The sequence below is a fragment of the Gnatocerus cornutus genome, chromosome 3, assembly GCF_029298725.1.
Source record: "Gnatocerus cornutus isolate USDA-ARS CGAHR chromosome 3, icGnaCorn1.1, whole genome shotgun sequence".
NCBI lineage: Eukaryota > Metazoa > Arthropoda > Insecta > Coleoptera > Tenebrionidae > Gnatocerus > Gnatocerus cornutus.
Window position 1 is genome coordinate 7,048,874 of NC_142235.1, and position 72,089 is coordinate 7,120,962.

The following is a 72,089-nucleotide window of genomic DNA, read 5'->3' on the forward strand; positions in this document are numbered from 1 at the left end:
CGCATATTTCGATGCAAAACAACGATTTCTCGCCGATTTTCGTTGTTTTCTGGCTTGAATTCGCAAAGAAGAGCACGAAATCTACAAAATCATCACTTTTTACCAAGATTCTACGGCTGAATTGCAAGAAAACAGCAGAATTCTGCACGAAATCATCAAAATTCTTACAGAAAACCGCATATTTCGATGCAAAACGACGATTTCTCGCCGATTTTCGTTGTTTTCTGGCTTGAATTCGCAAAGAAGAGCACGAAATCTACAAAATCATGACTTTTTACCAAGATTCAACGGCTGAATTGCAAGAAAACAGCAGAATTCTGCACGAAATCATCAAAATTCTTAGAGAAAACTGCATATTTCGATGCAAAACAACGATTTCTCGCCGATTTTCGTTGTTTTCTATCTTGAATTCGCCAAGAAGAGCACGAAATCTACAAAATCATGACTTTTTACCTAGATTCAACGGCTGAATTGCAAGAAATCAGCAGAATTCTGCACGAAATCATCAAAATTCTTACAGAAAACCGCATATTTCGATGCAAAACGACGATTTCTCGCCGATTTTCGTTGTTTTCTGGCTTGAATTTGCAAAGAAGAGCACGAAATCTACAAAATCATGACTTTTTACCAAGATTCAACAGCTGAATTGCAAGAAAACAGCAGAATTCTGCACGAAATCATCAAAATTCTTACAGAAAACCGCATATTTCGATGCAAAACGACGATTTCTCGCCGATTTTCGTTGTTTTCTGGCAAGAATTTGCAAAGAAGAGCACGAAATCTACAAAATCATGACTTTTTACCAAGATTCAACGGCTGAATTGCAAGAAAACAGCAGAATTCTGCACGAAATCATCAAAATTCTTAGAGAAAACCGCATATTTCGATGCAAAACGACGTTTTCTCGCTGATTTTCGTTGTTTTCTATCTTGAATTCGCAAAGAAGAGCACGAAATCTACAAAATCATGACTTTTTACCAAGATTCAACGGCTGAATTGCAAGAAAACAGCAGAATTCTGCACGAAATCATCAAAATTCTTAGAGAAAACTGCATATTTCGATGCAAAACAACGATTTCTCGCCGATTTTCGTTGTTTTCTGGCTTGAATTTGCAAAGAAGAGCACGAAATCTACAAAATCATGACTTTTTACCAAGATTCAACGGCTGAATTGCAAGAAAACAGCAGAATTCTGCACGAAGTCATCAAAATTCTTACAGAAAACCGCATATTTCGATGCAAAACAACGATTTCTCGCCGATTTTCGTTGTTTTCTATCTTGAATTCGCCAAGAAGAGCACGAAATCTACAAAATCATGACTTTTTACCAAGATTCAACGGCTGAATTGCAAGAAAACAGCAGAATTCTGCACGAAATCATCAAAATTCTTAGAGAAAACTGCATATTTCGATGCAAAACAACGATTTCTCGCCGATTTTCGTTGTTTTCTATCTTGAATTCGCCAAGAAGAGCACGAAATCTACAAAATCATGACTTTTTACCTAGATTCAACGGCTGAATTGCAAGAAAACAGCAGAATTCTGCCCGAAATCATCAAAATTCTTACAGAAAACCGCATATTTCGATGCAAAACAACGATTTCTCGCCGATTTTCGTTGTTTTCTATCTTGACTTCGCCAAGAAGAGCACGAAATCTACAAAATCATGACTTTTTACCTAGATTCAACGGCTGAATTGCAAGAAAACAGCAGAATTCTGCACGAAATCATCAATATTCTTACAGAAAACCGCATATTTCGATGCAAAACGACGATTTCTCGGCGATTTTCGTTGTTTTCTGGCTTGAATTCGCAAAGAAGAGCACGAAGTCTACAAAATCATGACTTTTTACCAAGATTCAACGGCTGAATTGCAAGAAAACAGCAGAATTCTGCACGAAATCATCAAAATTCTTACAGAAAACCGCATATTTCGATGCAAAGCGACGATTTCTCGCCGATTTTCGTTGTTTTCTGGCTTGAATTTGCAAAGAAGAGCACGAAATCTACAAAATCATAACTTTTTACCAAGATTCAACGGCTGAATTGCAAGAAAACAGCAGAATTCTGCACGAAATCATCAAAATTCTTAGAGAAAACCGCATATTTCGATGCAAAACGACGATTTCTCGCCGATTTTTGTTGTTTTCTGGCTTGAATTCGCAAAGAAGAGCACGAAATCTACAAAATCATCACTTTTTACCAAGATTCAACGGCTGAATTGCAAGAAAACAGCAGAATTCTGCACGAAATCATCAAAATTCTTAGAGAAAACCGCATATTTCGATGCAAAACGACGATTTCTCGCTGATTTTCGTTGTTTTCTATCTTGAATTCGCAAAGAAGAGCACGGAATCTACAAAATCATGACTTTTTACCAAGATTCAACGGCTGAATTGCAAGAAAACAGCAGAATTCTGCACGAAATCATCAAAATTCTTACAGAAAACCGCATATTTCGATGCAAAACGACTATTTTTCGCCGATTTTCGTTGTTTTCTGGCTTGAATTCGCAAAGAAGAGCACGAAATCTACAAAATCATGATTTTTTACCAAGATTCAACGGCTGAATTGCAAGAAAACAGCAGAATTCTGCACGAAATCATCAAAATTCTTACAGAAAACCGCATTTTTCGATGCAAAACGACGATTTTTCGCCGATTTTCGTTGTTTTCTGGCTTGAATTCGCAAAGAAGAGCACTAAATCTACAAAATCATGACTTTTTACCAAGATTCAACGGCTGAATTGCAAGAAAACAGCAGAATTCTGCACGAAATCATCAAAATTCTTACAGAAAACCGCATATTTCGATGCAAAACAACGATTTCTCGCCGATTTTCGTTGTTTTCTGGCTTGAATTCGCAAAGAAGAGCACGAAATCTACAAAATCATCACTTTTTACCAAGATTCTACGGCTGAATTGCAAGAAAACAGCAGAATTCTGCACGAATTCATCAAAATTCTTAGAGAAAACTGCATATTACGATGCAAAACAACGATTTCTCGCCGATTTTCGTTGTTTTCTATCTTGAATTCGCCAAGAAGAGCACGAAATCTACAAAATCATGACTTTTTACCAAGATTCAACGGCTGAATTGCAAGAAAACAGCAGAATTCAGCACGAAATCATCAAAATTCTTACAGAAAACCGCATATTTCGATGCAAAACGACGATTTCTCGCCGATTTTCGTTGTTTTCTGGCATGAATTCACAAAGAAGAGCACGAAATCTACAAAATCATGACTTTTTATCAAGATTCAACGGCTGAATTGCAAGAAAACAGCAGAATTCTGCACGAAATCGTCAAAATTCTTAGAGAAAACCGCATATTTCGATGCAAAACGACGATTTCTCGCTGATTTTCGTTGTTTTCTATCTTGAATTCGCAAAGAGGAGCACGAAATCTACAAAATCATGACTTTTTACCAAGATTCAACGGCTGAATTGCAAGAAAACAGCAGAATTCTGCACGAAATCGTCAAAATTCTTAGAGAAAACCGCATATTTCGATGCAAAACAACGATTTCTCGCCGATTTTCGTTGTTTTCTATTTTGAATTCGCCAAGAAGAGCACGAAATCTACAAAATCATGACTTTTTACCTAGATTCAACGGCTGAATTGCAAGAAAACAGCAGAATTCTGCACGAAATCATCAAAATTCTTACAGAAAACCGCATATTTCGATGCAAAACAACGATTTCTCGCCGATTTTCGTTGTTTTCTATCTTGAATTCGCCAAGAAGAGCACGAAATCTACAAAATCATGACTTTTTACCAAGATTCAACGGCTGAATTGCAAGAAAACAGCAGAATTCTGCACGAAATCATCAAAATTCTTACAGAAAACCGCATATTTCGATGCAAAACAACGATTTCTCGCCGATTTTCGTTGTTTTCTGACTTGAATTCGCAAAGAAGAGCACGAAATCTACAAAATCATCACTTTTTACCAAGATTCTACGGCTGAATTGCAAGAAAACAGCAGAATTCTGCACGAATTCATCAAAATTCTTAGAGAAAACTGCATATTACGATGCAAAACAACGATTTCTCGCCGATTTTTGTTGTTTTCTATCTTGAATTCGCCAAGAAGAGCACGAAATCTACAAAATCATGACTTTTTACCTAGATTCAACGGCTGAATTGAAAGAAAACAGCAGAATTCTGCACGAAATCATCAAAATTCTTAGAGAAAACCGCATATTTCGATGCAAAACGACGATTTCTCGCCGATTTTCGTTGTTTTCTGGCTTGAATTCGCAAAAAAGAGCACGAAATCTACAAAATCATGACTTTTTACCAAGATTCAACGGTTCGAATTGCAAGAAAACAGCAGAATTCTGCACGAAATCATCAAAATTCTTACAGAAAACCGCATATTTCGATGCAAAACGACGATATCTCGCCGATTTTCGTTGTTTTCTGGCATGAATTCACAAAGAAGAGCACGAAATCTACAAAATCATGACTTTTTACCAAGATTCAACGGCTGAATTGCAAGAAAACAGCAGAATTCTGCACGAAATCATCAAAATTCTTAGAGAAAACCGCATATTTCGATGCAAAACGACGATTTCTCGCTGATTTTCGTTGTTTTCTATCTTGAATTCGCAAAGAAGAGCACGAAATCTACAAAATCATGACTTTTTACCAAGATTCAACTGCTGAATTGCAAGAAAACAGCAGAATTCTGCACGAAATCGTCAAAATTCTTAGAGAAAACCGCATATTTCGATGCAAAACGACGATTTCTCGCCGATTTTCGTTGTTTTCTGGCTTGAATTCGCAAAGAAGAGCACGAAATCTACAAAATCATGACTTTTTACCAAGATTCAACGGCTGAATTGCAAGAAAACAGCAGAATTCTGCACGAAATCATCAAAATTCTTAGAGAAAACTGCATATTTCGATGCAAAACAACGATTTCTCGCCGATTTTCGTTGTTTTCTATTTTGAATTCGCCAAGAAGAGCACGAAATCTACAAAATCATGACTTTTTACCTAGATTCAACGGCTGAATTGCAAGAAAACAGCAGAATTCTGCACGAAATCATTAAAATTCTTACAGAAAACCGCATATTTCGATGCAAAACAACGATTTCTCGCCGATTTTCGTTGTTTTCTATCTTGAATTCGCCAAGAAGAGCACGAAATCTACAAAATCATGACTTTTTACCTAGATTCAACGGCTGAATTGCAAGAAAACAGCAGAATTCTGCACGAAATCATCAAAATTCTTACAGAAAACCGCATATTTCGATGCAAAGCGACGATTTCTCGCCGATTTTCGTTGTTTTCTGGCTTGAATTCGCAAAGAAGAGCACGAAATCTACAAAATCATGACTTTTTACCAAGATTCAACGGCTGAATTGCAAGAAAACAGCAGAATTCTGCACGAAATCATCAAAATTCTTACAGAAAACCGCATATTTAGATGCAAAACGACGATTTCTCGCCGATTTTCGTTGTTTTCTGGCATGAATTTGCAAAGAAGAGCACGAAATCTACAAAATCATGACTTTTTACCAAGATTCAACGGCTGAATTGCAAGAAAACAGCAGAATTCTGCACAAAATCATCAAAATTCTTAGAGAAAACCGCATATTTCGATGCAAAACGACGATTTCTCGCTGATTTTCGTTGTTTTCTATCTTGAATTCGCAAAGAAGAGCACAAAATCTACAAAATCATGACTTTTTACCAAGATTCAACGGCTGAATTGCAAGAAAACAGCAGAATTCTGCACGAAATCGTCAAAATTCTTAGAGAAAACCGCATATTTCGATGCAAAACGACGATTTCTCACCGATTTTCGTTGTTTTCTAGCTTGAATTCGCAAAGAAGAGCACGAAATCTACAAAATCATTACTTTTTACCAAGATTCAACGGCTGAATTGCAAGAAAACAGCAGAATTCTGCACGAAATCATCAAAATTCTTACAGAAAACCGCATATTTCGATGCAAAACAACCATTTCTCGCCGATTTTCGTTGTTTTCTGACTTGAATTCGCAAAGAAGAGCACGAAATCTACAAAATCATCACTTTTTACCAAGATTCTACGGCTGAATTGCAAGAAAACAGCAGAATTCTGCACGAAATCGTCAAAGTTCTTAGAGAAAACCGCATATTTCGATGCAAAACGACGATTTCTCGCCGATTTTCGTTGTTTTCTAGCTTGAATTCGCAAAGAAGAGCACGAAATCTACAAAATCATTACTTTTTACCAAGATTCAACGGCTGAATTGCAAGAAAACAGCAGAATGCTGCACGAAATCATCAAAATTCTTAGAGAAAACCGCATATTTCGATGCAAAACGACGATTTCTCGCTGCTTTTCGTTGTTTTCTATTTTGAATTCGCAAAGAAGAGCACGGAATCTACAAAATCATGACTTTTTACCAAGATTCAACGGCTGAATTGCAAGAAAACAGCAGAATTCTGCACGAAATCATCAAAATTCTTACAGAAAACCGCATATTTCGATGCAAAACGACGATTTCTCGCCGATTTTCGTTGTTTTCTGGCTTGAATTCGCAAAGAAGAGCACGAAATCTACAAAATCATGACTTTTACCAAGATTCAACAGCTGAATTGCAAGAAAACAGCAGAATTCTGCACGAAATCATCAAAATTCTTACAGAAAACCGCATTTTTCGATGCAAATCGACGATTTCTCGCCGATTTTCGTTGTTTTCTGGCTTGAATTCGCAAAGAAGAGCACGAAATCTACAATATCATGACTTTTTACCAAGATTCAACGGCTGAATTGCAAGAAAACAGCAGAATTCTGCACGAAATCATCAAAATTCTTACAGAAAACCGCATATTTCGATGCAAAACAACGATTTCTCGCCGATTTTCGTCGTTTTCTGGCTTGAATTCGCAAAGAAGAGCACGAAATCTACAAAATCATCACTTTTTACCAAGATTCTACGGCTGAATTGCAAGAAAACAGCAGAATTCTGCACGAAATCATCAAAATTCTTACAGAAAACCGCATATTTCGATGCAAAACGACGATTTCTCGCCGATTTTCGTTGTTTTCTGGCTTGAATTCGCAAAGAAGAGCACGAAATCTACAAAATCATTACTTTTTACCAAGATTCAACGGCTGAATTGCAAGAAAACAGCAGAATTCTGCACGAAATCATCAAAATTCTTACAGAAAACCGCATATTTCGATGCAAAACAACGATTTCTCGCCGATTTTCGTTGTTTTCTATCTTGAATTCGCCAAGAAGAGCACGAAATCTACAAAATCATGACTTTTTACCTAGATTCAACGGCTGAATTGCAAGAAAACAGCAGAATTCTGCACGAAATCATCAAAATTCTTACAGAAAACCGGATATTTCGATGCAAAACGACGATTTCTCGCCGATTTTCGTTGTTTTCTAGCTTGAATTCGCAAAGAAGAGCACGAAATCTACAAAATCATGACTTTTTACCAAGATTCATGGCTGAATTGCAAGAAAACAGCAGAATTCTGCACGAAATCATCAAAATTCTTACAGAAAACCGCATATTTCGATGCAAAACGACGATTTCTCGCCGATTTTCGTGGTTTTCTGGCATGAATTTGCAAAGGAGAGCACGAAATCTACAAAATCATGACTTTTTACCAAGATTCAACGGCTGAATTGCAAGAAAACAGCAGAATTCTGCACGAAATCATCAAAATTCTTAGAGAAAACCGCATATTTCGATGCAAAACGACGATTTCTCGCTGATTTTCGTTGTTTTCTATCTTGAATTCGCAAAGAAGAGCACGAAATCTACAAAATCATCACTTTTTACCAAGATTCAACGGCTGAATTGCAAGAAAACAGCAGAATTCTGCACGAAATTATCAAAATTCTTACAGAAAACCGCATATTTCGATGCAAAACGACGATTTCTCGCCGATTTTCGTTGTTTTCTGGCATGAATTTGCAAAGAAGAGCACGAAATCTACAAAATCATGACTTTTTACCAAGATTCAACGGCTGAATTGCAAGAAAACAGCAGAATTCTGCACGAAATCATCAAAATTCCTAGAGAAGCAGAATTCTGCACGAAATCGTCAAAATTCTTAGAGAAAACCGCATATTTCGATGCAAAACGACGATTTCTCGCCGATTTTCGTTGTTTTCTGGCTTGAATTCGCAAAGAAGAGCACGAAATCTACAAAATTATCACTTTTTACCAAGATGCAACGGCTGAATTGCAAGAAAACAGCAGAATTCTGCACGAAATCATCAAAATTCTTAGAGAAAATCGCATATTTCGATGCAAAACGACGATTTCTCGCCGATTTTCGTGGTTTTCTGGCTTGAATTCGCAAAGAGGAGCACGAAATCTACAAAATCATGACTTTTTACCAAGATTCAACGGCTGAATTGCAAGAAAACAGCAGAATTCTGCACGAAATCATCAAAATTCTTACAGAAAACCGCATATTTCGATGCAAAACGATTATTTCTCGCCGATTTTCGTTGTTTTCTGGCTTGAATTTGCAAAGAAGAGCACGAAATCTACAAAATCATGACTTTTTACCAAGATTCAACGGCTGAATTGCAAGAAAACAGCAGAATTCTGCACGAAATCATCAAAATTCTTAGAGAAAACCGCATATTTCGATGCAAAACGACGATTTCTCGCTGATTTTCGTTGTTTTCCATCTTGAATTCGCAAAGAAGAGCACGGAATCTACAAAATCATGACTTTTTACCAAGATTCAACGGCTGAATTGCAAGAAAACAGCAGAATTCTGCACGAAATCATCAAAATTCTTACAGAAAACCGCATATTTCGATGCAAAACGACGATTTCTCGCCGATTTTCGTTGTTTTCTGGCTTGAATTCGCAAAGAAGAGCACGAAATCTACAAAATCATGACTTTTTACCAAGATTCAACGGCTGAATTGCAAGAAAACAGCAGAATTCTGCACGAAATCATCAAAATTCTTACAGAAAACCGCATATTTCGATGCAAAACGATTATTTCTCGCCGATTTTCGTTGTTTTCTGGCTTGAATTTGCAAAGAAGAGCACGAAATCTACAAAATCATGACTTTTTACCAAGATTCAACGGCTGAATTGCAAGAAAACAGCAGAATTCTGCACGAAATCATCAAAATTCTTAGAGAAAACCGCACATTTCGATGCAAAACGACGATTTCTCGCTGATTTTCGTTGTTTTCCATCTTGAATTCGCAAAGAAGAGCACGGAATCGACAAAATCATGACTTTTTACCAAGATTCAACGGCTGAATTGCAAGAAAACAGCAGAATTCTGCACGAAATCATCAAAATTTTTACAGAAAACCGCATATTTCGATGCAAAACGACGATTTCTCGCCGATTTTCGTTGTTTTCTGGCTTGAATTCGCAAAGAAGAGCACGAAATCTACAAAATCATGACTTTTTACCAAGATTCAACGGCTGAATTGCAAGAAAACAGCAGAATTCTGCAGGAAATCATCAAAATTCTTACAGAAAACCGCATATTTCGATGCAAAACGATGATTTCTCGCCGATTTTCGTTGTTTTCTGGCTTGAATTCGCAAAGAAGAGCACGAAATCTACAAAATCATCACTTTTTACCAAGATTCCACGGCTGAATTGCAAGAAAACAGCAGAATTCTGCACGAAATCATCAAAATTCTTACAGAAAACCGCATATTTCGATGCAAAACGACGATTTCTCGCCGATTTTCGTTGTTTTCTGGCTTGAATTCGCTAAAAAGAGCACGAAATCTACAAAATCATGACATTTTACCAAGATTCAACGGCTGAATTGCAAGAAAACAGCAGAATTCTGCACGAAATCATCAAAATTCTTAGAGAAAACTGCATATTTCGATGCAAAACAACGATTTCTCGCCGATTTTCGTTGTTTTCTATCTTGAATTCGCCAAGAAGAGCACGAAATCCACAAAATCATGACTTTTTACCTAGATTCAACTTCTGAATTGCAAGAAAACAGCAGAATTCTGCTGAATCATCAAAATTCTTACAGAAAATCGCATATTTCGATGCAAAACGATGATTTCTCGCCGATTTTCGTTGTTTTCTGGCATGAATTCGCAAAGAAGAGCACGAAATCTACAAAATCATCACTTTTTACCAAGATTCAACGGCTGAATTGCAAGAAAACAGCAGAATTCTGCACGAAATCATCAAAATTCTAAGAGAAAACCGCATATTTCGATGCAAAACGACGATTTCTCGCTGATTTTCGTTGTTTTCTATCTTGAATTCGCAAAGAAGAGCACGAAATCTACAAAATCATGACTTTTTACCAAGATTCAACGGCTGAATTGCAAGAAAACAGCAGAATTCTGCACGAAATCGTCAAAATTCTTAGAGAAAACCGCATATTTCGATGCAAAACGACGATTTCTCGCCGATTTTCGTTGTTTTCTGGCTTGAATTCGCAAAGAAGAGCACGAAATCTACAAAATCATGACTTTTTACCAAGATTCAACGGTTGAATTACAAGAAAACAGCAGAATTCTGCACGAAATCATCAAAATTCTTACAGAAAACCGCATTTTTCGATGCAAAACGACGATGTCTCGCCGATTTTTGTTGTTTTCTGGCTTGAATTCGTAAAGAAGAGCACGAAATCTACAAAATCATGAATTTTTAACAAGATTCAACGGCTGAATTGCAAGAAAACAGCAGAATTCTGCACGAAATCATCAAAATTCTTACAGAAAACCGCATATTTCGATGCAAAACGACGATTTCTCGCCGATTTGCGTTGTTTTCTGGCTTGAATTCGCAAAGAAGAGCACGAAATCTACAAAATCATGACTTTTTACCAAGATTCAACGGCTGAATTGCAAGAAAACAGCAGAATTCTGCACGAAATCATCAAAATTCTTAGAGAAAACTGCATATTTCGATGCAAAACAACGATTTCTCGCCGATTTTCGTTGTTTTCTATCTTGAATTCGCCAAGAAGAGCACGAAATCTACAAAATCATGACTTTTTACCTAGATTCAACGGCTGAATTGCAAGAAAACAGCAAAATTCTGCCCGAAATCATCAAAATTCTTACAGAAAACCGCATATTTCGATGCAAAACGACGATTTCTCGCCGATTTTCGTTGTTTTCTGGCTTGAATTCGCAAAGAAGAGCACGAAATCTACAAAATCATGACTTTTTACCAAGATTCAACGGCTGAATTGCAAGAAAACAGCAGAAGTCTGCACGAAATCATCAAAATTCTTACAGAAAACCGCATATTTCGATGCAAAACGACGATTTCTCGCCGATTTTCGTTGTTTTCTGGCTTGAATTCGCAAAGAAGAGCACGAAATCTACAAAATTATCAATTTTTACCAAGATGCAACAACGGCTGAATTGCAAGAAAACAGCAGAATTCTGCACGAAATCATCAAAATTCTTAGAGAAAACCGCATATTTCGATGCAAAACGACGATTTCTCGCCGATTTTCGTGGTTTTCTGGCTTGAATTCGCAAAGAGGAGCACGAAATCTACAAAATCATGACTTTTTACCAAGATTCAACGGCTGAATTGCAAGAAAACAGCAGAATTCTGCACGAAATCATCAAAATTCTTAGAGAAAACCGCATATTTCGATGCAAAACGACGATTTCTCGCTGATTTTCGTTGTTTTCTATCTTGAATTCGCAAAAAAGAGCACGGAATCTACAAAATCATGACTTTTTACCAAGATTCAACGGCTGAATTGCAAGAAAACAGCAGAATTCTGCACGAAATCATCAAAATTCTTAGAGAAAACCGCATATTTCGATGCAAAACGACGATTTCTCGCTGATTTTCGTTGTTTTCTATCTTGAATTCGCAAAAAAGAGCACGGAATCTACAAAATCATGACTTTTTACCAAGATTCAACGGCTGAATTGCAAGAAAACAGCAGAATTCTGCACGAAATCATCAAAATTCTTACAGAAAACCGCATATTTCGATGCAAAACGACGATTTCTCGCCGATTTTCGTTGTTTTCTGGCTTGAATTCGCAAAGAAGAGCACGAAATCTACAAAATCATGACTTTTTACCAAGATTCAACGGCTGAATTGCAAGAAAACAGCAGAATTCTGCAGGAAATCATCAAAATTCTTACAGAAAACCGCATATTTCGATGCAAAACGATGATTTCTCGCCGATTTTCGTTGTTTTCTGGCTTGAATTCGCAAAGAAGAGCACGAAATCTACAAAATCATCACTTTTTACCAAGATTCTACGGCTGAATTGCAAGAAAACAGCAGAATTCTGCACGAAATCATCAAAATTCTTACAGAAAACCGCATATTTCGATGCAAAACGACGATTTCTCGCCGATTTTCGTTGTTTTCTGGCTTGAATTCGCAAAAAAGAGCACGAAATCTACAAAATCATGACATTTTACCAAGATTCAACGGCTGAGTTGCAAGAAAACAGCAGAATTCTGCACGAAATCATCAAAATTCTTAGAGAAAACTGCATATTTCGATGCAAAACAACGATTTCTCGCCGATTTTCGTTGTTTTCTATCTTGAATTCGCCAAGAAGAGCACGAAATCTACAAAATCATGACTTTTTACCTAGATTCAACGGCTGAATTGCAAGAAAACAGCAGAATTCTGCACGAAATCATCAAAATTCTTACAGAAAATCGCATATTTCAATGCAAAACGATGATTTCTCGCCGATTTTCGTTGTTTTCTGGCTTGAATTCGCAAAGACGAGCACGAAATCTACAAAATCATCACTTTTTACCAAGATTCTACGGCTGAATTGCAAGAAAACAGCAGAATTCTGCACGAAATCATCAAAATTCTTACAGAAAACCGCATATTTCGATGCAAAACGACGATTTCTCGCCGATTTTCGTTGTTTTCTGGCTTGAATTCGCCAAGAAGAGCACGAAATCTACAAAATCATGACTTTTTACCTAGATTCAACGGCTGAATTGCAAGAAAACAGCAGAATTCTGCACGAAATCATCAAAATTCTTACAGAAAATCGCATATTTCGATGCAAAACGATGATTTCTCGCCGATTTTCGTTGTTTTCTGGCATGAATTCGCAAAGAAGAGCACGAAATCTACAAAATCATCACTTTTTACCAAGATTCAACGGCTGATTTGCAAGAAAACAGCAGAATTCTGCACGAAATCATCAAAATTCTAAGAGAAAACCGCATATTTCGATGCAAAACGACGATTTCTCGCTGATTTTCGTTGTTTTCTATCTTGAATTCGCAAAGAAGAGCACGAAATCTACAAAATCATGACTTTTTACCAAGATTCTACGGCTGAATTGCAAGAAAACAGCAGAATTCTGCACGAAATCATCAAAATTCTTACAGAAAACCGCATATTTCGATGCAAAACGACGATTTCTCGCCGATTTTCGTTGTTTTCTGGCTTGAATTCGCCAAGAAGAGCACGAAATCCACAAAATCATGACTTTTTACCTAGATTCAACTTCTGAATTGCAAGAAAACAGCAGAATTCTGCACGAAATCATCAAAATTCTTACAGAAAATCGCATATTTCGATGCAAAACGATGATTTCTCGCCGATTTTCGTTGTTTTCTGGCATGAATTCGCAAAGAAGAGCACGAAATCTACAAAATCATCACTTTTTACCAAGATTCAACGGCTGAATTGCAAGAAAACAGCAGAATTCTGCACGAAATCATCAAAATTCTAAGAGAAAACCGCATATTTCGATGCAAAACGACGATTTCTCGCTGATTTTCGTTGTTTTCTATCTTGAATTCGCAAAGAAGAGCACGAAATCTACAAAATCATGACTTTTTACCAAGATTCAACGGCTGAATTGCAAGAAAACAGCAGAATTCTGCACGAAATCGTCAAAATTCTTAGAGAAAACCGCATATTTCGATGCAAAACGACGATTTCTCGCCGATTTTCGTTGTTTTCTGGCTTGAATTCGCAAAGAAGAGCACGAAATCTACAAAATCATGACTTTTTACCAAGATTCAACGGTTGAATTACAAGAAAACAGCAGAATTCTGCACGAAATCATCAAAATTCTTACAGAAAACCGCATTTTTCGATGCAAAACGACGATGTCTCGCCGATTTTTGTTGTTTTCTGGCTTGAATTCGTAAAGAAGAGCACGAAATCTACAAAATCATGAATTTTTAACAAGATTCAACGGCTGAATTGCAAGAAAACAGCAGAATTCTGCACGAAATCATCAAAATTCTTACAGAAAACCGCATATTTCGATGCAAAACGACGATTTCTCGCCGATTTGCGTTGTTTTCTGGCTTGAATTCGCAAAGAAGAGCACGAAATCTACAAAATCATGACTTTTTACCAAGATTCAACGGCTGAATTGCAAGAAAACAGCAGAATTCTGCACGAAATCATCAAAATTCTTAGAGAAAACTGCATATTTCGATGCAAAACAACGATTTCTCGCCGATTTTCGTTGTTTTCTATCTTGAATTCGCCAAGAAGAGCACGAAATCTACAAAATCATGACTTTTTACCTAGATTCAACGGCTGAATTGCAAGAAAACAGCAGAATTCTGCACGAAATCATCAAAATTCTTACAGAAAACCGCATATTTCGATGCAAAACGACGATTTCTCGCCGATTTTCGTTGTTTTCTGGCTTGAATTCGCAAAGAAGAGCACGAAATCTACAAAATCATGACTTTTTACCAAGATTCAACGGCTGAATTGCAAGAAAACAGCAGAAGTCTGCACGAAATCATCAAAATTCTTACAGAAAACCGCATATTTCGATGCAAAACGACGATTTCTCGCCGATTTTCGTTGTTTTCTGGCTTGAATTCGCAAAGAAGAGCACGAAATCTACAAAATTATCACTTTTTACCAAGATGCAACGGCTGAATTGCAAGAAAACAGCAGAATTCTGCACGAAATCATCAAAATTCTTAGAGAAAACCGCATATTTCGATGCAAAACGACGATTTCTCGCCGATTTTCGTGGTTTTCTGGCTTGAATTCGCAAAGAGGAGCACGAAATCTACAAAATCATGACTTTTTACCAAGATTCAACGGCTGAATTGCAAGAAAACAGCAGAATTCTGCACGAAATCATCAAAATTCTTACAGAAAACCGCATATTTCGATGCAAAACGATTATTTCTCGCCGATTTTCGTTGTTTTCTGGCTTGAATTTGCAAAGAAGAGCACGAAATCTACAAAATCATGACTTTTTACCAAGATTCAACGGCTGAATTGCAAGAAAACAGCAGAATTCTGCACGAAATCATCAAAATTCTTAGAGAAAACCGCATATTTCGATGCAAAACGACGATTTCTCGCTGATTTTCGTTGTTTTCTATCTTGAATTCGCAAAAAAGAGCACGGAATCTACAAAATCATGACTTTTTACCAAGATTCAACAGCTGAATTGCAAGAAAACAGCAGAATTCTGCACGAAATCATCAAAATTCTTACAGAAAACCGCATATTTCGATGCAAAACGACGATTTCTCGCCGATTTTCGTTGTTTTCTGGCTTGAATTCGCAAAGAAGAGCACGAAATCTACAAAATCATGACTTTTTACCAAGATTCAACGGCTGAATTGCAAGAAAACAGCAGAATTCTGCAGGAAATCATCAAAATTCTTACAGAAAACCGCATATTTCGATGCAAAACGATGATTTCTCGCCGATTTTCGTTGTTTTCTGGCTTGAATTCGCAAAGACGAGCACGAAATCTACAAAATCATCACTTTTTACCAAGATTCTACGGCTGAATTGCAAGAAAACAGCAGAATTCTGCACGAAATCATCAAAATTCTAAGAGAAAACCGCATATTTCGATGCAAAACGACGATTTCTCGCTGATTTTCGTTGTTTTCTATCTTGAATTCGCAAAGAAGAGCACGAAATCTACAAAATCATGACTTTTTACCAAGATTCAACGGCTGAATTGCAAGAAAACAGCAGAATTCTGCACGAAATCGTCAAAATTCTTAGAGAAAACCGCATATTTCGATGCAAAACGACGATTTCTCGCCGATTTTCGTTGTTTTCTGGCTTGAATTCGCAAAGAAGAGCACGAAATCTACAAAATCATGACTTTTTACCAAGATTCAACGGTTGAATTACAAGAAAACAGCAGAATTCTGCACGAAATCATCAAAATTCTTACAGAAAACCGCATTTTTCGATGCAAAACGACGATGTCTCGCCGATTTTTGTTGTTTTCTGGCTTGAATTCGTAAAGAAGAGCACGAAATCTACAAAATCATGAATTTTTAACAAGATTCAACGGCTGAATTGCAAGAAAACAGCAGAATTCTGCACGAAATCATCAAAATTCTTACAGAAAACCGCATATTTCGATGCAAAACGACGATTTCTCGCCGATTTGCGTTGTTTTCTGGCTTGAATTCGCAAAGAAGAGCACGAAATCTACAAAATCATGACTTTTTACCAAGATTCAACGGCTGAATTGCAAGAAAACAGCAGAATTCTGCACGAAATCATCAAAATTCTTAGAGAAAACTGCATATTTCGATGCAAAACAACGATTTCTCGCCGATTTTCGTTGTTTTCTATCTTGAATTCGCCAAGAAGAGCACGAAATCTACAAAATCATGACTTTTTACCTAGATTCAACGGCTGAATTGCAAGAAAACAGCAGAATTCTGCACGAAATCATCAAAATTCTTACAGAAAACCGCATATTTCGATGCAAAACGACGATTTCTCGCCGATTTTCGTTGTTTTCTGGCTTGAATTCGCAAAGAAGAGCACGAAATCTACAAAATCATGACTTTTTACCAAGATTCAACGGCTGAATTGCAAGAAAACAGCAGAAGTCTGCACGAAATCATCAAAATTCTTACAGAAAACCGCATATTTCGATGCAAAACGACGATTTCTCGCCGATTTTCGTTGTTTTCTGGCTTGAATTCGCAAAGAAGAGCACGAAATCTACAAAATTATCACTTTTTACCAAGATGCAACGGCTGAATTGCAAGAAAACAGCAGAATTCTGCACGAAATCATCAAAATTCTTAGAGAAAACCGCATATTTCGATGCAAAACGACGATTTCTCGCCGATTTTCGTGGTTTTCTGGCTTGAATTCGCAAAGAGGAGCACGAAATCTACAAAATCATGACTTTTTACCAAGATTCAACGGCTGAATTGCAAGAAAACAGCAGAATTCTGCACGAAATCATCAAAATTCTTACAGAAAACCGCATATTTCGATGCAAAACGATTATTTCTCGCCGATTTTCGTTGTTTTCTGGCTTGAATTTGCAAAGAAGAGCACGAAATCTACAAAATCATGACTTTTTACCAAGATTCAACGGCTGAATTGCAAGAAAACAGCAGAATTCTGCACGAAATCATCAAAATTCTTAGAGAAAACCGCATATTTCGATGCAAAACGACGATTTCTCGCTGATTTTCGTTGTTTTCTATCTTGAATTCGCAAAAAAGAGCACGGAATCTACAAAATCATGACTTTTTACCAAGATTCAACGGCTGAATTGCAAGAAAACAGCAGAATTCTGCACGAAATCATCAAAATTCTTACAGAAAACCGCATATTTCGATGCAAAACGACGATTTCTCGCCGATTTTCGTTGTTTTCTGGCTTGAATTCGCAAAGAAGAGCACGAAATCTACAAAATCATGACTTTTTACCAAGATTCAACGGCTGAATTGCAAGAAAACAGCAGAATTCTGCAGGAAATCATCAAAATTCTTACAGAAAACCGCATATTTCGATGCAAAACGATGATTTCTCGCCGATTTTCGTTGTTTTCTGGCTTGAATTCGCAAAGAAGAGCACGAAATCTACAAAATCATCACTTTTTACCAAGATTCTACAGCTGAATTGCAAGAAAACAGCAGAATTCTGCACGAAATCATCAAAATTCTTACAGAAAACCGCATATTTCGATGCAAATCGACGATTTCTCGCCGATTTTCGTTGTTTTCTGGCTTGAATTCGCAAAAAAGAGCACGAAATCTACAAAATCATGACATTTTACCAAGATTCAACGGCTGAATTGCAAGAAAACAGCAGAATTCTGCACGAAATCATCAAAATTCTTAGAGAAAACTGCATATTTTGATGCAAAACAACGATTTCTCGCCGATTTTCGTTGTTTTCTGGCTTGAATTCGCAAAGACGAGCACGAAATCTACAAAATCATCACTTTTTACCAAGATTCTACGGCTGAATTGCAAGAAAACAGCAGAATTCTGCACGAAATCATCAAAATTCTTACAGAAAACCGCATATTTCGATGCAAAACGACGATTTCTCGCCGATTTTCGTTGTTTTCTGGCTTGAATTCGCCAAGAAGAGCACGAAATCTACAAAATCATGACTTTTTACCTAGATTCAACGGCTGAATTGCAAGAAAACAGCAGAATTCTGCACGAAATCATCAAAATTCTTACAGAAAATCGCATATTTCGATGCAAAACGATGATTTCTCGCCGATTTTCGTTGTTTTCTGGCATGAATTCGCAAAGAAGAGCACGAAATCTACAAAATCATCACTTTTTACCAAGATTCAACGGCTGATTTGCAAGAAAACAGCAGAATTCTGCACGAAATCATCAAAATTCTAAGAGAAAACCGCATATTTCGATGCAAAACGACGATTTCTCGCTGATTTTCGTTGTTTTCTATCTTGAATTCGCAAAGAAGAGCACGAAATCTACAAAATCATGACTTTTTACCAAGATTAAACGGCTGAATTGCAAGAAAACAGCAGAATTCTGCACGAAATCGTCAAAATTCTTAGAGAAAACCGCATATTTCGATGCAAAACGACGATGTCTCGCCGATTTTTGTTGTTTTCTGGCTTGAATTCGTAAAGAAGAGAACGAAATCTACAAAATCATGAATTTTTACCAAGATTCAACGGCTGAATTGCAAGAAAACAGCAGAATTCTGCACGAAATCATCAAAATTCTTAGAGAAAACTGCATATTTCGATGCAAAACAACGATTTCTCGCCGATTTCCGTTGTTTTCTATCTTGAATTCGCCAAGAAGAGCACGAAATCTACAAAATCATGACTTTTTACCTAGATTCAACGGCTGAATTGCAAGAAAACAGCAGAATTCTGCACGAAATCATCAAAATTCTTACAGAAAACCGCATATTTCGATGCAAAACGACGATTTCTCGCCGATTTTCGTTGTTTTCTGGCTTGAATTCGCAAAGAAGAGCACGAAATCTACAAAATCATGACTTTTTACCAAGATTCAACGGCTGAATTGCAAGAAAACAGCAGAATTCTGCACGAAATCATCAAAATTCTTACAGAAAACCGCATATTTCGATGCAAAACGACGATTTCTCGCTGATTTTCGTTGTTTTCTATCTTGAATTCGCAAAGAAGAGCACAAAATCTACAAAATCATGACTTTTTACCAAGATTCAACAGCTGAATTGCAAGAAAACAGCAGAATTCTGCACGAAATCGTCAAAATTCTTAGAGAAAACCGCATATTTCGATGCAAAACGACGATTTCTCGCCGATTTTCGTTGTTTTCTGGCTTGAATTCGCAAAGAAGAGCACGAAATCTACAAAATCATCACTTTTTACCAAGATTCAACGGCTGAATTGCAAGAGAACAGCAGAATTCTGCACGAAATCATCAAAATTCTTAGAGAAAACCGCATATTTCGATGCAAAACGACGATTTCTCGCCGATTTTCGTTGTTTTCTGGCTTGAATTCGCAAAGAAGAGCACGAAATCTACAAAATCATCACTTTTTACCAAGATTCAACGGCTGAATTGCAAGGAAACAGCAGAATTCTGCACGAAATCATCAAAATTCTTAGAGAAAACCGCATATTTCGATGCAAAACGACGATTTCTCGCTGATTTTTGTTGTTTTCTATCTTGAATTCGCAAAGAAGAGCACGAAACCTACAAAATCATGACTTTTTACCAAGATTCAACAGCTGAATTGCAAGAAAACAGCAGAATTCTGCACGAAATCATCAAAATTCTTACAGAAAACCGCATATTTCGATGCAAAACGACGATTTCTCGCCGATTTTCGTTGTTTTCTGGCTTGAATTCGCAAAGAAGAGCACGAAATCTACAAAATCATGACTTTTTACCAAGATTCAACGGCTGAATTGCAAGAGAACAGCAGAATTCTGCACGAAATCATCAAAATTCTTACAGAAAACCGCATATTTCGATGCAAAACAACGATTTCTCGCCGATTTTCGTTGTTTTCTATCTTGAGTTCGCCAAGAAGAGCACGAAATCTACAAAATCATGACTTTTTACCTAGATTCAACGGCTGAATTGCAAGAAAACAGCAGAATTCTGCACGAAATCATCCAAATTCTTACAGAAAACCGCATATTTCGATGCAAAACGACGATTTCTCGCCGATTTTCGTTGTTTTCTGGCATGAGTTCGCAAAGAAGAGCACGAAATCTACAAAATCATGACTTTTTACCAAGATTCAACGGCTGAATTGCAAGAAAACAGCAGAATTCTGCACGAAATCATCAAAATTCTTACAGAAAACCGCATATTTCGATGCAAAACGACGATTTCTCGCCGATTTTCGTTGTTTTCTGGCTTGAATTCGCAAAGAAAAGCACGAAATCTACAAAATCATGACTTTTTACCAAGATTCAACGGCTGAATTGCAAGAAAACAGCAGAATTCTGCACGAAATCATCAAAATTCTTAGAGAAAACTGCATATTACGATGCAAAACAACGATTTCTCGCCGATTTTCGTTGTTTTCTATCTTGAATTCGCCAAGAAGAGCACGAAATCTACAAAATCATGACTTTTTACCTAGATTCAACGGCTGAATTGCAAGAAAACAGCAGAATTCTGCACGAAATCATCAAAATTCTTACAGAAAACCGCATATTTCGATGCAAAACGACGATTTCTCGCCGATTTTCGTTGTTTTCTGGCATGAATTCGCAAAGAAGAGCACGAAATCTACAAAATCATGACTTTTTACCAAGATTCAACGGCTGAATTGCAAGAAAACAGCAGAATTCTGCACGAAATCATCAAAATTCTTAGAGAAAACCGCATATTTCGATGCAAAACGACTATTTCTCGCTGATTTTCGTTGTTTTCTATCTTGAATTCGTAAAGAAGAGCACGAAATCTACAAAATCATGACTTTTTACCAAGATTCAACTGCTGAATTGCAAGAAAACAGCAGAATTCTGCACGAAATCGTCAAAATTCTTAGAGAAAACCGCATATTTCGATGCAAAACGACGATTTCTCGCCGATTTTCGTTGTTTTCTGGCTTGAATTCGCAAAGAAGAGCACGAAATCTACAAAATCATGACTTTTTACCAAGATTCAACGGCTGAATTGCAAGAAAACAGCAGAATTCTGCACGAAATCATCAAAATTCTTAGAGAAAACTGCATATTTCGATGCAAAACTACGATTTCTCGCCGATTTTCGTTGTCTTCTATGTAGAATTCGCCAAGAAGAGCACGAAATCTACAAAATCATGACTTTTTACCTAGATTCAACGGCTGAATTGCAAGAAAACAGCAGAATTCTGCACGAAATCATCAAAATTCTTACAGAAAACCGCATATTTCGATGCAAAACAACGATTTCTCGCCGATTTTCGTTGTTTTCTATCTTGAATTCGCCAAGAAGAGCACGAAATCTACAAAATCATGACTTTTTACCTAGATTCAACGGCTGAATTGCAAGAAAACAGCAGAATTCTGCACGAATTCATCAAAATTCTTACAGAAAACCGCATATTTCGATGCAAAACGACGATTTCTCGCCGATTTTCGTTGTTTTCTGGCTTGAATTCGCAAAGAAGAGCACGAAATCTACAAAATCATGACTTTTTACCAAGACTCAACGGCTGAATTGCAAGAAAACAGCAGAATTCTGCACGAAATCATCAAAATTCTTAGAGAAAACCGCATATTTCGATGCAAAACGACGATTTCTCGCTGATTTTCGTTGTTTTCTATCTTGAATTCGCAAAGAAGAGCACAAAATCTACAAAATCATGACTTTTTACTAAGATTCAACGGCTGAATTGCAAGAAAACAGCAGAATTCTGCACGAAATCGTCAAAATTCTTAGAGAAAACCGCATATTTCGATGCAAAACGACGATTTCTCGCCGATTTTCGTTGTTTTCTGGCATGAATTCGCAAAGAAGAGCACGAAAACTACAAAATCATCACTTTTTACCAAGATTCAACGGCTGAATTGCAAGAAAACAGCAGAATTCTGCACGAAATCATCAAAATTCTAAGAGAAAACCGCATATTTCGATGCAAAACGACGATTTCTCGCTGATTTTCGTTGTTTTCTATCTTGAATTCGCAAAGAAGAGCACGAAATCTACAAAATCATGACTTTTTACCAAGATTCAACGGCTGAATTGCAAGAAAACAGCAGAATTCTGCACGAAATCGTCAAAATTCTTAGAGAAAACCGCATATTTCGATGCAAAACGACGATGTCTCGCCGATTTTTGTTGTTTTCTGGCTTGAATTCGTAAAGAAGAGAACGAAATCTACAAAATCATGAATTTTTACCAAGATTCAACGGCTGAATTGCAAGAAAACAGCAGAATTCTGCACGAAATCATCAAAATTCTTAGAGAAAACTGCATATTTCGATGCAAAACAACGATTTCTCGCCGATTTTCGTTGTTTTCTATCTTGAATTCGCCAAGAAGAGCACGAAATCTACAAAATCATGACTTTTTACCTAGATTCAACGGCTGAATTGCAAGAAAACAGCAGAATTCTGCACGAAATCATCAAAATTCTTACAGAAAACCGCATATTTCGATGCAAAACGACGATTTCTCGCCGATTTTCGTTGTTTTCTGGCTTGAATTCGCAAAGAAGAGCACGAAATCTACAAAATCATGACTTTTTACCAAGATTCAACGGCTGAATTGCAAGAAAACAGCAGAATTCTGCACGAAATCATCAAAATTCTTACAGAAAACCGCATATTTCGATGCAAAACGACGATTTCTCGCTGATTTTCGTTGTTTTCTATCTTGAATTCGCAAAGAAGAGCACGAAATCTACAAAATCATGACTTTTTACCAAGATTCAACGGCTGAATTGCAAGAAAACAGCAGAATTCTGCACGAAATCGTCAAAATTCTTAGAGAAAACCGCATCTTTCGATGCAAAACGACGATTTCTTGCCGATTTTCGTTGTTTTCTGGCTTGAATTCGCAAAGAAGAGCACGAAATCTACAAAATCATCACTTTTTACCATGATTCAACGGCTGAATTGCAAGAAAACAGCAGAATTCTGCACGAAATCATCAAAATTCTTAGAGAAAACCGCATATTTCGATGCAAAACGACGATTTCTCGCCGATTTTCGTGGTTTTCTATCTTGAATTCGCCAAGAAGAGCACGAAATCTACAAAATCATGACTTTTTACCTAGATTCAACGGCTGAATTGCAAGAAAACAGCAGAATTCTGCACGAAATCATCAAAATTCTTACAGAAAACCGCATATTTCGATGCAAAACGACGATTTCTCGCCGATTTTCGTTGTTTTCTGGCATGAATTCGCAAAGAAGAGCACGAAATCTACAAAATCATGACTTTTTACCAAGATTCAACGGCTGAATTGCAAGAAAACAGCAGAATTCTGCACGAAATCATCAAAATTCTAAGAGAAAACCGCATATTTCGATGCAAAACGACTATTTTTCGCTGATTTTCGTTGTTTTCTATCTTGAATTCGTAAAGAAGAGCACGAAATCTACAAAATCATGACTTTTTACCAAGATTCAACTGCTGAATTGCAAGAAAACAGCAGAATTCTGCACGAAATCGTCAAAATTCTTAGAGAAAACCGCATATTTCGATGCAAAACGACGATTTCTCGCCGATTTTCGTTGTTTTCTGGCTTGAATTCGCAAAGAAAAGCACGAAATCTACAAAATCATGACTTTTTACCAAGATTCAACGGCTGAATTGCAAGAAAACAGCAGAATTCTGCACGAAATCATCAAAATTCTTAGAGAAAACTGCATATTTCGATGCAAAACTACGATTTCTCGCCGATTTTCGTTGTTTTCTATGTTGAATTCGCCAAGAAGAGCACGAAATCTACAAAATCATGACTTTTTACCTAGATTCAACGGCTGAATTGCAAGAAAACAGCAGAATTCTGCACGAAATCATCAAAATTCTTACAGAAAACCGCACATTTCGATGCAAAACAACGATTTCTCGCCGATTTTCGTTGTTTTCTATCTTGAATTCGCCAAGAAGAGCACGAAATCTACAAAATCATGACTTTTTACCTAGATTCAACGGCTGAATTGCAAGAAAACAGCAGAATTCTGCACGAAATCGTCAAAATTCTTAGAGAAAACCGCATATTTCGATGCAAAACGACGATTTCTCGCCGATTTTCGTTGTTTTCTAGCTTGAATTCGCAAAGAAGAGCACGAAATCTACAAAATCATTATTTTTACCAAGATTCAACGGCTGAATTGCAAGAAAACAGCAGAATTCTGCACGAAATCATCAAAATTCTTAGAGAAAACCGCATATTTCGATGCAAAACGACGATTTCTCGCTGATTTTCGTTGTTTTCTATCTTGAATTCGCAAAGAAGAGCACGGAATCTACAAAATCATGACTTTTTACCAAGATTCAACGGCTGAATTGCAAGAAAACAGCAGAATTCTGCACGAAATCATCAAAATTCTTACAGAAAACCGCATTTTTCGATGCAAAACGACGATTTCTCGCCGATTTACGTTGTTTTCTGGCTTGAATTCGCAAAGAAGAGCACGAAATCTACAAAATCATGACTTTTTACCAAGATTCAACGGCTGAATTGCAAGAAAACAGCAGAATTCTGCACGAAATCATCAAAATTCTTACAGAAAACCGCATATTTCGATGCAAAACGACGATTTCTCGCCGATTTTCGTTGTTTTCTGGCTTGAATTCGCAAAGAAGAGCACGAAATCTACAAAATCATGACTTTTTACCAAGACTCAACGGCTGAATTGCAAGAAAACAGCAGAATTCTGCACGAAATCATCAAAATTCTTAGAGAAAACCGCATATTTCGATGCAAAACGACGATTTCTCGCTGATTTTCGTTGTTTTCTATCTTGAATTCGCAAAAAAGAGCACAAAATCTACAAAATCATGACTTTTTACCAAGATTCAACGGCTGAATTGCAAGAAAACAGCAGAATTCTGCACGAAATCATCAAAATTCTTAGAGAAAACCGCATATTTGGATGCAAAACGACGATTTCTCGCTGATTTTCGTTGTTTTCTATCTTGAATTCGCAAAGAAGAGCACGGAATCTACAAAATCATGACTTTTTACCAAGATTCAACGGCTGAATTGCAAGAAAACAGCAGAATTCTGCACGAAATCATCAAAATTCTTACAGAAAACCGCATATTTCGATGCAAAACGACGATTTCTCGCCGATTTTCGTTGTTTTCTGGCTTGAATTCGCAAAGAAGAGCACGAAATCTACAAAATCATGACTTTTTACCAAGATTCAACGGCTGAATTGCAAGAAAACAGCAGAATTCTGCACGAAATCATCAAAATTCTTACAGAAAACCGCATTTTTCGATGCAAAACGACGATTTCTCGCCGATTTTCGTTGTTTTCTGCCTTGAATTCGCAAAGAAGAGCACAAAATCTACAAAATCAGCACTTTTTACCAAGATTCTACGGCTGAATTGCAAGAAAACAGCAGAATTCTGCACGAAATCATCAAAATTCTTACAGAAAACCGCATATTTCGATGCAAAACGACGATTTCTCGCCGATTTTCGTTGTTTTCTGGCTTGAATTCGCAAAGAAGAGCACAAAATCTACAAAGTCATAACTTTTTACCAAGATTCAACGGCTGAATTGCAAGAAAACAGCAGAATTCTGCACGAAATCATCAAAATTCTTAGAGAAAACTGCATATTTCGATGCAAAACAACGATTTCTCGCCGATTTTCGTTGTTTTCTATCTTGAATTCGCCAAGAAGAGCACGAAATCTACAAAATCATGACTTTTTACATAGATTCAACGGCTGAATTGCAAGAAAACAGCAGAATTCTGCACGAAATCATCAAAATTCTTAAAAAAACCGCATATTTCGATGCAAAACAACGATTTCTCGCCGATTTTCGTTGTTTTCTATCTTGAATTTGCCAAGAAGAGCACGAAATCTACAAAATCATGACTTTTTACCTAGATTCAACGGCTGATTTGCAAGAAAACAGCAGAATTCTGCACGAAATCATCAAAATTCTTACAGAAAACCGGATATTTCGATGCAAAACGACGATTTCTCGCCGATTTTCGTTGTTTTCTGGCATGAATTTGCAAAGAAGAGCACGAAATCTACAAAATCATGACTTTTTACCAAGATTCAACGGCTGAATTGCAAGAAAACAGCAGAATTCTGCACGAAATCATCAAAATTCTTAGAGAAAACCGCATATTTCGATGCAAAACGACGATTTCTCGCTGATTTTCGTTGTTTTCTATCTTGAATTCGCAAAGAAGAGCACGAAATCTACAAAATCATGACTTTTTACCAAGATTCAACGGCTGAGTTGCAAGAAAACAGCAGAATTCTGCACGAAATCATCAAAATTCTTAGAGAAAACTGCATATTTCGATGCAAAACAACGATTTCTCGCCGATTTTCGTTGTTTTCTATCTTGAATTCGCCAAGAAGAGCACGAAATCTACAAAATCATGACTTTCTACCTAGATTCAACGGCTGAATTGCAGGAAAACAGCAGAATTCTCCACGAAATCATCAAAATTCTTACAGAAAACCGCATATTTCGATGCAAAACGACGATTTCTCGCCGATTTTCGTTGTTTTCTGGCTTGAATTCGCAAAGAAGAGCACGAAATCTACAAAGTCATGACTTTTTACCAAGATTCAACAGCTGAATTGCAAGAAAACAGCAGAATTCTGCACGAAATCATCAAAATTCTTAGAGAAAACTGCATATTTCGATGCAAAACAACGATTTCTCGCCGATTTTCGTTGTTTTCTATCTTGAATTCGCCAAGAAGAGCACGAAATCTACAAAATCATGACTTTTTACATAGATTCAACGGCTGAATTGCAAGAAAACAGCAGAATTCTGCACGAAATCATCAAAATTCTTACAGAAAACCGCATATTTCGATGCAAAACAACGATTTTTCGCCGATTTTCGTTGTTTTCTATCTTGAATTCGCCAAGAAGAGCACGAAATCTACAAAATCATGACTTTTTACCTAGATTCAACGGCTGAATTGCAAGAAAACAGCAGAATTCTGCACGAAATCATCAAAATTTTTACTGAAAACCGGATATTTCGATGCAAAACGACGATTTCTCGCCGATTTTCGTTGTTTTCTGGCTTGAATTCGCAAAGAAGAGCACGAAATCTACAAAATCATGACTTTTTACCAAGATTCATGGCTGAATTGCAAGAAAACAGCAGAATTCTGCACGAAATCATCAAAATTCTTACAGAAAACCGCATATTTCGATGCAAAACGACGATTTCTCGCCGATCTTCGTTGTTTTCTGGCATGAATTTGCAAAGAAGAGCACGAAATCTACAAAATCATGACTTTTTAACAAGATTCAACGCTGAATTGCAAGAAAACAGCAGAATTCTGCACGAAATCATCAAAATTTTTAGAGAAAACCGCATATTTCGATGCAAAACGACGATTTCTCGCTGATTTTCGTTGTTTTCTATCTTGAATTCGCAAAGAAGAGCACGAAATCTACAAAATCATGACTTTTTACCAAGATTCAACGGCTGAATTGCAAGAAAACAGCAGAATTCTGCACGAAATCGTCAAAATTCTTAGAGAAAACCGCATATTTCGATGCAAAACGACGATTTCTCGCCGATTTTCGTTGTTTTCTGGCTTGAATTCGCAAAGAAGAGCACGAAATCTACAAAATCATCACTTTTTACCAAGATTCAACGGCTGAATTGCAAGAAAACAGCAGAATTCTGCACGAAATCATCAAAATTCTTACAGAAAACCGCATATTTCGATGCAAAACAACGATTTCTCGCCGATTTTCGTTGTTTTCTATCTTGAATTCGCCAAGAAGAGCACGAAATCTACAAAATCATGACTTTTTACCTAGATTCAACGGCTGAATTGCAGGAAAACAGCAGAATTCTGCTCGAAATCATCAAAATTCTTACAGAAAACCGCATATTTCGATGCAAAACGACGATTTCTCGCCGATTTTCGTTGTTTTCTGGCATGAATTTGCAAAGAAGAGCACGAAATCCACAAAATCATGACTTTTTACCATGATTCAACGGCTGAATTGCAAGAAAACAGCAGAATTCTGCACGAAATCATCAAAATTCTTTGAGAAAACCGCATAATTCGATGCAAAACGACGATTTCTCGCTGATTTTCGTTGTTTTCTATTTTGAATTCGCCAAAAAGAGCACGAAATCTACAAAATCATGACTTTTTACCTAGATTCAACAGCTGAATTGCAAGAAAACAGCAGAATTCTGCACGAAATCATCAAAATTCTTAGAGAAAACTGCATATTTCGATGCAAAACAACGATTTCTCGCCGATTTTCGTTGTTTTCTATCTTGAATTCGCCAAGAAGAGCACGAAATCTACAAAATCATGACTTTTTACATAGATTCAACGGCTGAATTGCAAGAAAACAGCAGAATTCTGCACGAAATCATCAAAATTCTCACAGAAAACCGCATATTTCGATGCAAAACAACGATTTCTCGCCGATTTTCGTTGTTTTCTATCTTGAATTCGCCAAGAAGAGCACGAAATCTACAAAATCATGACTTTTTACCTAGATTCAACGGCTGAATTGCAAGAAAACAGCAGAATTCTGCACGAAATCATCAAAATTCTTACAGAAAACCGGATATTTCGATGCAAAACGACGATTTCTCGCCGATTTTCGTTGTTTTCTGGCTTGAATTCGCAAAGAAGAGCACGAAATCTACAAAATCATGACTTTTTACCAAGATTCATGGCTGAATTGCAAGAAAACAGCAGAATTCTGCACGAAATCATCAAAATTCTTACAGAAAACCGCATATTTCGATGCAAAACAACGATTTCTCGCCGATTTTCGTTGTTTTCTATCTTGAATTCGCCAAGAAGAGCACGAAATCTACAAAATCATGACTTTTTACCAAGATTCAACAGCTGAATTGCAAGAAAACAGCAGAATTCTGCACGAAATCGTCAAAATTCTTAGAGAAAACCGCATATTTCGATGCAAAACGACGATTTCTCGCCGATTTTCGTTGTTTTCTGGCTTGAATTCGCAAAGAAGAGCACGAAATCTACAAAATCATCACTTTTTACCAAGATTCAACGGCTGAATTGCAAGAAAACAGCAGAATTCTGCACGAAATCATCAAAATTCTTACAGAAAACCGCATATTTCGATGCAAAACAACGATTTCTCGCCGATTTTCGTTGTTTTCTATCTTGAATTCGCCAAGAAGAGCACGAAATCTACAAAATCAAGACTTTTTACCTAGATTCAACGGCTGAATTGCAGGAAAACAGCAGAATTCTCCACGAAATCATCAAAATTCTTACAGAAAACCGCATATTTCGATGCAAAACGACGATTTCTCGCTGATTTTCGTTGTTTTCTATCTTGAATTCGCAAAGAAGAGCACGAAATCTACAAAATCATGACTTTTTACCAAGATTCAACGGCTGAATTGCAAGAAAACAGCAGAATTCTGCACGAAATCGTCAAAATTCTTAGAGAAAACCGCATATTTCGATGCAAAACGACGATTTCTCGCCGATTTTCGTTGTTTTCTGGCTTGAATTCGCAAAGAAGAGCACGAAATCTACAAAATCATCACTTTTTACCAAGATTCAACGGCTGAATTGCAAGAAAACAGCAGAATTCTGCACGAAATCATCAAAATTCTTACAGAAAACCGCATATTTCGATGCAAAACAACGATTTCTCGCCGATTTTCGTTGTTTTCTATCTTGAATTCGCCAAGAAGAGCACGAAATCTACAAAATCATGACTTTTTACCTAGATTCAACGGCTGAATTGCAGGAAAACAGCAGAATTCTGCTCGAAATCATCAAAATTCTTACAGAAAACCGCATATTTCGATGCAAAACGACGATTTCTCGCCGATTTTCGTTGTTTTCTGGCATGAATTTGCAAAGAAGAGCACGAAATCCACAAAATCATGACTTTTTACCAAGATTCAACGGCTGAATTGCAAGAAAACAGCAGAATTCTGCACGAAATCATCAAAATTCTTTGAGAAAACCGCATAATTCGATGCAAAACGACGATTTCTCGCTGATTTTCGTTGTTTTCTATTTTGAATTCGCCAAAAAGAGCACGAAATCTACAAAATCATGACTTTTTACCTAGATTCAACAGCTGAATTGCAAGAAAACAGCAGAATTCTGCACGAAATCATCAAAATTCTTAGAGAAAACTGCATATTTCGATGCAAAACAACGATTTCTCGCCGATTTTCGTTGTTTTCTATCTTGAATTCGCCAAGAAGAGCACGAAATCTACAAAATCATGACTTTTTACATAGATTCAACGGCTGAATTGCAAGAAAACAGCAGAATTCTGCACGAAATCATCAAAATTCTCACAGAAAACCGCATATTTCGATGCAAAACAACGATTTCTCGCCGATTTTCGTTGTTTTCTATCTTGAATTCGCCAAGAAGAGCACGAAATCTACAAAATCATGACTTTTTACCTAGATTCAACGGCTGAATTGCAAGAAAACAGCAGAATTCTGCACGAAATCATCAAAATTCTTACAGAAAACCGGATATTTCGATGCAAAACGACGATTTCTCGCCGATTTTCGTTGTTTTCTGGCTTGAATTCGCAAAGAAGAGCACGAAATCTACAAAATCATGACTTTTTACCAAGATTCATGGCTGAATTGCAAGAAAACAGCAGAATTCTGCACGAAATCATCAAAATTCTTACAGAAAACCGCATATTTCGATGCAAAACAACGATTTCTCGCCGATTTTCGTTGTTTTCTATCTTGAATTCGCCAAGAAGAGCACGAAATCTACAAAATCATGACTTTTTACCAAGATTCAACAGCTGAATTGCAAGAAAACAGCAGAATTCTGCACGAAATCGTCAAAATTCTTAGAGAAAACCGCATATTTCGATGCAAAACGACGATTTCTCGCCGATTTTCGTTGTTTTCTGGCTTGAATTCGCAAAGAAGAGCACGAAATCTACAAAATCATCACTTTTTACCAAGATTCAACGGCTGAATTGCAAGAAAACAGCAGAATTCTGCACGAAATCATCAAAATTCTTACAGAAAACCGCATATTTCGATGCAAAACAACGATTTCTCGCCGATTTTCGTTGTTTTCTATCTTGAATTCGCCAAGAAGAGCACGAAATCTACAAAATCAAGACTTTTTACCTAGATTCAACGGCTGAATTGCAGGAAAACAGCAGAATTCTCCACGAAATCATCAAAATTCTTACAGAAAACCGCATATTTCGATGCAAAACGACGATTTTTCGCCGATTTTCGTTGTTTTCTGGCTTGAATTCGCAAAGAAGAGCACGAAATCTACAAAATCATGACTTTTTACCAAGATTCAACGGCTGAATTGCAAGAAAACAGCAGAATTCTGCACGAAATCGTCAAAATTCTTAGAGAAAACCGCATATTTCGATGCAAAACGACGATTTCTCGCCGATTTTCGTTGTTTTCTGGCTTGAATTCGCAAAGAAGAGCACGAAATCTACAAAATCATCACTTTTTACCAAGATTCAACGGCTGAATTGCAAGAAAACAGCAGAATTCTGCACGAAATCATCAAAATTCTTACAGAAAACCGCATATTTCGATGCAAAACAACGATTTCTCGCCGATTTTCGTTGTTTTCTATCTTGAATTCGCCAAGAAGAGCACGAAATCTACAAAATCATGACTTTTTACCTAGATTCAACGGCTGAATTGCAGGAAAACAGCAGAATTCTGCTCGAAATCATCAAAATTCTTACAGAAAACCGCATATTTCGATGCAAAACGACGATTTCTCGCCGATTTTCGTTGTTTTCTGGCATGAATTTGCAAAGAAGAGCACGAAATCCACAAAATCATGACATTTTACCAAGATTCAACGGCTGAATTGCAAGAAAACAGCAGAATTCTGCACGAAATCATCAAAATTCTTTGAGAAAACCGCATAATTCGATGCAAAACGACGATTTCTCGCTGATTTTCGTTGTTTTCTATTTTGAATTCGCCAAAAAGAGCACGAAATCTACAAAATCATGACTTTTTACCTAGATTCAACAGCTGAATTGCAAGAAAACAGCAGAATTCTGCACGAAATCATCAAAATTCTTAGAGAAAACTGCATATTTCGATGCAAAACAACGGTTTCTCGCCGATTTTCGTTGTTTTCTATTTTGAATTCGCCAAGAAGAGCACGAAATCTACAAAATCATGACTTTTTACATAGATTCAACGGCTGAATTGCAAGAAAACAGCAGAATTCTGCTCGAAATCATCAAAATTTTTACAGAAAACCGCATATTTCGATGCAAAACGACGATTTCTCGCCGATTTTCGTTGTTTTCTGGCATGAATTTGCAAAGAAGAGCACGAAATCTACAAAATCATGACATTTTACCAAGATTCAACGGCTGAATTGCAAGAAAACAGCAGAATTCTGCACGAAATCATCAAAATTCTTAGAGAAAACCGCATATTTCGATGCAAAACGACGATTTCTCGCTGATTTTCGTTGTTTTCTATTTTGAATTCGCCAAGAAGAGCACGAAATCTACAAAATCATGACTTTTTACCTAGATTCAACGGCTGAATTGCAGGAAAACAGCAGAATTCTCCACGAAATCATCAAAATTCTTACAGAAAACCGCATATTTCGATGCAAAACGACGATTTCTCGCCGATTTGCGTTGTTTTCTGGCTTGAATTCGCGAAAGAGCACGAAATCTACAAAATCATCACTTTTTACCAAGATTCAACGGCTGAATTGCAAGAAAACAGCAGAATTCTGCACGAAATCATCAAAATTCTTAGAGAAAACCGCATATTTCGATGCAAAACGACGATTTCTCGCCGATTTTCGTTGTTTTCTGGCTTGAATTCGCAAAAGAGCACGAAATCTACAAAATCATCACTTTTTACCAAGATTCAACGGCTGAATTGCAAGAAAACAGCAGAATTCTGCACGAAATCATCAAAATTCTTAGAGAAAACTGCATATTTCGATGCAAAACAACGATTTCTCGCCGATTTTCGTTGTTTTCTATCTTGAATTCGCCAAAAAGAGCACGAAATCTACAAAATCATGACTTTTTACCTAGATTCAACGGCTGAATTGCAAGAAAACAGCAGAATTCTGCACGAAATCATCAAAATTCTTACAGAAAACCGCATATTTCGATGCAAAACAACGATTTCTCGCCGATTTTCGTTGTTTTCTATCTTGAATTCGCCAAGAAGAGCACGAAATCTACAAAATCATGACTTTTTACCTAGATTCAACGGCTGAATTGCAGGAAAACAGCAGAATTCTCCACGAAATCATGAAAATTCTTACAGAAAACCGCATATTTCGATGCAAAACGACGATTTTTCGCCGATTTTCGTTGTTTTCTGGCATGAATTTGCAAAGAAGAGCACGAAATCTACAAAATCATGACTTTTTACCAAGATTCAACGGCTGAATTGCAAGAAAACAGCAGAATTCTGCACGAAATCATCAAACTTCTTACAGAAAACCGCATATTTCGATGCTAAACGACGATTTCTCGCCGATTTTCGTTGTTTTCTGGCATGAATTTGCAAAGAAGAGCACGAAATCCACAAAATCATGACTTTTTACCAAGATTCAACGGCTGAATTGCAAGAAAACAGCAGAATTCTGCACGAAATCATCAAAATTCTTAGAGGAAACCGCATATTTCGATGCAAAACGACGATTTCTCGCTGATTTTCGTTGTTTTCTATCTTGAATTCGCAAAGAAGAGCACAAAATCTACAAAATCATGACTTTTTACCAAGATTCAACGGCTGAATTGCAAGAAAACAGCAGAATTCTGCACGAAATCGTCAAAATTCTTAGAGAAAACCGCATATTTCGATGCAAAACGACGATTTCTCGCCGATTTTCGATGTTTTTTGGCTTGAATTTGCAAAGAAGAGCACGAAATCTACAAAATCATGACTTTTTACCAAGATTCAACGGCTGAATTGCAAGAAAACATCAGAATTCTGCACGAAATCGTCAAAATGCTTAGAGAAAACCGCATATTTCGATGCAAAACGACGATTTCTCGCCGATTTTCGTTGTTTTCTGGCTTGCATTTGCAAAGAAGAGCACGAAATCTACTAAATCATCACTTTTTACCTAGATTCAACGGCTGAATTGCAAGAAAACAGCAGAATTCTGCACGAAATCATCAAAATTCTTACAGAAAACCGCATATTTCGATGCTAAACGACGATTTCTCGCCGATTTTCGTTGTTTTCTGGCATGAATTTGCAAAGAAGAGCACGAAATCCACAAAATCATGACTTTTTACCAAGATTCAACGGCTGAATTGCAAGAAAACAGCAGAATTCTGCACGAAATCATCAAAATTCTTAGAGAAAACCGCATATTTCGATGCAAAACGACGATTTCTCGCTGATTTTCGTTGTTTTCTATCTTGAATTCGCAAAGAAGAGCACAAAATCTACAAAATCATGACTTTTTACCAAGATTCAACGGCTGAATTGCAAGAAAACAGCAGAATTCTGCACGAAATCGTCAAAATTCTTAGAGAAAACCGTATATTTCGATGCAAAACGACGATTTCTCGCCGATTTTCGTTGTTTTCTGGCTTGCATTCGCAAAGAAGAGCACGAAATCTACTAAATCATCACTTTTTACCCAGATTCAACGGCTGAATTGCAAGAAAACAGCAGAATTCTGCACGAAATCATCAAAATTCTTAGAGAAAACTGCATATTTCGATGCAAAACAACGATTTCTCGCCGATTTTCGTTGTTTTCTATCTTGAATTCACCAAGAAGAGCACGAAATCAACAAAATTATGACTTTTTACCAAGATTCAACGGCTGAATTGCAAGAAAACAGCAGAATTCTGCACGAAATCGTCAAAATTCTTAGAGAAAACCGCATATTTCGATGCAAAACGACGATTTCTCGCCGATTTTCGTTGTTTTCTGGCTTGAATTCGCAAAGAAGTGCACGAAATCTACAAAATCTTCACTTTTTACCAAGATTCAACGGCTGACTTGCAAGAAAACAGCAGAATTCTGCACGAAATCTTCAAAATTCTTAGAGAAAACCGCATATTTCGATGCAAAACGACGATTTCTCGCCGATTTTCGTTGTTTTCTGGCTTGAATTCGCAAAGAAGAGCACGAAATCTACAAAATCATCACTTTTTACCAAGATTCAACGGCTGAATTGCAAGAAAACAGCAGAATTCTGCACGAAATCATCAAAATTCTTAGAGAAAACCGCATATTTCGATGCAAAACGACGATTTCTCGCTGATTTTCGTTGTTTTCTATCTTGAATTCGCAAAGAAGAGCACGGAATCTACAAAATCATGACTTTTGACCAATATTCAACGGCTGAATTGCAAGAACACAGCAGAATTCTGCACGAACTCATCAAAATTCTTACAGAAAACCGCATATTTCGATGCAAAACAACGATTTCTCGCCGATTTTCGTTGTTTTCTGGCTTGAATTCGCAAAGACGAGCACGAAATTTACAAAATCATCACTTTTAACCAAGATTCTACGGCTGAATTGCAAGAAAACAGCAGAATTTTGCACGAAATCATCAAAATTCTTACAGAAAACCGCATATTTCGATTCAAAACGACGATTTCTCGCCGATTTTCGTTGTTTTCTGGCTTGAATTCGCAAAGAAGAGCACAAAATCTACAAAATCATGACTTTTTACCAAGATTCAACATCTGAATTGCAAGAAAACAGCAGAATTCTGCACGAAATCCACAAAATTCTTAGAGAAAACCGCATATTTCGATGCAAAACGACGATTTCTCGCCGATTTTCGTGGTTTTCTGGCTTGAATTCGCTAAGAAGAGCACGAAATCTACAAAATCATGACTTTTTACCAAGATTCAACGGCTGAATTGCGAGAAAACAGCAGAATTCTGCACGAAATCATGAAAATTCTTACAGAAAACCGCATTTTTCGATGCAAAACGACGATTTCTCGCCGATTTTCGTTGTTTTCTGGCTTGAATTCGCAAAGAAGAGCACGAAATCTACAAAATCATCACTTTTTACCAAGATTCTACGGCTGAATTGCAAGAAAACAGCAGAATTCTGCACGAAATCATCAAAATTCTCACAGAAAACCGCATATTTCGACGCAAAACGACGATTTCTCGCCGATTTTCGTTGTTTTCTGGCTTGAATTCGCAAAGAAGAGCACGAAATCTACAAAATCATGACTTTTTACCAAGATTCAACGGCTGAATTGCAAGAAAACAGCAGAATTCTGCACGAAATCATCAAAATTCTTAGAGAAAACTGCATATTTCGATGCGAAACAACGATTTCTCGCCGATTTTCGTTGTTTTCTAATTTAAATTCGCCAAGAAGAGCACGAAATCCACAAAATCATGACTTTTTACTTAGATTCAACAGCTGAATTGCAAGAAAACAGCAGAATTCTGTACGAAATCGTCAAAATTTTTAGAGAAAACCGCATATTTCGATGCTAAACGACGATTTCTCGCCGATTTTCGTGGTTTTCTGGCTTGAATTCGCTAAGAAGAGCACGAAATCTACAAAATCATGACTTTTTACCAAGATTCAACGGCTGAATTGCGAGAAAACAGCAGAATTCTGCACGAAATCATGAAAATTCTTACAGAAAACCGCATTTTTCGATGCAAAACGACGATTTCTCGCCGATTTTCGTTGTTTTCTGGCTTGAATTCGCAAAGAAGAGCACGAAATCTACAAAATCATCACTTTTTACCAAGATTCTACGGCTGAATTGCAAGAAAACAGCAGAATTCTGCACGAAATCATCAAAATTCTCACAGAAAACCGCATATTTCGACGCAAAACGACGATTTCTCGCCGATTTTCGTTGTTTTCTGGCTTGAATTCGCAAAGAAGAGCACGAAATCTACAAAATCATGACTTTTTACCAAGATTCAACGGCTGAATTGCAAGAAAACAGCAGAATTCTGCACGAAATCATCAAAATTCTTAGAGAAAACTGCATATTTCGATGCGAAACAACGATTTCTCGCCGATTTTCGTTGTTTTCTAATTTAAATTCGCCAAGAAGAGCACGAAATCCACAAAATCATGACTTTTTACTTAGATTCAACAGCTGAATTGCAAGAAAACAGCAGAATTCTGTACGAAATCGTCAAAATTTTTACAGAAAACCGCATATTTCGATGCAAAACAACGATTTCTCGCCGATTTTCGTTGTTTTCTATCTTGAATTCGCCAAGAAGAGCACGAAATCTACAAAATCATGACTTTTTACCTAGATTCAACGGCTGAATTGCAAGAAAACAGCAGAATTCTGCACGAAATCATCAAAATTCTTACAGAAAACCGCATATTTCGATGCAAACGACGATTTCTCGCCGATTTTCGTTGTTTTCTGGCTTGAATTCGCAAAGAAGAGCACAAAATCTACAAAATCATGACTTTTTACCAAGATTCAACGGCTGAATTGCAAGAAAACAGCAGAATTCTGCACGAAATCATCAAAATTCTTAGAGAAAACTGCATATTTCGATGCAAAACAACGATTTCTCGCCGATTTTCGTTGTTTTCTGGCTTGAATTCGCAAAGAAGAGCACGAAATCTACAAAATCATGACTTTTTACCAAGATTCAACGGCTGAATTGCAAGAAAACCGCAGAATTCTGCACGAAATCATCAAAATTCTTAGAGAAAACTGCATATTTCGATGCAAAACAACGATTTCTCGCTGATTTTCGTTGTTTTCTGTCTTGAATTCGCCAAGAAGAGCACGAGATCTACAAAATCATGACTTTTTACCTAGATTCAACGGCTGAATTGCAAGAAAACAGCAGAATTCTGCACGAAATCATCAAAATTCTTACAGAAAACCGCATATTTCGATGCAAAACGACGATTTCTCGCCGATTTTCGTTGTTTTCTGGCTTGAATTCGCAAAGAAGAGCACGAAATCTACAAAATCATGACTTTTTACCAAGATTCAACGGCTGAATTGCAAGAAAACAGCAGAATTTTGCACGAAATCATCAAAATTCTTACAGAAAACCGCATATTTCGAAGCAAAACGACGATTTCTCGCCGATTTTCGTTGTTTTCTGGCATGAACTCGCAAAGAAGAGCACGAAATCTACAAAATCATGACTTTTTACCAAGATTCAACGGCTGAATTGCAAGAAAACAGCAGAATTCTGCACGAAATCACCAAAATTCTTAGAGAAAACCGCATATTTCGATGTAAAACGACGATTTCTCGCTGATTTTCGTTGTTTTTTATCTTGAATTCGCAAAGAAGAGCACGAAATCTACAAAATCATGACTTTTTACCAAGTTTCAACAGCTGAAGTGCAAGAAAACAGCAGAATTCTGCACGAAATCATCAAAATTCTTACAGAAAACCGCATTTTTCGATGCAAAACGACGATTTCTCGTCGATTTTCGTTGTTTTCTGGCTTGAATTCGCAAAGAAGAGCACGAAATCTACAAAATCATGACTTTTCACCAAGATTCAACGGCTGAATTGCAAGAAAACAGCAGAATTCTGCACGAAATCATCAAAATTCTTACAGAAAACCGCATATTTCGATGCAAAACGACGATATCTCGCCGATTTTTGTTGTTTTCTGGCATGAATTTGCAAAGAAGAGCACGAAATCTACAAAATCATGAATTTTTACCAAGATTCAACGGCTGAATTGCAAGAAAACAGCAGAATTCTGCACGAAATCATCAAAATTCTTTGAGAAAACCGCATATTTCGATGAAAAACGACGATTTCTCGCTGATTTTCGTTGTTTTCTATCTTGAATTCGCAAAGAAGAGCACGGAATCTACAAAATCATGACTTTTTACCAAGATTCAACGGCTGAATTGCAAGAATACAGCAGAATTCTGCACGAAATCATCAAAATTCTTACAGAAAACCGCATATTTCGATGCAAAACGACGATTTCTCGCCGATTTTCGTTGTTTTCTGGCTTGAATTCGCAAAGAAGAGCACGAAATCTACAAAATCATGACTTTTTACCAAGATTCAACGGCTGAATTGCAAGAAAACAGCAGAATTCTGCTCGAAATCATCAAAATTTTTACAGAAAACCGCATATTTCGATGCAAAACGACGATTTCTCGCCGATTTTCGTTGTTTTCTGGCATGAATTTGCAAAGAAGAGCACGAAATCTACAAAATCATGACATTTTACCAAGATTCAACGGCTGAATTGCAAGAAAACAGCAGAATTCTGCACGAAATCATCAAAATTCTTAGAGAAAACCGCATATTTCGATGCAAAACGACGATTTCTCGCTGATTTTCGTTGTTTTCTATTTTGAATTCGCCAAGAAGAGCACGAAATCTACAAAATCATGACTTTTTACCTAGATTCAACGGCTGAATTGCAGGAAAACAGCAGAATTCTCCACGAAATCATCAAAATTCTTACAGAAAACCGCATATTTCGATGCAAAACGACGATTTCTCGCCGATTTGCGTTGTTTTCTGGCTTGAATTCGCGAAAGAGCACGAAATCTACAAAATCATCACTTTTTACCAAGATTCAACGGCTGAATTGCAAGAAAACAGCAGAATTCTGCACGAAATCATCAAAATTCTTAGAGAAAACCGCATATTTCGATGCAAAACGACGATTTCTCGCCGATTTTCGTTGTTTTCTGGCTTGAATTCGCAAAAGAGCACGAAATCTACAAAATCATCACTTTTTACCAAGATTCAACGGCTGAATTGCAAGAAAACAGCAGAATTCTGCACGAAATCATCAAAATTCTTAGAGAAAACTGCATATTTCGATGCAAAACAACGATTTCTCGCCGATTTTCGTTGTTTTCTATCTTGAATTCGCCAAAAAGAGCACGAAATCTACAAAATCATGACTTTTTACCTAGATTCAACGGCTGAATTGCAAGAAAACAGCAGAATTCTGCACGAAATCATCAAAATTCTTACAGAAAACCGCATATTTCGATGCAAAACAACGATTTCTCGCCGATTTTCGTTGTTTTCTATCTTGAATTCGCCAAGAAGAGCACGAAATCTACAAAATCATGACTTTTTACCTAGATTCAACGGCTGAATTGCAGGAAAACAGCAGAATTCTCCACGAAATCATGAAAATTCTTACAGAAAACCGCATATTTCGATGCAAAACGACGATTTTTCGCCGATTTTCGTTGTTTTCTGGCATGAATTTGCAAAGAAGAGCACGAAATCTACAAAATCATGACTTTTTACCAAGATTCAACGGCTGAATTGCAAGAAAACAGCAGAATTCTGCACGAAATCATCAAACTTCTTACAGAAAACCGCATATTTCGATGCTAAACGACGATTTCTCGCCGATTTTCGTTGTTTTCTGGCATGAATTTGCAAAGAAGAGCACGAAATCCACAAAATCATGACTTTTTACCAAGATTCAACGGCTGAATTGCAAGAAAACAGCAGAATTCTGCACGAAATCATCAAAATTCTTAGAGGAAACCGCATATTTCGATGCAAAACGACGATTTCTCGCTGATTTTCGTTGTTTTCTATCTTGAATTCGCAAAGAAGAGCACAAAATCTACAAAATCATGACTTTTTACCAAGATTCAACGGCTGAATTGCAAGAAAACAGCAGAATTCTGCACGAAATCGTCAAAATTCTTAGAGAAAACCGCATATTTCGATGCAAAACGACGATTTCTCGCCGATTTTCGATGTTTTTTGGCTTGAATTTGCAAAGAAGAGCACGAAATCTACAAAATCATGACTTTTTACCAAGATTCAACGGCTGAATTGCAAGAAAACAGCAGAATTCTGCACGAAATCGTCAAAATGCTTAGAGAAAACCGCATATTTCGATGCAAAACGACGATTTCTCGCCGATTTTCGTTGTTTTCTGGCTTGCATTCGCAAAGAAGAGCACGAAATCTACTAAATCATCACTTTTTACCTAGATTCAACGGCTGAATTGCAAGAAAACAGCAGAATTCTGCACGAAATCATCAAAATTCTTACAGAAAACCGCATATTTCGATGCTAAACGACGATTTCTCGCCGATTTTCGTTGTTTTCTGGCATGAATTTGCAAAGAAGAGCACGAAATCCACAAAATCATGACTTTTTACCAAGATTCAACGGCTGAATTGCAAGAAAACAGCAGAATTCTGCACGAAATCATCAAAATTCTTAGAGAAAACCGCATATTTCGATGCAAAACGACGATTTCTCGCTGATTTTCGTTGTTTTCTATCTTGAATTCGCAAAGAAGAGCACAAAATCTACAAAATCATGACTTTTTACCAAGATTCAACGGCTGAATTGCAAGAAAACAGCAGAATTCTGCACGAAATCGTCAAAATTCTTAGAGAAAACCGTATATTTCGATGCAAAACGACGATTTCTCGCCGATTTTCGTTGTTTTCTGGCTTGCATTCGCAAAGAAGAGCACGAAATCTACTAAATCATCACTTTTTACCCAGATTCAACGGCTGAATTGCAAGAAAACAGCAGAATTCTGCACGAAATCATCAAAATTCTTAGAGAAAACTGCATATTTCGATGCAAAACAACGATTTCTCGCCGATTTTCGTTGTTTTCTATCTTGAATTCACCAAGAAGAGCACGAAATCAACAAAATTATGACTTTTTACCAAGATTCAACGGCTGAATTGCAAGAAAACAGCAGAATTCTGCACGAAATCGTCAAAATTCTTAGAAAAAACCGCATATTTCGATGCAAAACGACGATTTCTCGCCGATTTTCGTTGTTTTCTGGCTTGAATTCGCAAAGAAGTGCACGAAATCTACAAAATCTTCATTTTTTACCAAGATTCAACGGCTGACTTGCAAGAAAACAGCAGAATTCTGCACGAAATCTTCAAAATTCTTAGAGAAAACCGCATATTTCGATGCAAAACGACGATTTCTCGCCGATTTTCGTTGTTTTCTGGCTTGAATTCGCAAAGAAGAGCACGAAATCTACAAAATCATCACTTTTTACCAAGATTCAACGGCTGAATTGCAAGAAAACAGCAGAATTCTGCACGAAATCATCAAAATTCTTAGAGAAAACCGCATATTTCGATGCAAAACGACGATTTCTCGCTGATTTTCGTTGTTTTCTATCTTGAATTCGCAAAGAAGAGCACGGAATCTACAAAATCATGACTTTTGACCAATATTCAACGGCTGAATTGCAAGAACACAGCAGAATTCTGCACGAACTCATCAAAATTCTTACAGAAAACCGCATATTTCGATGCAAAACAACGATTTCTCGCCGATTTTCGTTGTTTTCTGGCTTGAATTCGCAAAGACGAGCACGAAATTTACAAAATCATCACTTTTAACCAAGATTCTACGGCTGAATTGCAAGAAAACAGCAGAATTTTGCACGAAATCATCAAAATTCTTACAGAAAACCGCATATTTCGATTCAAAACGACGATTTCTCGCCGATTTTCGTTGTTTTCTGGCTTGAATTCGCAAAGAAGAGCACAAAATCTACAAAATCATGACTTTTTACCAAGATTCAACATCTGAATTGCAAGAAAACAGCAGAATTCTGCACGAAATCCACAAAATTCTTAGAGAAAACCGCATATTTCGATGCAAAACGACGATTTCTCGCCGATTTTCGTGGTTTTCTGGCTTGAATTCGCTAAGAAGAGCACGAAATCTACAAAATCATGACTTTTTACCAAGATTCAACGGCTGAATTGCGAGAAAACAGCAGAATTCTGCACGAAATCATGAAAATTCTTACAGAAAACCGCATTTTTCGATGCAAAACGACGATTTCTCGCCGATTTTCGTTGTTTTCTGGCTTGAATTCGCAAAGAAGAGCACGAAATCTACAAAATCATCACTTTTTACCAAGATTCTACGGCTGAATTGCAAGAAAACAGCAGAATTCTGCACGAAATCATCAAAATTCTCACAGAAAACCGCATATTTCGACGCAAAACGACGATTTCTCGCCGATTTTCGTTGTTTTCTGGCTTGAATTCGCAAAGAAGAGCACGAAATCTACAAAATCATGACTTTTTACCAAGATTCAACGGCTGAATTGCAAGAAAACAGCAGAATTCTGCACGAAATCATCAAAATTCTTAGAGAAAACTGCATATTTCGATGCGAAACAACGATTTCTCGCCGATTTTCGTTGTTTTCTAATTTAAATTCGCCAAGAAGAGCACGAAATCCACAAAATCATGACTTTTTACTTAGATTCAACAGCTGAATTGCAAGAAAACAGCAGAATTCTGTACGAAATCGTCAAAATTTTTACAGAAAACCGCATATTTCGATGCAAAACAACGATTTCTCGCCGATTTTCGTTGTTTTCTATCTTGAATTCGCCAAGAAGAGCACGAAATCTACAAAATCATGACTTTTTACCTAGATTCAACGGCTGAATTGCAAGAAAACAGCAGAATTCTGCACGAAATCATCAAAATTCTTACAGAAAACCGCATATTTCGATGCAAACGACGATTTCTCGCCGATTTTCGTTGTTTTCTGGCTTGAATTCGCAAAGAAGAGCACAAAATCTACAAAATCATGACTTTTTACCAAGATTCAACGGCTGAATTGCAAGAAAACAGCAGAATTCTGCACGAAATCATCAAAATTCTTAGAGAAAACTGCATATTTCGATGCAAAACAACGATTTCTCGCCGATTTTCGTTGTTTTCTGGCTTGAATTCGCAAAGAAGAGCACGAAATCTACAAAATCATGACTTTTTACCAAGATTCAACGGCTGAATTGCAAGAAAACCGCAGAATTCTGCACGAAATCATCAAAATTCTTAGAGAAAACTGCATATTTCGATGCAAAACAACGATTTCTCGCTGATTTTCGTTGTTTTCTGTCTTGAATTCGCCAAGAAGAGCACGAGATCTACAAAATCATGACTTTTTACCTAGATTCAACGGCTGAATTGCAAGAAAACAGCAGAATTCTGCACGAAATCATCAAAATTCTTACAGAAAACCGCATATTTCGATGCAAAACGACGATTTCTCGCCGATTTTCGTTGTTTTCTGGCTTGAATTCGCAAAGAAGAGCACGAAATCTACAAAATCATGACTTTTTACCAAGATTCAACGGCTGAATTGCAAGAAAACAGCAGAATTTTGCACGAAATCATCAAAATTCTTACAGAAAACCGCATATTTCGAAGCAAAACGACGATTTCTCGCCGATTTTCGTTGTTTTCTGGCATGAACTCGCAAAGAAGAGCACGAAATCTACAAAATCATGACTTTTTACCAAGATTCAACGGCTGAATTGCAAGAAAACAGCAGAATTCTGCACGAAATCACCAAAATTCTTAGAGAAAACCGCATATTTCGATGTAAAACGACGATTTCTCGCTGATTTTCGTTGTTTTTTATCTTGGATTCGCAAAGAAGAGCACGAAATCTACAAAATCATGACTTTTTACCAAGTTTCAACAGCTGAAGTGCAAGAAAACAGCAGAATTCTGCACGAAATCATCAAAATTCTTACAGAAAACCGCATTTTTCGATGCAAAACGACGATTTCTCGTCGATTTTCGTTGTTTTCTGGCTTGAATTCGCAAAGAAGAGCACGAAATCTACAAAATCATGACTTTTCACCAAGATTCAACGGCTGAATTGCAAGAAAACAGCAGAATTCTGCACGAAATCATCAAAATTCTTACAGAAAACCGCATATTTCGATGCAAAACGACGATATCTCGCCGATTTTCGTTGTTTTCTGGCATGAATTTGCAAAGAAGAGCACGAAATCTACAAAATCATGAATTTTTACCAAGATTCAACGGCTGAATTGCAAGAAAACAGCAGAATTCTGCACGAAATCATCAAAATTCTTTGAGAAAACCGCATATTTCGATGAAAAACGACGATTTCTCGCTGATTTTCGTTGTTTTCTATCTTGAATTCGCAAAGAAGAGCACGGAATCTACAAAATCATGACTTTTTACCAAGATTCAACGGCTGAATTGCAAGAATACAGCAGAATTCTGCACGAAATCATCAAAATTCTTACAGAAAACCGCATATTTCGATGCAAAACGACGATTTCTCGCCGATTTTCGTTGTTTTCTGGCTTGAATTCGCAAAGAAGAGCACGAAATCTACAAAATCATGACTTTTTACCAAGATTCAACAGCTGAATTGCAAGAAAACAGCAGAATTCTGCACGAAATCATCAAAATTCTTAGAGAAAACCGCATATTTCGATGCAAAACGACGATTTCTCGCCGATTTTCGTTGTTTTCTGGCTTGAATTCGCAAAGAAGAGCACGAAATCTACAAAATCATCACTTTTTACCAAGATTCAACGGCTGAATTGCAAGAAAACAGCAGAATTCTGCACGAAATCATCAAAATTCTTACAGAAAACCGCATATTTCGATGCAAAACGACGATTTCTCGCCGATTTTCGTTGTTTTCTGGCTTGAATTCGCAAAGAAGAGCACGAAATCTACAAAATCATGACTTTTTACCAAGATTCAACGGCTGAATTGCAAGAAAACAGCAGAATTCTGCACGAAATCATCAAAATTCTTACAGAAAACCGCATATTTCGATGCAAAACGACGATTTCTCGCCGATTTTCGTTGTTTTCTGGCATGAATTTGCAAAGAAGAGCACGAAATCTACAAAATCATGACTTTATACCAAGATTCAACGGCTGAAATGCAAGAAAACAGCAGAATCCTGCACGAAATCATCAAAATTCTTAGAGAAAACCGCATATTTCGATGCAAAACGACGATTTCTCGCTGATTTTCGTTGTTTTCTATCTTGAATTCGCAAAGAAGAGCACGGAATCTACAAAATCATGACTTTTTACCAAGATTCAACGGCTGAATTGCAAGAATACAGCAGAATTCTGCACGAAATCATCAAAATTCTTACAGAAAACCGCATATTTCGATGCAAAACGACGATTTCTCGCCGATTTTCGTTGTTTTCTGGCTTGAATTCGCAAAGAAGAGCACGAAATCTACAAAATCATGACTTTTTACCAAGATTCAACGGCTGAATTGCAAGAAAACAGCAGAATTCTGCACGAAATCATCAAAATTCTTAGAGAAAACCGCATATTTCGATGCAAAACGACGATTTCTCGCCGATTTTCGTTGTTTTCTGGCTTGAATTCGCAAAGAAGAGCACGAAATCTACAAAATCATCACTTTTTACCAAGATTCAACGGCTGAATTGCAAGAAAACAGCAGAATTCTGCACGAAATCATCAAAATTCTTAGAGAAAACCGCATATTTCGATGCAAAACGACGATTTCTCGCTGATTTTCGTTGTTTTCTATCTTGAATTCGCAAAGAAGAGCACGAAATCTACAAAACCATGACTTTTTACCAAGATTCAACGGCTGAATAGCAAAAAAACAGCAGAATTCTGCACGAAATCATCAAAATTCTTACAGAAAACCGCATATTTCGATGCAAAACGACGATTTCTCGCCGATTTTCGTTGTTTTCTGGCTTGAATTCGCAAAGAAGAGCACGAAATCTACAAAATCATGACTTTTTACCAAGATTCAACGGCTGAATTGCAAGAAAACAGCAGAATTCTGCACGAAATCATCAAAATTCTTACAGAAAACCGCATTTTTCGATGCATAACGACGATTTCTCGCCGATTTTTGTTGTTTTCTGGCTTGAATTCGCAAAGGAGAGCACGAAATCTATAAAATCATGACTTTTTACCAAGATTCAACGGCTGAATTGCAAGAAAACAGCAGAATTCTGCACGAAATCATCAAAATTCTTACAGAAAACCGCATATTTCGATGCAAAACAACGATTTCTCGCCGATTTTCGTTGTTTTCTATCTTGAATTCGCCAAGAAGAGCACGAAATCTACAAAATCATGACTTTTTACCTAGATTCAACGGCTGAATTGCAAGAAAACAGCAGAATTCTGCACGAAATCATCAAAATTCTTACAGAAAACCGCATATTTCGATGCAAAACAACGATTTCTCGCCGATTTTCGTTGTTTTCTATCTTGAATTTGCCAAAAAGAGCACGAAATCTACAAAATCATGACTTTTTACCTAGATTCAACGAATTGCAAGAAAACAGCAGAATTCTGCACGAAATCATCAAAATTCTTACAGAAAACCGCATATTTCGATGCAAAACGACGATTTCTCGCTGATTTTCGTTGTTTTCTGGCTTGAATTCGCAATGAAGAGCACGAAATCTACAAAATCATGACTTTTTACCAAAATTCAACGGCTGAATTGCAAGAAAACAGCAGAATTTTGCACAAAATCATCAAAATTTTTACAGAAAACCGCATATTTCGATACAAAACGACGATTTCTCGCCGATTTTCGTTGTTTTCTATCTTGAATTCGCAAAGAAGAGCACGAAATCTACAAAATCATGACTTTTTACCAAAATTCGACGGCTGAATTGCAAGAAAACAGCAGAATTCTGCACAAAATCGTCAAAATTCTTAGAGAAAACCGCATATTTCGATGCAAAACGACGATTTCTCGCCGATTTTCGTGGTTTTCTGGCTTGAATTCGCAAAGAAGAGCACGAAATCTACAAAATCATGACTTTTTACCAAGATTCAACAGCTGAATTGCAAGAAAACAGCAGAATTCTGCGCGAAATCATCAAAATTCTTACAGAAAACCGCATATTTCGATGCAAAACGATTATTTCTCGCCGATTTTCGTTGTTTTCTGGCTTGAATTCGCAAAGAAGAGCACGAAATCTACAAAATCATGCTTTTTTACCAAGATTCAACGGCTGAATTGCTAGAAAACAGCAGAATTCTGCACGAAATCATCAAAATTCTTACAGAAAACCGCATATTTCGATGCAAAACAACGATTTCTCGCCGATTTTCGTTGTTTTCTGGCTTGAGTTCGCAAAGAAGAGCACGAAATCTACAAAATCATCACTTTTTACCAAGATTCTACGGCTGAATTGCAAGAAAACAGCAGAATTCTGCACGAAATCATCAAAATTCTTACAGAAAACCGCATATTTCGATGCAAAACGACGATTTCTCGCCGATTTTCGTTGTTTTCTGGCTTGAATTCGTAAAGAAGAGCACGAAATCTACAAAATCATGACTTTTTTCCAAGATTCAACGGCTGAATTGCAAGAAAACAGCAGAATTCTGCACGAAATCATCAAAATTCTTACAGAAAACCGCATATTTCGATGCCAAACAACGATTTCTCGCCGATTGTCGTTGTTTTCTATTATGAATTCGCCAATAAGAGCACGAAATCTACAAAATCATGAAAACAACGAAAATCGGCGAGAAATCGTCGTCTTGCATCCAAATATGCGGTTTTCTCTAAGAATTTTGACGATTTCGTGCAGAATTCTGCTGTTTTCTTGCAATTCAGCCGTTGAATCTTGGTAAAAAGTCATGATTTTGTAGATTTCGTGCTCTTCTTTGCGAATTCAAAATACAAAACAACGAAAATCCGCGAGAAATCGTTGTTTAGCATCGAAATATGCGGTTTTCTGTAAGAATTTTGATGATTTCGTGCAGAATTCTGCTGTTTTCTTGCAATTCAGCCGTTGAATCTTGGTAAAAAGTCATGATTTTGTAGATTTCGTGCTCTTCTTTGCGAATTCAAGATTGAAAACAACGAAAATCGGCGAGAAATCGTAGTTTTGTATCGAAATATGCGGTTTTCTGTAAGAATTTTGATGATTTCGTGCAGAATTCTGCTGTTTTCTTGCAATTCAGCCGTTGAATCTTGGTAAAAAGTCATGATTTTGAAGATTTCGTGCTGTTCTTTGCGAATTCAAGCCAGAAAACAACGAAAATCGGCGAGAAATCGTCGTTTTGCATCGAAAAATACGGTTTTCTGTAAGAATTTTGATGATTTCGTGCAGAATTCTGCTGTTTTCTTGCAATTCAGCCGTTGAATCTTGGTAAAAAGTCATGATTTTGTAGATTTCGTGCTCTTCTTTGCGAATTCAAGCCAGAAAACATCGAAAATCGGCGAGAAATCCTCGTTTTGCATCGAAATATGCGGTTTTCTGTAAGAATTTTGATGATTTCGTGCGGAATTCTGCTGTTTTCTTGCAATTCAGCCGTTGAATCTTGGTAAAAAGTCATGATTTTGTAGATTTCGTGCTCTTCTTTGCGAATTCAAGATAGAAAACAACGAAAATCGGCGAGAAATCGTAGTTTTGTATCGAAATATGCGGTTTTCTGTGAGAATTTTGATGATTTCGTGCAGAATTCTGCTGTTTTCTTGCAATTCAGCCGTTGAATCTTGGTAAAAGTCATGATTTTGAAGATTTCGGGCTGTTCTTTGCGAATTCAAGCCAGAAAACAACGAAAATCGGCGAGAAATCGTCGATTTGCATCGAAAAATGCGGTTTTCTGTAAGAATTTTGATGATTTCGTGCAGAATTCTGCTGTTTTCTTGCAATTCAGCCGTTGAATCTTGGAAAAAAGTCATGATTTTGTAGATTTCGTGCTCTTCTTTACGAATTCAAGCCAGAAAACAACGAAAATCGGCGAGAAATCGTCGTTTTGCATCGAAATATGCGGTTTTCTGTAAGAATTTTGATGATTTCGCGCAGAATTCTGCTGTTTTCTTGCAATTCAGCAGTTGAATCTTGGTAAAAAGTCATGATTTTGTAGATTTCGTGCTCTTCTTTGCGAATTCAAGCCAGAAAATCACGAAAATCGGCGAGAAATCGTCGTTTTGCATCGAAATATGCGGTTTTCTCTAAGAATTTTGATGATTTCGTGCAGAATTCTGCTGTTTTCTTGCAATTCAGCCGTTGAATCTTGGTAAAAAGTGATGATTTTGTAGATTTCGTGCTCTTCTTTGCGAATTCAAGCCAGAAAACAACGAAAATCGGCGAGAAATCGTCGTTTTGCATCGAAATTTGCGGTTTTCTCTAAGAATTTTGACGATTTTGTGCAGAATTCTGCTGTTTTCTTGCACTTCAGCCGTTGAATCTTGGTAAAAAGTCATGATTTTGTAGATTTCGTGCTCTTCTTTGCGAATTCAAGATAGAAAACAACGAAAATCAGCGAGAAATCGTCGTTTTGCATCGAAATATGCGGTTTTCTCTAAGAATTTTGATGATTTCGTGCAGAATTCTGCTGTTTTCTTGCAATTCAGCCGTTGAATCTTGGTAAAAAGTCATGATTTTGTAGATTTCGTGCTCTTTTTTGCGAATTCATGCCAGAAAACAACGAAAATCGGCGAGAAATCGTCGTTTTGCATCGAAATATGCGGTTTTCTGTAAGAATTTTGATGATTTCGTGCAAAATTCTGCTGTTTTCTTGCAATTCAGCCGTTGAATCTTGGTAAAAAGTCATGATTTTGTAGATTTCGTGCTCTTCTTTGCGAATTAAAGCCAGAAAACAACGAAAATCGGCGAGAAATCGTTGTTTTGCATCGTAATATGCGGTTTTCTCTAAGAATTTTGATGATTTCGTGCAGAATTCTGCTGTTTTCTTGCAATTCAGCCGTTGAATCTTGGTAAAAAGTGATTATTTAGTAGATTTCGTGCTCTTCTTTGCGAATTCAAGCCAGAAAACAACGAAAATCGGCGAGAAATCGTTGTTTCGCATCGTAATATGCGGTTTTCTCTAAGAATTTTGATGATTTCGTGCAAAATTCTGCTGTTTTCTTGCAATTCAGCCGTTGAATCTTGGTAAAAAGTCATGACTTTGTAGATTTCGTGCTCTTCTTTGCGAATTCAAGCCAGAAAACAACGAAAATCGGCGAGAAATCGTCGTCTTGCATCGAAATATGCGGTTTTCTGTAAGAATTTTGATGATTTCGTGCAGAATTCTGCTGTTTTCTTGCAATTCAGCCGTTGAATCTTGGTAAAAAGTCATGATTTTGTAGATTTCGTGCTCTTCTTTGCAAATTCATGCCAGAAAACAACGAAAATCGGCGAGAAATCGTCGTTTTGCATCGAAATATGAGGTTTTCTGTAAGAATTTTGATGATTTCGTGCAGAATTCTGCTGTTTTCTTGCAATTCAGCCGTTGCATCTAGGTAAAAAGTCATGATTTTGTAGATTTTGTGCTCTTCTTGGCGAATTCATAATAGAAAACAACGAAAATCGGCGAGAAATCGTTGTTTGGCATCGAAATATGCGGTTTTCTGTAAGAATTTTGATGATTTCGTGCAGAATTCTGCTGTTTTCTTGCAATTCAGACGTTGAATCTAGGCAAAAAGTCATGATTTTGTAGATTTCGTGCTCTTCTTGGCGAATTCAAAATAGAAAACAACGAAAATCGGCGAGAAATCGTTGTTTTGCATCGAAATATGCAGTTTTCTCTAAGAATTTTGATGATTTCGTGCAGAATTCTGCTGTTTTCTTGCAATTCAGCCGTTGAATCTTGGTAAAAAGTCATGATTTTGTAGATTTTGTGCTCTTCTTTGCGAATTCAAGCCAGAAAACAACGAAAATCGGCGAGAAATCGTCGTTTTGCATCAAAATATGCGGTTTTCTGTAAGAATTTTGATGATTTTGTGCAGAATTCTGCTGTTTTCTTGCAATTCAGCCGTTGAATCTAGGTAAAAAGTCATGATTTTGTAGATTTCGTGCTCTTCTTGGCGAATTCATAATAGAAAACAACGAAAATCGGCGAGAAATCGTTGTTTGGCATCGAAATATGCGGTTTTCTGTAAGAATTTTGATGATTTCGTGCAGAATTCTGCTGTTTTCTTGCAATTCAGCCGTTGAATCTAGGTAAAAAGTCATGATTTTGTAGATTTCGTGCTCTTCTTGGCGAATTCAAAATAGAAAACAACGAAAATCGGCGAGAAATCGTCGTTTTGCATCGAAATATGCGGTTTTCTGTAAGAATTTTGATGATTTCGTGCAGAATTCTGCTGTTTTCTTGCAATTCAGCCGTTGAATCTAGGTAAAAAGTCATGATTTTGTAGATTTCGTGCTCTTCTTGGCGAATTCATAATAGAAAACAACGAAAATCGGCGAGAAATCGTTGTTTGGCATCGAAATATGCGGTTTTCTGTAAGAATTTTGATGATTTCGTGCAGAATTCTGCTGTTTTCTTGCAATTCAGCCGTTGAATCTAGGTAAAAAGTCATGATTTTGTAGATTTCGTGCTCTTCTTGGCGAATTCAAAATAGAAAACAACGAAAATCGGCGAGAAATCGATGTTTTGCATCGAAATATGCAGTTTTCTCTAAGAATTTTGATGATTTCGTGCAGAATTCTGCTGTTTTCTTGCAATTCAGCCGTTGAATCTTGGTAAAAAGTCATGATTTTGTAGATTTCGTGCTCTTCTCTGCGAATTCAAGCCAGAAAACAACGAAAATCGGCGAGAAATCGTCGTTTTGCATCAAAATATGCGGTTTTCTGTAAGAATTTTGATGATTTTGTGCAGAATTCTGCTGTTTTCTTGCAATTCAGCCGTTGAATTTAGGTAAAAAGTCATGATTTTGTAGATTTCGTGCTCTTCTTGGCGAATTCATAATAGAAAACAACGAAAATCGGCGAGAAATCGTTGTTTGGCATCGAAATATGCGGTTTTCTGTAAGAATTTTGATGATTTCGTGCAGAATTCTGCTGTTTTCTTGCAATTCAGCCGTTGAATCTAGGTAAAAAGTCATGATTTTGTAGATTTCGTGCTCTTCTTGGCGAATTCAAAATAGAAAACAACGAAAATCGGCGAGAAATCGTCGTTTTGCATCGAAATATGCGGTTTTCTGTAAGAATTTTGATGATTTCGTGCAGAATTCTGCTGTTTTCTTGCAATTCAGCCGTTGAATCTAGGTAAAAAGTCATGATTTTGTAGATTTCGTGCTCTTCTTGGCGAATTCATAATAGAAAACAACGAAAATCGGCGAGAAATCGTTGTTTGGCATCGAAATATGCGGTTTTCTGTAAGAATTTTGATGATTTCGTGCAGAATTCTGCTGTTTTCTTGCAATTCAGCCGTTGAATCTAGGTAAAAAGTCATGATTTTGTAGATTTCGTGCTCTTCTTGGCGAATTCAAAATAGAAAACAACGAAAATCGGCGAGAAATCGATGTTTTGCATCGAAATATGCAGTTTTCTCTAAGAATTTTGATGATTTCGTGCAGAATTCTGCTGTTTTCTTGCAATTCAGCCGTTGAATCTTGGTAAAAAGTCATGATTTTGTAGATTTCGTGCTCTTCTTGGCGAATTCAAAATAGAAAACAACGAAAATCGGCGAGAAATCGATGTTTTGCATCGAAATATGCAGTTTTCTCTAAGAATTTTGATGATTTCGTGCAGAATTCTGCTGTTTTCTTGCAATTCAGCCGTTGAATCTTGGTAAAAAGTCATGATTTTGTAGATTTCGTGCTCTTCTTTGCGAATTCAAGCCAGAAAACAACGAAAATCGGCGAGAAATCGTCGTTTTGCATCAAAATATGCGGTTTTCTGTAAGAATTTTGATGATTTTGTGCAGAATTCTGCTGTTTTCTTGCAATTCAGCCGTTGAATTTAGGTAAAAAGTCATGATTTTGTAGATTTCGTGCTCTTCTTGGCGAATTCATAATAGAAAACAACGAAAATCGGCGAGAAATCGTTGTTTGGCATCGAAATATGCGGTTTTCTGTAAGAATTTTGATGATTTCGTGCAGAATTCTGCTGTTTTCTTGCAATTCAGCCGTTGAATCTAGGTAAAAAGTCATGATTTTGTAGATTTCGTGCTCTTCTTGGCGAATTCAAAATAGAAAACAACGAAAATCGGCGAGAAATCGTCGTTTTGCATCGAAATATGCGGTTTTCTGTAAGAATTTTGATGATTTCGTGCAGAATTCTGCTGTTTTCCATGATTTTGTAGATTTCGTGCTCTTCTTGGCGAATTCACAATAGAAAACAACGAAAATCGGCGAGAAATCGTTGTTTGGCATCGAAATATGCGGTTTTCTGTAAGAATTTTGATGATTTCGTGCAGAATTCTGCTGTTTTCTTGCAATTCAGCCGTTGAATCTGGGTAAAAAGTCATGATTTTGTAGATTTCGTGCCGTTGAATCTTGGTAAAAAGTCATGATTTTGTAGATTTCGTGCTCTGCTTTGCGAATTCAAGCCAGAAAACAACGAAAATCGGCGAGAAATCGTCGTTTTGCATCGAACTATGCGGTTTTCTGTAAGAATTTTGATGATTTTGTGCAGAATTCTGCTGTTTTGTTGCAATTCAGCCGTTGAATCTTGGTAAAAAGTCATGATTTTGTAGATTTCGTGCTCTTCTTTGCGAATTCAAGCTAGAAAACAACGAAAATCGGCGAGAAATCGTCGTTTTGCATCGAAAAATGCGGTTTTCTGTAAGAATTTTGATGATTTCGTGCAGAAATCTGCTGTTTTCTTGCAATTCAGCCGTTGAATCTTGGTAAAAAGTCAAGATTTTGTAGATTTCGTGCTCTTCTTTGCGAATTCAAGCCAGAAAACAACGAAAATCGGCGAGAAATCGTCGTTTTGCATCGAAATATGCGGTTTTCTGTAAGAATTTTGATGATTTCGTGCAGAATTCTGCTGTTTTCTTGCAATTCAGCCGTAGAATCTTGGTAAAAAGTGATGATTTTGTAGATTTCGTGCTCTTCTTTGCGAATTCAAGCCAGAAAACAACAAAAATCGGCGAGAAATCGTTGTTTTGCATCGAAATATGCGAAGTCATGATTTTGTAGATTTCGTGCTCTTCTTTGCGAATTCAAGCCAGAAAACAACGAAAATCGGCGAGAAATCGTCGTTTTGCATCGAAATATGCGATTTTCTGTAAGAATTTTGATGATTTCGTGCAAAATTCTGCTGTTTTCTTGCAATTCAGCCGTTGAATCTTGGTAATAAGTCATGATTTTGTAGATTTCGTGCTCTTCTTTGCAAATTCAAGCCAGAAAACAACGAAAATCGGCGAGAAATAATCGTTTTGCATCGAAATATGCGGTTTTCTGTAAGAATTTTGATGATTTCGTGCAGAATTCTGCTGTTTTCTTGCAATTCAGCCGTTGAATCTAGGTAAAAAGTCATGATTTTGTAGATTTCGTGCTCTTCTTGGCGAATTCATAATAGAAAACAACGAAAATCGGCGAGAAATCGTTGTTTGGCATCGAAATATGCGGTTTTCTGTAAGAATTTTGATGATTTCGTGCAGAATTCTGCTGTTTTCTTGCAATTCAGCCGTTGAATCTAGGTAAAAAGTCATGATTTTGTAGATTTCGTGCTCTGCTTGGCAAATTCAAAATAGAAAACAGCGAAAATCGGCGAGAAATCGTTGTTTTGCATCGAAATATGCAGTTTTCTCTAAGAATTTTGATGATTTCGTGCAGAATTCTGCTGTTTTCTTGCAATTCAGCCGTTGAATCTTGGTAAAAAGTCATGATTTTGTAGATTTCGTGCTCTTCTTTGCGAATTCAAGCCAGAAAACAACGAAAATCGGCGAGAAATCGTCGTTTTGCATCGAAATATGCGGTTTTCTCTAAGAATTTTGATGATTTCGTGCAGAATTCTGCTGTTTTCTTGCAATTCAGCCGTTGAATCTTGGTAAAAAGTCATGATTTTGTAGATTTCGTGCTCTTCTTTGCAAATTCATGCCAGAAAACAACGAAAATCGGCGAGAAATCGTCGTTTTGCATCGAAATATGAGGTTTTCTGTAAGAATTTTGATGATTTCGTGCAGAATTCTGCTGTTTTCTTGCAATTCAGCCGTTGAATCTTGGTAAAAAGTCATGATTTTGTAGATTTCGTGCTCTTCTTTGCGAATTCAAGCCAGAAAACAACGAAAATCGGCGAAAAATCGTCGTTTTGCATCGAAATATGCGGTTTTCTGTAAGAATTTTGATGATTTCGTGCAGAATTCTGCTGTTTTCTTGCAATTCAGCCGTTGAATCTAGGTAAAAAGTCATGATTTTGTAGATTTCGTGCTCTTCTTTGCGAATTCAAGCCAGAAAACAACGAAAATCCGCGAGAAATCGTCGTTTTGCATCGAAAAATGCGGTTTTCTGTAAGAATTTTGATGATTTCGTGCAGAATTCTGCTGTTTTCTTGCAATTCAGCCGTTGAATCTTGGTAAAAAGTCATGATTTTGTAGATTTCGTGCTCTTCTTTGCGAATTTAAGCCAGAAAACCACGAAAATCGGCGAGAAATCGTGGTTTTGCATCGAAATATGCGGTTTTCTCTAAGAATTTTGATGATTTCGTGCAGAATTCTGCTGTTTTCTTGCAATTCAGCCGTTGAATCTAGGTAAAAAGTCATGATTTTGTAGATTTCGTGCTCTTCTTGGCGAATTCATAATAGAAAACAACGAAAATCGGCGAGAAATCGTTGTTTGGCATCGAAATATGCGGTTTTCTGTAAGAATTTTGATGATTTCGTGCAGAATTCTGCTGTTTTCTTGCAATTCAGCCGTTGAATCTAGGTAAAAAGTCATGATTTTGTAGATTTCGTGCTCTTCTTGGCGAATTCAAAATAGAAAACAGCGAAAATCGGCGAGAAATCGTTGTTTTGCATCGAAATATGCAGTTTTCTCTAAGAATTTTGATGATTTCGTGCAGAATTCTGCTGTTTTCTTGCAATTCAGCCGTTGAATCTTGGTAAAAAGTCATGATTTTGTAAATTTCGTGCTCTTCTTTGCAAATTCAAGCCAGAAAACAACGAAAATCGGCGAGAAATCGTAGTTTTGCATCGAAATATGCGGTTTTCTCTAAGAATTTTGATGATTTCATGCAGAATTCTGCTGTTTTCTTGCAATTCAGCCGTTGAATCTTGGTAAAAAGTCATGATTTTGTAGATTTCGTGCTCTTCTTTGCAAATTCATGCCAGAAAACAACGAAAATCGGCGAGAAATCGTCGTTTTGCATCGAAATATGAGGTTTTCTGTAAGAATTTTGATGATTTCGTGCAGAATTCTGCTGTTTTCTTGCAATTCAGCCGTTGAATCTTGGTAAAAAGTCATGATTTTGTAGATTTCGTGCTCTTCTTTGCGAATTCAAGCCAGAAAACAACGAAAATCGGCGAGAAATCGTCGTTTTGCATCGAAATATGCGGTTTTCTGTAAGAATTTTGATGATTTCGTGCAGAATTCTGCTGTTTTCTTGCAATTCAGCCGTTGAATCTAGGTAAAAAGTCATGATTTTGTAGATTTCGTGCTCTTCTTGGCGAATTCATAATAGAAAACAACGAAAATCGGCGAGAAATCGTTGTTTGGCATCGAAATATGCGGTTTTCTGTAAGAATTTTGATGATTTCGTGCAGAATTCTGCTGTTTTCTTGCAATTCAGCCGTTGAATCTAGGTAAAAAGTCATGATTTTGTAGATTTCGTGCTCTTCTTGGCGAATTCAAAATAGAAAACAACGAAAATCGGCGAGAAATCGTTGTTTTGCATCGAAATATGCAGTTTTCTCTAAGAATTTTGATGATTTCGTGCAGAATTCTGCTGTTTTCTTGCAATTCAGATGTTGAATCTTGGTAAAAAGTCATGATTTTGTAGATTTCGTGCTCTTCTTTGCGAATTCAAGCCAGAAAACAACGAAAATCGGCGAGAAATCGTCGTTTTGCATCGAAATATGCGGTTTTCTGTAAGAATTTTGATGATTTTGTGCAGAATTCTGCTGTTTTCTTGCAATTCAGCCGTTGAATCTTGGTAAAAAGTCATGATTTTGTAGATTTCGTGCTCTTCTTTGCGAATTCAAGCCAGAAAACAACGAAAATCGGCGAGAAATTGTCGTTTTGCATCGAAAAATGCGGTTTTCTGTAAGAATTTTGATGATTTCGGCATTTTCGTTGTTTTCTGGCTTGAATTCGCAAAGAAGAGCACGAAATCTACAAAATCTTGACTTTTTACCAAGATTCAACGGCTGAATTGCAAGAAAACAGCAGAATTCTGCACGAAATCATCAAAATTCTTACAGAAAACCGCATTTTTCGATGCAAAACGACAATTTCTCGCCGATTTTCGTTGTTTTCTGGCTTGAATTCGCAAAGAAGAGCACGAAATCTACAAAATCATGACTTTTTACCAAGATTCAACAGCTGAATTGCAAGAAAACAGCAGAATTCTGCACGAAATCATCAAAATTCTTAGAGAAAACCGCATATTTCGATGCAAAACGACGATTTCTCGCCGATTTTCGTGGTTTTCTGGCTTAAATTCGCAAAGAAGAGCACGAAATCTACAAAATCATGACTTTTTACCAAGATTCAACGGCTGAATTGCAAGAAAACAGCAGAATGCTGCACGAAATCATCAAAATTCTTACAGAAAACCGCATATTTCCATGCAAAACGATTATTTCTCGCCGATTTTCGTTGTTTTCTGGCTTGAATTCGCAAAGAAGAGCACGAAATCTACAAAATCATGACTTTTTACCAAGATTCAACGGCTGAATTGCAAGAAAACAGCAGAATTCTGCACGAAATCATCAAAATTCTTGCAGAAAACCCCCTATTTCGATGCAAAACGACGATTTCTCGCCGATTTTCGTTGTTTTCTGGCTTGAATTCGCAAAGAAGAGCACGAAATCTACAAAATCATGACTTTTTACCAAGATTCAACGGCTGAATTGCAAGAAAACAGCAGAATTCTGCACGAAATCATCAAAATTCTTACAGAAAACCGCATATTTCGATGCAAAACGACGATTTCTCGCCGATTTTCGTTGTTTTCTGGCTTGAATTCGCAAAGAAGAGCACGAAATCTACAAAATCATGACTTTTTACCAAGATTCAACGGCTGAATTGCAAGAAAACAGCAGAATTCTGCACGAAATCATCAAAATTCTTACAGAAAACCAGATATTTCGATGCAAAACGACGATTTCTCGCCGATTTTCGTTGTTTTCTGGCATGAATTCGCAAAGAAGAGCACAAAATCTACAAAATCATGACTTTTTACCAAGATTCAACGGCTGAATTGCAAGAAAACAGCAGAATTCTGCACGAAATCATCAAAATTCTTAGAGAAAACCGCATATTTCGATGCAAAACGACGATTTCTCGCCGATTTTCGTGGTTTTCTGGCTTAAATTCGCAAAGAAGAGCACAAAATCTACAAAATCATGACTTTTTACCAAGATTCAACGGCTGAATTGCAAGAAAACAGCAGAATGCTGCACGAAATCATCAAAATTCTTACAGAAAACCGCATATTTCGATGCAAAACGATTATTTCTCGCCGATTTTCGTTGTTTTCTGGCTTGAATTCGCAAAGAAGAGCACGAAATCTACAAAATCATGACTTTTTACCAAGATTCAACGGCTGAATTGCAAGAAAACAGCAGAATTCTGCACGAAATCATCAAAATTCTTACAGAAAATCGCATATTTCGATGCAAAACGACGATTTCTCGCCGATTTTCGTTGTTTTCTGGCTTGAATTCGCAAAGAAGAGCACGAAATCTACAAAATCTTGACTTTTTACCAAGATTCAACGGCTGAACTTCAAGAAAACAGCAGAATTCTGCACGAAATCATCAAAATTCTTACAGAAAACCGCATTTTTCGATGCAAAACGACAATTTCTCGCCGATTTTCGTTGTTTTCTGGCTTGAATTCGCAAAGAAGAGCACGAAATCTACAAAATCATGACTTTTTACCAAGATTCAACGGCTGAATTGCAAGAAAACAGCAGAATTCTGCACAAAATCATCAAAATTCTTACAGAAAACCGCATATTTCGATGCAAAACGACGATTTCTCGCCGATTTTCGTTGTTTTCTGGCTTGAATTCGCAAAGAAGAGCACGAAATCTACAAAATCATGACTTTTTACCAAAATTCAACATCTGAATTGCAAGAAAACAGCAGAATTCTGCACGAAATCATCAAAATTCTTAGAGAAAACTGCATATTTCGATGCAAAACAACGATTTCTCGCCGATTTTCGTTGTTTTCTATTTTGAATTCGCCAAGAAGAGCACGAAATCTACAAAATCATGACTTTTTACCTAGATTCAACGGCTGAATTGCAAGAAAACAGCAGAATTCTGCACGAAATCATCAAAATTCTTACAGAAAACCGCATATTTCGATGCCAAACAACGATTTCTCGCCGATTTTCGTTGTTTTCTATTATGAATTCGCCAAGAAGAGCACGAAATCTACAAAATCATGACTTTTTACCTAGATTCAACGGCTGAATTGCAAGAAAACAGCAGAATTCTGCACGAAATCATCAAAATTCTTACAGAAAACCGCATATTTCGATGCAAAACGACGATTTCTCGCCGATTTTCGTTGTTTTCTGGCTTGAATTCGCAAGGAAGAGCACGAAATCTACAAAATCATGACTTTTTACCAAGATTCAACGGCTGAATTGCAAGAAAACAGCAGAATTCTGCACGAAATCATCAAAATTCTTACAGAAAACCTCATATTTCGATGCAAAACGACGATTTCTCGCCGATTTTCGTTGTTTTCTGGCATGAATTTGCAAAGAAGAGCACGAAATCTACAAAATCATGACTTTTTACCAAGATTCAACGGCTGAATTGCAAGAAAACAGCAGAATTCTGCATGAAATCATCAAAATTCTTAGAGAAAACCGCATATTTCGATGCAAAACTACGATTTCTCGCCGATTTTCGTTGTTTTCTGGCTTGAATTTGCAAAGAAGAGCACGAAATCTACAAAATCATGACTTTTTACCAAGATTCAACGGCTGAATTGCAAGAAAACAGCAGAATTCTGCACGAAATCATCAAAATTCTTAGAGAAAACTGCATATTTCGATGCAAAACAACGATTTCTCGCCGATTTTCGCTGTTTTCTATTTTGAATTCGCCAAGAAGAGCACGAAATCTACAAAATCATGACTTTTTACCTAGATTCAACGGCTGAATTGCAAGAAAACAGCAGAATTCTGCACGAAATCATCAAAATTCTTACAGAAAACCGCATATTTCGATGCCAAACAACGATTTCTCGCCGATTTTCGTTGTTTTCTATTATGAATTCGCCAAGAAGAGCACGAAATCTACAAAATCATGACTTTTTACCTAGATTCAACGGCTGAATTGCAAGAAAACAGCAGAATTCTGCACGAAATCATCAAAATTCTTAGAGAAAACCGCATATTTCGATGCAAAACCACGATTTCTCGCCGATTTTCGTGGTTTTCTGGCTTAAATTCGCAAAGAAGAGCACGAAATCTACAAAATCATGACTTTTTACCAAGATTCAACGGCTGAATTGCAAGAAAACAGCAGAATTCTGCACGAAATCATCAAAATTCTTACAGAAAACCGCATATTTCGATGCAAAACGACGATTTTTCGCCGATTTTCGTTGTTTTCTGGCTTGAATTCGCAAAGAAGAGCACGAAATCTACAAAATCATGACTTTTTACCAAGATTCAACGGCTGAATTGCAAGAAAACAGCAGAATTCTGCACGAAATCATCAAAATTCTTACAGAAAACCTCATATTTCGATGCAAAACGACGATTTCTCGCCGATTTTCGTTGTTTTCTGGCATGAATTTGCAAAGAAGAGCACGAAATCTACAAAATCATGACTTTTTACCAAGATTCAACGGCTGAATTGCAAGAAAACAGCAGAATTCTGCACGAAATCATCAAAATTCTTAGAGAAAACCGCATATTTCGATGCAAAACGACGATTTCTCGCCGATTTTCGTTGTTTTCTGGCTTGAATTCGCAAAGAAGAGCACGAAATCTACAAAATCATGACTTTTTACCAAGATTCAACGGCTGAATTGCAAGAAAACAGCAGAATTCTGCACGAAATCATCAAAATTCTTAGAGAAAACTGCATATTTCGATGCAAAACAACGATTTCTCGCCGATTTTCGCTGTTTTCTATTTTGAATTTGCCAAGCAGAGCACGAAATCTACAAAATCATGACTTTTTACCTAGATTCAACGGCTGAATTGCAAGAAAACAGCAGAATTCTGCACGAAATCATCAAAATTCTTACAGAAAACCGCATATTTCGATGCCAAACAACGATTTCTCGCCGATTTTCGTTGTTTTCTATTATGAATTCGCCAAGAAGAGCACGAAATCTACAAAATCATGACTTTTTACCTAGATTCAACGGCTGAATTGCAAGAAAACAGCAGAATTCTGCACGAAATCATCAAAATTCTTACAGAAAACCGCATATTTCGATGCAAAACGATTATTTCTCGCCGATTTTCGTTGTTTTCTGGCTTGAATTTGCAAAGAAGAGCACGAAATCTACAAAATCATGACTTATTACCAAGATTCAACGGCTGAATTGCAAGAAAACAGCAGAATTCTGCACGAAATCATCAAAATTCTTACAGAAAATCGCATATTTCGATGCAAAACGACGATTTCTCGCCGATTTTCGTTGTTTTCTGGCATGAATTCGCAAAGAAGAGCACGAAATCTACAAAATCATGACTTCGCATATTTCGATGCAAAACAACGATTTCTCGCCGATTTTTGTTGTTTTCTGGCTTGAATTCGCAAAGAAGAGCACGAAATCTACAAAATCATCACTTTTTACCAAGATTCTACGGCTGAATTGCAAGAAAACAGCAGAATTCTGCACGAAATCATCAAAATTCTTACAGAAAACCGCATATTTCGATGCAAAACGACGATTTCTCGCCGATTTTCGTTGTTTTCTGGCTTGAATTCGCAAAGAAGAGCACGAAATCTACAAAATCATGACTTTTTATCAAGATTCAACGGCTGAATTGCAAGAAAACAGCAGAATTCTGCACGAAATCATCAAAATTCTTAGAGAAAACTGCATATTTCGATGCAAAACAACGATTTCTCGCCGATTTTCGTTGTTTTCTATCTTGAATTCGCCAAGAAGAGCACGAAATCTACAAAATCTTGACTTTTTACCAAGATTCAACGGCTGAATTGCAAGAAAACAGCAGATTTCTGCACGAAATCATCAAAATTCTTACAGAAAACCGCATTTTTCGATGCAAAACGACGATTTCTCGCCGATTTTCGTTGTTTTCTAGCTTGAATTCGCAAAGAAGAGCACGAAATCTACAAAATCATGACTTTTTACCAAGATTCAACGGCTGAATTGCAACAAAACAGCAGAATTCTGCACAAAATCATCAAAATTCTTACAGAAAACCGCATAGTTCGATGCAAAACGACGATTTCTCGCCGATTTTCGTTGTTTTCTGGCTTGAATTCGCAAAGCAGAGCACGAAATCTACAAAATCATGACTTTTTACCAAGATTCAACATCTGTATTGCAAGAAAACAGCATAATTCTGCACGAAATCATCAAAATTCTTAGAGAAAACTGCATATTTCGATGCAAAACAACGATTTCTCGCCTGTTTTCGTTGTTTTCTATTTTGAATTCGCCAAGAAGAGCACGAAATCTACAAAATCTTGACTTTTTACCTAGATTCAACGGCTGAATTGCAAGAAAACAGCAGAATTCTGCACGAAATCATCAAAATTCTTACAGAAAACCGCATATTTCGATGCTAAACAACGATTTCTCGCCGATTTTCGTTGTTTTCTATTATGAATTCGCCAAGAAGAGCACGAAATCTACAAAATCATGACTTTTTACCTAGATTCAACGGCTGAATTGCAAGAAAACAGCAGAATTCTGCACGAAATCATCAAAATTCTTACAGAAAACCGCATATTTCGATGCAAAACGACGATTTCTCGCCGATTTTCGTTGTTTTCTGGCTTGAATTCGCAAAGAAGAGCACGAAATCTACAAAATCATGACTTTTTACCAAGATTCAACGGCTGAATTGCAAGAAAACAGCAGAATTCTGCACGAAATCATCAAAATTCTTAGAGAAAACCGCATATTTGGATGCAAAACAACGATTTCTCGCCGATTTTCGTTGTTTTCTATTTTGAATTCGCCAAGAAGAGCACGAAATCTACAAAATCATGACTTTTTACCTAGATTCAACGGCTGAATTGCAAGAAAACAGCAGAATTCTGCACGAAATCATCAAAATTCTTACAGAAAACCGCATATTTCGATGCCAAACAACGATTTCTCGCCGATTTTCGTTGTTTTCTATTGTGAATTCGCCAAGAAGAGCACGAAATTTACAAAATCATGGAAAACAGCAGAATTCTGCACGAAATCATCAAAATTCTTACAGAAAACCGCATATTTCGATGCAAAACGACGATTTCTCGCCGATTTTCGTTGTTTTCTATTTTGAATTCGCCAAGAAGAGCACGAAATCTACAAAATCATGACTTTTTACCTAGATTCAACGGCTGAATTGCAAGAAAACAGCAGAATTCTGCACGAAATCATCAAAATTCTTACAGAAAACCGCATATTTCGATGCCAAACAACGATTTCTCGCCGATTTTCGTTGTTTTCTATTATGAATTCGCCAAGAAGAGCACGAAATCTACAAAATCATGACTTTTTACCTAAATTCAACGGCTGAATTGCAAGAAAACAGCAGAATTCTGCACAAAATCATCAAAATTCTTACAGAAAACCGCATATTTTGATGCAAAACGACGATTTCTCGCCGATTTTCGTTGTTTTCTGGCTTGAATTCGCAAAGAAGAGCACGAAATCTACAAAATCATGACTTTTTACCAAGATTCAACGGCTGAATTGCAAGAAAACAGCAGAATTCTGCACGAAATCATGAAAATTCTTAGAGAAAACTGCATATTTCGATGCAAAACATCGATTTCTCGCCGATTTTCGTTGTTTTCTATTTTGAATTCGCCAAGAAGAGCACGAAATCTACAAAATCATGACTTTTTACCTAGATTCAACGGCTGAATTGCAAGAAAACAGCAGAATTCTGCACGAAATCATCAAAATTCTTACAGAAAACCGCATATTTCGATGCCAAACAACGATTTCTCGCCGATTTTCGTTGTTTTCTATTATGAATTCGCCAAGAAGAGCACGAAATCTACAAAATCATGACTTTTTACCTAGATTCAACGGCTGAATTGCAAGAAAACAGCAGAATTCTGCACGAAATCATCAAAATTCTTACAGAAAACCGCATATTTCGATGCAAAACGACGATTTCTCGCCGATTTTCGTTGTTTTCTATTTTGAATTCGCCAAGAAGAGCACGAAATCTACAAAATCATGACTTTTTACCTAGATTCAACGGCTGAATTGCAAGAAAACAGCAGAATTCTGCACGAAATCATCAAAATTCTTACAGAAAACCGCATATTGTCACATCAATGTCCTAGATTTAGTGTTTATTTATAATATTTCAAGGGTTTGAGTCAGTTCCTCGTTGCGTAATTAGATCGACCATTTCGCTGATACTGGGTCACCAAGTGACGACAGACGTCAGCAAAATGGTAAGAGTCAGCAGTAACTTTGGTACATCGCAATGTGTCGATGATGATGTCATTTCTTAATATTGAACTTTGCACGAGGAAATGACCTAAACCCTTGACGGTATTTAAGAGGGAGCAGCACCACTGACAACGACGATAACTGGTGGTGTATTGTGCCGATAGTGTCTGTGTTGGTTCCGTCAGGTGTCTGCCCCTCGATCCAATGTTTGTCGTCAGAACGTAAGTCTATTTCAATATATTTTACTGGGTGGCCCCATATGGTCTCTTTGTATTTATCATCCCCCCGATCGAACCTACCCGTCCTTGTCACCCCTAACGTGACAAAAGTGGTGGAGGCGTCGTTCTGAACAAAATTTTCATTTTGTTCAACTTTTTCGTGTTCTGGTAACCTTTTTTCAAAATTATACGGGTAGTGTTTGATGTCGAATTGGAACGATAAAGTGTTAAGATCGGATAAATACGGTAATTTTCATCCTAAATATCGTAGTAGTGACGTTCATACGAGGCCAGTCGAAACTCCAAAATTAAATAATCAAAGTCCGCGACGGGAAGTTATTGATAAAACAATTTTAGCTGCTCAATTTGAATTAAAGTTAGATTTGCCGGAGATTTTGGATAAAACGGTCAAACCGCATCAAGCCGAATTTATTCGTGTTTTAAGTGAATCATCAGAAACATTGAACGCGTCGACTTTTTCCGACACAGAAGATTACACATTATCAGGCCGCGAATTACTTTACGATAAAAATCAGCATCCAAATTTTTTCACACCAAGACCCTTAAGAGAACCTCAAGTAACAACGCGTCGTATCATGGCTGATAAAACTTTAGGCGACTTAAGTACGGCTTCAGCCGAACCACTTCTTCCGAAATACCAAAATCCACCTTCGTTTGACCCGTTAGTTGATAATGTTTTGATATTTGTGCGTGATTTCGAAAAAACCGCTTCATACAATAATTGGACGGATACAGTTAAAATGAGATTATTCGGTTCGTTTTTACGCGATTTTGCTCAAACGTGGTACGAGGAATACAAAACCAAAGCAGCAAATGCAACTAAAACGTGGGACGGTATTATTTCAGATTTTAAAACTCATTTTCAATCAGAACTTGCAAAGGAAGAATTGTATGATAAATTAGACGGTCGTCGGCAAGGAGAGAACGAAAGCCTTTTGGCATATTTCAATGATATTGCAATTATCAATTTAATCAATCCGGCAATGCCAACATCAGAAGTAACGAGAATTTTAAAACGGGGTTTTAACGACACGTGTAAAAAATTATACTTGACTCACGCAGCGCGCACCGAAAATTCTCAGCAATTAATTGAACTATTACGAAAATTCGACCAAATTACAAGCCTAGAGCGTACCTCAAGGAACAAGCCAGCACCAGTTTACACACTTGGTGATTATCAAGCGGAAACGGAACTTCAACAATTGAGGCGCGCTTTCCAAAATTGCGGTGTTAGTCCCTAAAATGCACGTTCCCCAACCCCGAATCCTTCTTCCCGTCATGAAGATAATAATCAAAGTAGAGACAATATTGGGGCTGCGAGGGGTGGACACCAAGACAGACGGAATAACAACGGTAATTTAAACCACCACCAGCACTAGGGGAGCAGCCCACCCCAGCGGTGCTCACAATTTCGGCTAAGATGGGCAAAACTATTAGACTACCGTTAATTAGGGTTATTTTAGAAAATTCAGTTAAAATAGATGCTTTAATAGATACGGGCAGTGCGATGAATATTATAGAGAAAAAGTTTGTAAAATCATTAATGACAAAAGATTCATCGCCTCGCTATCTTATTTCGGCTAGTGGGACAAAAATAGTAGTATTGGGAACGAGTCTAATGAGGTTAGATATTAATGGCCACCCGTATGAGGAACAATTTTTGGTGGTGCAAAGACTGCCACGGTCAATGATTTTGGGTATTAATTTTTTGCTTGCGACACAGGCATCATTAGATTTTAGCAAACGAGAAGTAACTTTGTCGAGTAATAATACAATACCTTTTTTATTTGAGAACTACAATGGATTAATTTTATTAAGGGAATATAACGAGGATGAACTATTTAAAGTCTGTATTAGTAATAATTGCTTAATTAAGATTGGTGTGACTGACTGACAGCTTGGGAATAAAAATTTTCGGGAAGACACAGGAACAACGGGACCTTAATATAGATAATTTCACCTTTATTGTAAATAACAATTTCTGTATTGAACATAGATGTGTTATTAGGCCAGATCTTCATCAAAAAAGGATTGAGGTAAGTTTGTCGGGGTATGCGGTTCGGAAAATTTTTGGGGGGAGCACGGTCGGTTTTCTGGTGCCAAAAAATCATTTGGATATTCCCCAACTCTTAATCGTCGAAGAAGACACAGGGACGCCCATCAATAATCCTTTGTACAACATCAACAACAGTTTAAGCAAAGAAGAGGAGAGTCGATTACTATCCCTTTTCAAGAAATACCGCGATGTCTTCGCAAATTGCACGGCAGAGATGGGATTCACGCAATTGGTAAAACATCATGTCGACACCGGTGACGCAACACCTGTCCACAGTCGACAGTACCGAGTTTCCCAGAAGGAGAGAGAAATCATCCGAACACAAGTCAACGAGATGTTGGAAAATGGGATTAAAGAAGAAGAGAGACAAGGAACGTTACGATGCAAAACACAGGGATGTACAGTTTCAAGTAGGAGATAAAGTGAAAATCTACACACTTAGAAGAAAAGTGGGACTTAGCGATAAGCTCTTACGTAGATGGCATGGTCCTTATGAAATTATAGAAAAAAGAAGCGACGTCAACTATGTGGTAAAAATGGGAACAAAAAAAGAAACCAATCACAGATACAATTCATGTAAACCGAATTTTACCTTACAATGCGCCATGGGAGGAAGAAGAAATTCAAACCCGGACAATCACACAAGAGGAAGGCCAAAACGAAAAGATATAGATCCTACGAAAATTCTTCTTATGTTTCTCTTAATTAATTATTTTTTCTTTTTCTTCTTTTATGCTTTGGGGAATTCATAAACTTGCTTTCAGATTGTTAACCTTCTTCATTTCAATGGGGTAAGGGTAAGCTAACTTGACTAGGTCAAGTTTGAAGTTTTCACCCCTATAACTCAAGAAAATTAAGGGCGATAATTGGTTCTTTAACGGATGTTCTAATGTCATGGTCATGGTCAAGGTGATCGTGGAAGAAATTGTTCGGTGTAATGTTGCTTTTGGTTGGCTCAGCGATTCTCGAATTACAACAGTGTTGATAAACAACCGTTTCGGAAGTAGGCCTCTTACTTGTACCACTTTTAAGCGTAAACAAGCGTCTGAAAGCAATCAGTCCATTTTATTGATTTATAGCTAAAGTTTTGTCCAGGTCCGAGTTTCTGTGGTTCACAAAAACTTTCAATGGAAACTTTTTGAATTGATCACAACCCCATTCGCATGGAAAAACCAAACATGTACTTTAATGCACGTCACAATGTTTTTGGCAGTTTTTTCTACATCTGAGGGCCGATCCGTCCGGCCGTTGTCTGGTTCCAGTTTACATAATTGTAAACCATACGACAGCAGGCTTTGTTACATCGCTCGGTTTAATTCACATGGTGCGTATGGACCTCAGTGTGCACTAAAAATGTATACCGGGGCGACGGTTGATGAGCTCAACGCTCACTGTTCCTTCCGTTGCCACACATCGCAGGCACTAATTATTTCTGAAGTTCAGGAGGATGTATACGTGTTAACACATCCTCATGCGGGAATTTCCATAAATTGTACAAATTTTCAACAGCGTCTTCCTACGGACATTATGTCTCAACCAGGGGCACTAGAAGTTCATCTCCCGTGCAACTGTCAACTCCTAGTGGGAAAAGATATTGCCATTCCATCACGGTTCCCATGTGGGGAACAGTCAAGAGTAGCGGTCAGGTTGAACCATGTTCTTCCTGCAACATGGTCACAACTGAAGTCTCTGCAGTTTAGGCCGATGGCACAAGATTCACACCCAATTTTCGAGAATTTCTCAGAGTGTTTAAATCCAAATTGGACTCTTCACGTGCCACATGTGAATCTTTCATCAAACTTCCTGGACAACAACGTTTTTCGGACAATACGGGCAACAATGGAGAATTTAAAAGAAAACTCGTCGTTCCTGGAACCATATAGTTCACACTTCCTACAGTTTTGGAATTTAGTGTTAACCCTAGCTTTAGTTTATGTATACAGACAGAACCGACTCCTAGCAGGTGCGTTTGCACGAGTGCCTACCACTGCGGCCGAGGACCTATCTTACAGAGACTGGGTGTGTATGACCACCATCTTTTTCACCGGTCTCAGCACACTGGCCTTGGTCGTGTGGCTGCTAGGGCGGTTGTTTCGAAGATATGGGTGCGGAACAAAGGAAGAAGTTCCGGCCAGTAATGGAAACGACGAGGGGGAGGTCGAAGGAGACCTCTCAGCCGGTAGATTGTTAATAGAAGAAAGAAGCACGAAATTACATGAGGTGGTATCAAGACCACAACTAGAAGGAAGCACCCCAAGTTTCGCAGGATCCTGCTGAAGGCGCCACGAGGGGACGTTCCAATCCCGGGGCCCTATAAGGGATTGAGTCGTCCGGAGGCCGCCATGTTGTGAGGGGGGGTGGAGAGAAAAAAAAAAAGAAAAAAGAATTCCGTCGTAAAAGAAATTTTTCGTTCATCATCGGATGTCAGGTGAAGATCAGGATAAACTCCGGCGTATTATCCAAAAGGCGCACCGGCCGTCGATCTTCACAGGACATCCCATAATTCGCGTAACGATTCCATTGTAGATATTTTTCGAACCCACCTGCGGTGGGATTTATCCGATCATCACTGGAGGAGCCTTCATCACAGTTCAAACCACCTCTATGCCAGGTCAAACGACGGAGGCCAAGATGAGGTTAATGGGCGTACCGGCCAAACTCATGGGAGACAACTGGTCATCGCAGAACGAGGAGGTGTGGGCAGGGGAACACACTTATCCCCATCACCCGCACGACCCCTCTTCCATCCATCAGGAGGGACTCTGTGGCTGGACTGGGGTAACGACCTGGCGAGCATCATGGGACATGGGCAGTGTGGCAACAAGCGTCTCTGGCTTGCTCAATCCGACGTCGGCCACCGCCAGCGGTTCCTACTGCATCGTCACCGTTGCCTCACCAGTCACTACCACCCTCATCTTCATCGGACGCATTTCCTTCGGCCTTGCGACGACCGTCACAAGACACCAAGTGACAGGTCATGGTCATTGCAACATCATCATCGGGGTTTCGTAGTACAACGTCTGTCTGGAACCCCGACCTGCATTACCATCAACGTCGAGTCAGCAAGGTCACCGGGGAAATGGCTCAACTATATGTGCATGTTGGAGACCAAGTTTTTCCGCAGTGTCAATTGTTCTTCCATGAGGGATGCCGTCGTACGCCGAAAGTGTTTCTGTGATTAGGGCTAATCCAGGATGATCCATTTTAATTGATGTGAGGGATGAACCAGGCATACGCACACTGGTGCGGTATTTTGTTGGATGCCTGTTTCATCCTGTAACGGTGATGATCGCCCGGGGTTCGATGTTTGGAACCGGGGGATGTCACATCAATGTCCTAGATTTAGTGTTTATTTATAATATTTCAAGGGTTTGAGTCAGTTCCTCGTTGCGTAATTAGATCGACCATTTCGCTGATACTGGGTCACCAAGTGACGACAGACGTCAGCAAAATGGTAAGAGTCAGCAGTAACTTTGGTACATCGCAATGTGTCGATGATGATGTCATTTCTTAATATTGAACTTTGCACGAGGAAATGACCTAAACCCTTGACGGTATTTAAGAGGGAGCAGCACCACTGACAACGACGATAACTGGTGGTGTATTGTGCCGATAGTGTCTGTGTTGGTTCCGTCAGGTGTCTGCCCCTCGATCCAATGTTTGTCGTCAGAACGTAAGTCTATTTCAATATATTTTACTGGGTGGCCCCATATGGTCTCTTTGTATTTATCATCCCCCCGATCGAACCTACCCGTCCTTGTCACCCCTAACGTGACAATATTTCGATGCCAAACAACGATTTCTCGCCGATTTTCGTTGTTTTCTATTATGAATTCGCCAAGAAGAGCACGAAATCTACAAAATCATGACTTTTTACCTAGATTCAACGGCTGAATTGCAAGAAAACAGCAGAATTCTGCACAAAATCATCAAAATTCTTACAGAAAACCGCATATTTTGATGCAAAACGACGATTTCTCGCCGATTTTCGTTGTTTTCTGGCTTGAATTCGCAAAGAAGAGCACAAAATCTACAAAATCATGACTTTTTACCAAGATTCAACGGCTGAATTGCAAGAAAACAGCAGAATTCTGCACGAAATCATCAAAATTCTTAGAGAAAACTGCATATTTCGATGCAAAACAACGATTTCTCGCCGATTTTCGTTGTTTTCTATTTTGAATTCGCCAAGAAGAGCACGAAATCTACAAAATCATGACTTTTTGCC